The 72,089-nt window shown below is 32.5% G+C and overlaps 4 protein-coding genes and 1 non-coding gene across 11 annotated transcripts; 2 read left to right on the top strand and 3 right to left on the bottom strand.

Moving 5' to 3' along the window:
* The first annotated feature begins 3,314 nt into the window (after positions 1-3,314).
* Positions 3,315-8,768, top strand: LOC136067141 (uncharacterized). The gene is made up of 3 exons (XM_065772494.1): positions 3,315-3,372; positions 8,326-8,390; positions 8,436-8,768. Exons 1-3 carry the CDS (start codon positions 3,315-3,317, stop codon positions 8,766-8,768), a joined length of 456 nt encoding a protein of 151 aa, XP_065628566.1.
* A 10,889-nt stretch (positions 8,769-19,657) lies between these two features.
* LOC136067150 (F-box/kelch-repeat protein At1g80440-like) lies at positions 19,658-21,084 on the bottom strand. Its single transcript, XM_065772538.1, has one exon. It carries the CDS (start codon positions 20,839-20,841, stop codon positions 19,774-19,776), a length of 1,068 nt encoding a protein of 355 aa, XP_065628610.1. The 5' UTR covers positions 20,842-21,084; the 3' UTR covers positions 19,658-19,773.
* Positions 21,085-35,997: 14,913 nt separating this feature from the next.
* Positions 35,998-43,663, bottom strand: LOC112013200 (centromere protein C). Of its 2 annotated transcripts, none has more exons than XM_024045585.2 (11): positions 43,324-43,663; positions 42,036-42,241; positions 41,833-41,921; positions 41,653-41,755; positions 41,354-41,523; positions 40,151-41,166; positions 39,939-40,047; positions 38,728-38,813; positions 37,827-37,920; positions 37,631-37,738; positions 35,998-36,475 (listed from the first exon to the last, which is right to left on the bottom strand). In XM_024045585.2, the coding sequence occupies exons 1-11, from the start codon at positions 43,483-43,485 to the stop codon at positions 36,351-36,353; spliced, it is 2,268 nt and encodes a 755-aa protein (XP_023901353.2). In that variant the 5' UTR covers positions 43,486-43,663; the 3' UTR covers positions 35,998-36,350. The 2 variants fall into 2 exon arrangements, with proteins under 2 accessions (XP_023901353.2, XP_023901354.2); XM_024045586.2 differs by having other exon boundaries at positions 39,948-40,047.
* Positions 43,664-54,337: 10,674 nt separating this feature from the next.
* Positions 54,338-54,419, bottom strand: TRNAS-AGA (transfer RNA serine (anticodon AGA)). Its single transcript has one exon. It is a non-coding gene; the product is annotated as a tRNA-Ser (tRNA).
* Positions 54,420-54,571: 152 nt separating this feature from the next.
* LOC112013250 (DNA-repair protein XRCC1) lies at positions 54,572-62,102 on the top strand. Of its 6 annotated transcripts, none has more exons than XM_065772537.1 (8): positions 54,572-54,700; positions 55,171-55,488; positions 55,639-55,862; positions 57,870-57,978; positions 59,220-59,317; positions 59,452-59,562; positions 60,234-60,320; positions 61,643-62,102. In XM_065772537.1, the coding sequence occupies exons 2-8, from the start codon at positions 55,311-55,313 to the stop codon at positions 61,973-61,975; spliced, it is 1,140 nt and encodes a 379-aa protein (XP_065628609.1). In that variant the 5' UTR covers positions 54,572-54,700; positions 55,171-55,310; the 3' UTR covers positions 61,976-62,102. The 6 variants fall into 6 exon arrangements, with proteins under 6 accessions (XP_065628609.1, XP_065628605.1, XP_065628608.1 ...); XM_065772533.1 differs by having other exon boundaries at positions 54,573-54,700; positions 55,196-55,571; positions 55,674-55,862; XM_065772536.1 differs by having other exon boundaries at positions 54,573-54,700; positions 55,171-55,571; positions 55,674-55,862; positions 59,232-59,317.
* The last annotated feature ends 9,987 nt before the right edge of the window (positions 62,103-72,089 follow it).

Raw genomic sequence — 72,089 nt, 5'->3', positions numbered from 1 at the left:
GTTGCATGTACACTTCTTCTTGAAGGTCTCCATTGAGGAAAGCATTCTTCACATCCATTTGATAAAGAGGCCAACGGCGAACAGCAGCCACAGCAATGAGACATCTGACAGATGTAAGGCGAGCAACAGGAGCAAATGTTTCCTCATAGTCAATGCCATACTCTTGGGTAAAGCCCTTGGCAACTAGGCGAGCCTTGTATCGTTCAACAGATCCATCAGCCTTGGTCTTGATCTTGTAAACCCACCTACAACCTACTACAGACTGACCAGGAGGCAAATCAACCATATCCCAAGTGTGATTTTTATGAAGGGCATCTAGTTCATCATTCATAGCTTGCTGCCAAAGAGGGTCAGTATGGGCCTCACGATAGGTGTGAGGTTCATAGAGGGTGGCAAGGGCAAAAGAGCAATGATAATCAGAGAGATAAGGGGGAGGAATGCTTACCCGAGTGGAACGACGAAGTTCAGGACCATCAGGAGACTCAGGAGAGGGTGGTGCCACAGGATCCAAGACAGGCAGGTCATATGCCGGGGACAGAACCGGAGATGAGTCGTCTGGAGAGGCAGCCGATGTTGAAGAATCCTCCACAAGTTCAGGATAGAGAGGGAGGAAAAGATCAGTAAAAATGGGAGACTCAGAGGAAGAGGATGTAGGAAACTGCTGAAGACTCGTAAAAGGACGATGTTCCCAAAACTCAACATGACGGGAGACACGAAGACGATGAGAAATGGGATCATAGCAGCGAAACCCCTTTTGAGATACACCATAACCAAGGAAACAACAGAGACGAGCACGAGGTTGGAGCTTTGTTCGTTCATGAGGAGGAAGAGAGACAAAGCAAGCACAACCAAAAACCCGAAGAGAGGAGTAGTCAGGGGTTTGACCATAGAGAAGCTCAAATGGTGATTTGTTGTGTGTAGTTGGTGAAGGGATACGATTAATGGTGTATACAGCAGTGAGTGCAGCCTCACCCCAAAAGCGCTCAGGAAGAGAGGCAGAAATGAGAAGGGTGCGGACAACATCAAGAATGTGACGATGTTTTCGTTCTGCACGACCATTTTGTTGAGAGGTGTAAGGACAAGACCGCTGAGTAAGTGTACCATGATTGTCTAAAAAGGATAGGAAAGATTTATCATTATATTCTTGAGCATTATCTGATCGAAAAACTTTGACGGTGCGATTGAACTGTGTTTGAATCATTTTATGAAATGTTTGGTAAATAGACACAAGTTCAGACCTATGATGAAGCAGATAAATCCAAGTATATCGAGAAAAATCATCCACAAATATGACAAAATATCTAGATCCCCCCTCAGTAGGAACAGGTGCAGGACCCCAAATATCAGAATGTATAAGATCAAAAGGTGCAGAAGAAAATGAGTCACTATTATTAAAGGGCAATTTTGTTTGTTTGCCAAAATGACAGGAAGTACAATCAAATTTTTGAAACTGAACTGAACCTAAATGACCTTGAGAAGCTAACAACTGAAGACGAGATAAGGATGGATGACCAAGACGAGCATGCCATAGATCAGGTGAGGAGGTGGTAGTGGTAGCAGCTGCAGAAACAACTTGTGAAGGAATCTTCAAGTCATGAACCTCAAACATGCGACCAACCTTACGGCCTGTCCCAAGCACTTGACCTGTCCGGGGATCCTGCACATCCACACCATGATTAGTAAAGAGAAGATCTACGCCTAATTCACAAAGTTGACCAACAGAAAGCAAATTGAGGGATAACTTTGGGATATGAAAAGTGTCACTAAGGGATAAACAAGGAGAAGAGATTGTTCCTTTATGACTAACAGGCATAGGAGTTCCATCAGCAGTGTAAATGGTGATTGGATGTTCTAAGGGTGCCTTATCAGAAAATTGGGATTCATCAGGAGTCATATGGTTACAACATGCAGTATCAAAAAACCAAGGTTGTTTACCTGAGGTGACAGAAAGGGCAGTGGAAGTGCGGGATAAAACCTGTTGAACAACTGCCTCAATATCAGCCGTAGTAAGTGAGGAAGTCAAAGATGGACCTGTAGGAACCGATGGATCTGAAGGACATACAGCAGCTGCCCGAGGAAGAGAAGCTTTATTCTGCTCTTGCACAAATTTCTGCAGTTTGCGACAAACTGAGATGTCATGGCCTTTAGCACGGCAAAACTCACAGCGAGTACCTTTGGAAGACTGAGAGGTGGGACGCCCAGAGTTTATCCGTGGAGGAGCAGTGAATGCAGCAATGGGAGGCTGTGGAGATGGTGTAGCCAAGACATGATCAGATGACATGTGATAAGCAGGCCGACGGTTTTCCTCAGAGATGAGCTCCTTCACTGCAGCATCAAGAGAAGGAGTAGGAAACCGGCTAAGCAGAGAAGCCCTAGTAGGCTCAAAATCCTCACGCAAACCCATCATGAAGTGCATAAATTTACGGCGATCCTGATATTTGGCAAAGAGCTCAATGTCCTTAGAACACACTAGTGGAGGATCTGCAGCAGAGAGTTGTTCCCACATAGTAGAAGTCTGAGAATAAAAATCAGAAATGGACTGACCTGTCTCTTGTCGCATTTGATAAAGTTTTGATTCAATGTGGAACTCTAAGCTTGAATCATTAGTACAATTATAGCGATCGGCCAAAAACTTCCAAGCAGCCTCAGCAGTCTCAAGACGAGGAAGAAGATTATGAATGGAGGGAATAGAGGTATTAATAAACCAAGACAAGATCTTACTCTGAATACTCTCCCATTCCTCTAGGCGATTTTCATAATCATCTGTTGTAATAGTAGTCGTGGAAGACTCTTCAGCAGCTGTGACTTTGGACTTAGGGTTTGGTACTGGCTTAGGAATTGAACCAGTCACATATCTCCACAGTTTACGACCCTTGAGAAAAACAGTCATATTCTGAGACCATGCATGATAGCTAGTAGGATCATCCAACATAATGGTGATAGGACGTATGATGTCGCGTTCATTTTGTTGAGCCATAATGAAGAAAATGACCAAAAAATGAGATTTGGAGACCTCAAATGCAGAAACGGAGTCCAAAATCAGAATCAACGCGAAAAACTGAGCAAGACAGGTCCTGTTGAAAAATTTTGACTTTGGTCAAAGTCAACGGTCTGGTCAACGGTCAACGGCTGACGCTGACGTGGAATGATGACGTGGATGCTGACGTGGGATGCTGACGTGGCGGAGTGACGTCACCTAGGGCTGACGTGGCAGTCCGTGAAACGGAGCAGGGCGTGTGTGGCGTGTGAGGTGCGTGACCGGCGCGTGAGGCGCGTGGAAGGGAGAGACGGCGCGTGGTGGCGCGTGGAAGCGCATGGCGGCTCGTTCTCGTGAGGCAGAAACTTCTGGCGATGCGTGGAGGCGTGTAGAAGGTTGTTTCTGGCAGATTTTTGTTGGGTTTTGCTCGGGACTATCAGATCTGTCAATGTGTGCCTTTACTTTGGCGGTTTGATCAACAAACTGACGAAATCCGAGTGTTCTAGGGTTGTAGGCGTGACGGCGGTGACTCGCTTCTGACAGTGACTACTGGATGAAGGCGAGGGCAGCGGAAGAACGCCGGAGACGTCCACAGGAACCAAAAAATCAGAGGAAAGGCTCTGATACCATGTTAACAATATAAAGAGAGAGAGAATGACTGAATAGTCAGTATAATAATATATGTGTAAAACAATGTACAAAAGAGAGCCTTATATAGGCTAGGTATGTGTGCAGTACAAGTAACATGAGTGCAGTACAAGTAATATATTGGGCTAAGCCCAATGGGCTAATCTAGCTTAATCTATACACTAACATTTTTTTTGAGAAACAAACACACATACACACACAAGAGAGAGGGAAGGAGTTTTAACACAAAAACACATCACAACTCCACTCAAAAATCATGACAACTTTTATGGGAGGATAGAGCAAGTTATATTACAGTCAACACACTCTCTTGAGTCTTAATTAATGTAGGACAATTACCCATTCTTTTTTATTTTGAGAAACAGACACATACACAAAAGAAAGAGGTAAAAGGAGCTCCTAAACAACTTGGAAGTTAACTAAAACAATTTGTAGATTAATATGGATAGACCGAATGTTAATTAAAAATAATTTTAACAAGAATTTAGATTAAAGTGGCTTCATTACTGAACTAACGGCTCACCAAATCCATAGTACATCCAAGAAGCCCCAAATCCTTGATTCGGCCAGGAAAAACTGAACTACTTGGGCCCAAGAAGAAAAGGGAATGAGCTTGAGCCAACCCGAACCATCTTTTGTTTGGCTACGGGTAAATTTTGGGTAATGGCAATATTGTTACCCATATTGTTAGGACAGGGCGGCTTCAAGAATTTTATTTAGAGTGGTCGTTAAAAAATTTTAATAAAAAAAAAAACTTGAATATATCGAGTTATTGACCAAAAAAAAAAATTAATACATGAAGTTTTACAATTTCATTCTACAAGTATTCAAATTTTGAATTATGAGTATCTATTGCCAATATAGGTAGATATGAGCCTACAATCATTTTATTTTGTTAAGTTTATCTAACATTTTTATTTTCATGCATTTTTTATTATCTATTTGTTATTGTTTTTATAAAAATATTTTAAACTAAATGACTAAACTAAACTTATTGGTTTTGTATTAATTATTGACGTGCACAACCACACTCATTCATACATAAAATTATACACTAGTGTCTACTTAACCAATTAAATGTTTGGACAATCACTAACTTTACTATTTTTTTTCTTAAATTTTACTAACTTTATAACAAAAAATTATTATAACATGATAACAATACACACACATGTAACAAACCATCTCTATTTCCTAATTATTAAATTATATAAATTTATATTATATTTATATTGTATACACAAACATCCACACACATTATAATTCACACAAATAACATTATAACAAAAAGTAATGCACACAATCAATATTAGACACACTCACACACATAATATAAATTTATAAAAAATAGTGACACTTACCATTCACAAACACTTACTCTTTATTCTTAGAGTTGGAAATACTTATAATAAAAGTGTGCAAAATTTAATTCAAGGCATGCAAAAATATTTTTAAGAAAAAATTACGGTATTAAACTAACAAAAAAAAAATTATATATATATATATACATATCTTTTTTCTTTTTCTTTTTTTTTTTGAAGTCAGGGGGTTCGTTTGAACCCCCTGAGAATAGTGTAGTGCCGCTCATGGTTAGGCCATCACTTTATGAATCAATTGATAAATAAATAAATGAATGAAAGCAGTAAAATTGGAACTTGGAGCTTCTAGGTCACAAGAATGTGTTTAAATGATAATAATTATAATAATAATGATAATAATAGTAGTAATAATAATAACTAGTCAATAACACATGCTATACACGGAAAGATTATAAAAAATGAGACCTAATGAAATGTCTATTTCATTTTCTTCTTAAGTTAAATATTTTTTTTATTTTTTTTCTTTATAATTGGTAGGCTAAAATCCAAAATTGACCTTCTAAGTTTCAACTTTTGTCATTTCAATCTTCTAAGTTTCAGTTTTGTCATTCCAGTCTTCTAAATTTCAAATTTTGTCAATTTAGTCATCCGTTACCCTTTAGTTAAATGTTACCATTAACTAAACCAACGTGCCTTGTGAACTTTGAGGTTAGGCCCTCAAATTACTTGTATAACGTGGATGAAGAGTTTCCTATAATGGGAAAACCCCCTGAGGCCAATCTAACAACCCAAGTGAGAGAGCTTATGGCCCGACCTGTATTCCTCTACCCTATGTTTGTTCCCCAAGAAGGCTCAAGCTTAGAAGTGAGCTTCTCCTCTTTAGTTGATCCTCACAATTTTCTCTCGTGTGTCTCTCTAACCCTGATTTTTCCAACCCCCTTTCTCACTCCTTCGGCCCCTATTTATAGACTTCCCTTAATGGGATTGTCATAATGATGGGGGAGGTTTTTCTATGTTGGTGGGGCCCCTCTGGTCCTGACCAGATGGGAGCCACTTCTCAAGACAAATGTGACTGTCTTGAAACTTACACCTGTTGCCAATTGGTTCTCGGCAGGTGATTCCCTTAAGACATTATCGTTACCGACCAATCTAGTCCCCAATCTGTAGTTGATTTCTAGACCAGTGTGCCACATTACCTGCTATTGGGCTCATAGTTCTTGGGTATACAAAAGTTAATGGGTTGGGCCTATATATTATGCTCGTATAAAATAGTTTTTATGGCTAGAGTCAATAGAAGCTTTATGCTTTTCAAAGTTTGTGTTTCCTGCAAATATGGTTTTAGAATAGTAATTAGAAAATAGTAGTTTTTTAATTGTTTGTTTAATTGATAGTAATGACTTGGGTAATTAAATATTAAAAAAAAAATGTATTCCATCAATTTGAGATATTAAGATTATAAAATTCAATATGGTATTTAGATATTGCTTAACCAAATTTATGAAAATTTCGTACAGTAAGAAGTACTTGGAGAAGAAAAAAAAGTGGATAACAATGTACTATGGTGAAAGTTACAATGCTAAGATTGAGATTTAAGAGAGGTTGGCCAAATTAAGAAAATCGGGAGGTACATGATTTTTCGTCTCTTTTTTTTTTTTCGTATTTCGATTATTTTATTTCCTGTTTGATATCGTTAGTAATGTGTATACTCTTGCTTAGTTTTACAATGTATGATACAGAGTATGGTTGGTTGGGTGGAAGAAGTGTAGGTTTTAATGTGTATACGCTTGCTCTGTTTTACAATGTATCATACAAAGTATAAGTAATGTTGCATAATCAACCAAATCGTGAATATAAATGTTTTTTTTTTTTTTGAAAATTATATTCATTAGGATCCGGCCCATAAAAGCTTAAAACACTTGTACACTTTAGATCCGATCTAAAGCCTATACTACTATACTTCTTTTCTTTTTCTTTTTTTGAAACAAACTATACTACTATACTAGAGTAATAAAATAGTTTTTATGACTAGTGTCAATAGAAGCTTTATGCTTTTCAGAGTTTGTGTTTCCTACAAATATGGTTTTAGAATAGTAATTAGAAAATAGTAGTTTTTTAATTGTTTGTTTAATTGATAGTAATGACTTGGGTAATTAAATAAATTTTTTTTTATTCTATCAATTTGAGATATTGAGATTATAAAATTCAACATAGTATTTAGATATTGCTTAACCAAATTTATGAAAATTTTGTACGGTGAGAAGTACTTGGAGAAGAAAAAAAAGTGGATAACAATGTACTATGGTGAAAGTTACAATAATAAGACTGTGATTGAAGAGAGGTTGACCAAATTAAGAAAATCGAGAGGTACATGATTTTTCGTCTCTATTTTTTTGTTTTTTGATTATTTTATTTCCTGTTTGATATCATTAGTAATGTGTTTACTCTTGCTCTGTTTTGCAATGTATGATACAGAGTATGGTTGGTTGGGTGGAAGAAGTGTAGGTTTTAATTTGTATATGCTCGCTCTGTTTTACAATGTATCATACAGAGTATAAATAATGTTGCATAATAAACCAAATCATAAATATAAATGATTTTTTTTTTTTAATTATATCCATTAGGATCCGGCCCATAAAAGCTTAAAACACCTGTACACTTTAGGATCTAGTCTATAGCCTATACTACTATACTTCTTCTTCTTTTTTTAGAAACAATCTATACTACTATACTAGAGTCAATAAAATAGTTTTTATGACTAGAGTCAATAGAAGTTTTATGATTTTCAGAGTTTGTGTTTACCGCAAATATGGTTTTAGAATAGTAATTAGAAAATAGTAGTTTTTTAATTGTTTGTTTAATTGATAGTAATGACTTGGGTAACTAAATAAATTTTTTTTTATTCTATCAATTTGGGATATTGAGATTATAAAATTCAATATAGTATTTAGATATTGCTCAACCAAATTTATGAAAATTTTGTACGGTGAGCAATACTTGGAGAACAAAAAAAATGTAGATAACAATATACTATGGTGAAAGTTACAATGCTAAGTCTGAGATTGAAGAGAGTTTGGCCAAATTAAGAAAATTGAGGCAGGTACATGATTTTTCGTCTCTGTTTTTCGTATTTCGATTATTTTATTTCCTATTTGATATCGTTAGTAATTTATATACTCTTGCTCTATTTTACAATGTATGATATAGAGTATGGTTGGTTGGGTGGAAGAAGTATAGGTTTTAATGTGTATACGCTTGCTCTGCTTTACAATGTATCATACAGAGTATAAGTAATGTTGCATAATAAACCAAATCATGAATATAATTTTTTTTTTTTAAATTATATTTTTATTGAATTCTGATTTGGTTGTATTGTATTGTTAGGTGATAAGGACAAACTATTCAACAGACTGTCCAAATTTGGTGTTTACGAGAGAACGACGGAAGTGGTACTCAAAAGTATTGGGAGGATTTATCATTAAGTGGGCAAAAAGAAAAACCTCAAAGAGGCTAAAGAAGAGATACGCAAGGCTCTGTTGGGGCTTGATAACATCGAAATGGGATCAAAGGTCGATAAGAACTCAACTAAGCTTGAAATTGTTGCAGAGGCTGTTTTGAAAATGTTGCCCCATGTCCTTCGAATGTCGGAAGATATGACGTATCTTAGACAATATGGATGCCCTCGTGGAGGCGGAGGAGGCGGCAGTGGAGGTGGTGGTGGAGGGGGTGGAGGAGGTGGTGGTAGTGGAAGAGGCGGAGGCGGAGTCTCTGACAGTGGAGAAAACGATGATGGTGGAAGCAACAATGATGGGGGAGGAGTGGATTAGAGAGATATTTTATGTTAATGGGATGAAATTGTTAGCTTTTTAAATCCTTGTTATTGGGCTGATAGAGTACATTTAAATTGTTGCCTTTTTGAATCCTTGTGATTGGGCTTATGAGCATCCACAGTAGTGGAGCCAAATTTTTAGCTTTTTAGCACTACAAAAAGTCACTTTATCTATTTTACCTTCTCACATCCAACAGCAGTGGTTTCTTTTTTAGCTTTTAACACAATAAAATAATATCAAACAACAAGTTACAAGAGAAAGTCTTATTCTTCTTCCATTAATCTTCTCTTCCAAATGATTTGTGAACAGAAGTCCTTGGTTATGTTGCCTCAACATTGTTGACTAACTTATTCAATGTCAAATTGAGCTGCAAATATTTTTCAGAGTTGCCAAAGGATTTTAAAAGATTGTAATAAATTGCATACAAATTAATATCAAATTATTGCAATGGTAACTTCATTGCAATAAGCTATTAATTTGAAATTTTCGTTGCAATTATCTCATAGCTTTCCAAAAAAAAAAGAAATTTTCGTTGCAATAGATTGCAAAAACAATTGTTATCAATTTATTGCAACGATTCTTTCATTTTAAGTTATTGCAACAATTTTTTCTAATATATTAAATCTTCTATTGTAGCTGAAAATTATAAGTTATTGCAACTTATTATTGTTAATGCAATAATTTAACACTTTTAAGTTACTGTTGCAATCATTTTAACTTGTAGATGTGATATTTTGTCTAAAACTACTATATACATATTTTGTTGTATTAACACTTGATATAATAGACATTTTTTGATATAGTGAGAACAAGAAGTTACAAGAGAAAGTCTTATTCTTCTTCCATTAAATCTTCTCTTCCAAATGATTTGTGGACAGAAGTTCTTGGTTATGTTGCCTCAACATCGTTGACTGACTTATTCATTGTCAAATTGAGCTGCAAATATTTTTCAAAGTTGGTAGAGGATTTTAAGAGCATCTCCAGCAGCTTCTCCAAATTTTTATACTGTTTGGAAAATGAACAGTGACATTTAGTTTTTACCTATCTACTTTTTCAAATACACTTTCCAACAGATTCTCTATCTCATTTAAATATTATTTCTTCATTCATTGTTTATTATTTTTTTAATCATCATTTATTCTTTTTTTAACAACTATATTTTTTAATAAGAAGTGTTATATTCACAACATTTTATGCAATACTTTCACAACAAAATTTATGTGGGAAGTTGTTACTAGTTCTAATTTAAACTCATTACTGAAATTATTTTTTTACTCACCAATATTATCTAATAACAATCTGTTACTTAAAATTTATTGTGAAAATATTGTGGTAGCATTTCTTAATTGCAATTTCTTATTTTTTATATTATTTTTCCCTTCACACCATCTGGACATGTTTCTTCTTCTTTCTTTTCTTTTTTCTTTTTTTTTTTTCCTCTTGGTTTCTTCTCCACCACCCACATATCCCACTCCTTTCCTCTATCTACCTTCTTTTTCTTTTTCTTCTAGTTCATTCCGGATCATTTCTTCAGCTCTCTCTCTCTCTCTCTCTCTCTTTACTTTTTCTATTCCTATTTCTATTTTCTTTCCTCTTCAGCTCGCTTCACACACACACACACACAGCCGACATGGCCTTCATCTATCTTTTTTTTCTTTTTTTTTTTCTTTTTTTATCTTGTTCTGATTCACTTTGTTGTTACAATGGAGCTTAGATAGGGTTTCATGCTCTTGATCTGTTGTTTTTGTTTTGATTTTAGATTTTTTGTTCTAATTAAATTTGTATTTTTCCTTGTTCTTGATCTGTTATTGTGTTTGTGTTTTGATTGTGTTACCGTTTGAGAGAGAGATAGATGAACAAAGAAGAGAGGAGGAAAGAGAAAGAATATTTTTTTTATTCAACAGGGTATTTTTTTAAGATAAAATAATGGTTTGGAGTTGCTACAGTGTTCTCTAAATTGAGAGAATTACTGTAGCAACTCAAAATTTTTTTTTGGAGAATCTATGTGTTTATAGAAGCTGTTGGAGCGTGAATAGTAGCATTCGGTGGTCCAAAAATAGCTTTACAGTGACTGTTGGAGATGCTCTACAAGATTGTAATAGATTGTAAAAGAATTAATATCAAATTATTGCAATGGTAACTTTGTTGTAATAAACTATTAATTCGAAATTTTCATTGCAATAGATTGCAAAAACAATTGGTATCAATTTATTGCAATGATTCTCTCATTTTAAGTTATTGCAACAATTTTTCCTAATATATTATAGTTTCTATTGTAGTTGAAAATTAAAAGTTATTGCAACTTATTATTGTTGATGTAATAATTTAACACTTTTAAGTTACTATTGCAACCATTTTAACTTGTAGATGCGATATTTTCTTTAAAACTACTATATACATATTTTGTTGTATTAACACTTGATGTAATAGACATTTTTTTGTTGTAGTGACACTATAATAAAAAAATATTTCATCCAACCACCAAAAGACGACCACAACCACAACCACCATCAAAGCCATAGAAATCACTACACAGCCACAACCCCGCCATTGTAACCAGTGTCCATAAAAACCAGTTAAGAAGAACAAAAAAAGAAAGCAGAAAAATCAAACCAAAACACAAACCCATACCAAAACCTATGCCCAAAACACAAACCCGAAACTTAGCCCGAAATCCACGCCGAAACACAAGCACAAATGCTAAAAACAAAGAAGAGAGGCCGAGATGGGTCAGCGTTGGTTGGCAGCCGAGCATGGGTCAGCGACGATGGGTCTATGGTGGCTGGGCTCATGCAGATCGGCGATAGGTCTGTAGAAGAAGAAAGAAGCAGATGGAGAGGTAGTGAGGAGAGAGACATGGAGAGAGGAACATGAAATGCAGAAGAAAGAAGGAAAATAAGAAAAGTAATGTGAATGCAATTTTTTTTTTATACCTTTTAGCTATAGTGCACAGCAAAAAATAGCTGTGCACTATAGCTGTGGAGCCAAAAATATAATTTTGGCTTCATTATTGCAAAATATATTTTAAGTTTTAGTGAAACTAAAAATAGTTATATAACTATTTAACATCACTATTTCTAGCGCTCTTCTCTTCATTCGTTATTGGCAATATTGAATTTAAACTCTTCTCCTTTAAATATATTGCTTTTGTTAATTAGTGCGAAAATATTTTTGCTTTTTTGGTGTAGGAAAAAAAAAAAGCATGGTAAAGCGGGGATTGATATCAACCGTTCATTTAATCTAAAGGTTCATAAATTTGACACGCGGGCATTCCGCATGCTTCTCTATTTCTCATGTTTCTCTTTTCTTTTTTTCACTTCTGCTTCCCCAAATTTGAGTTTCTCTCTCTCTCCCACTTCCACTGGCGAAACCTGCGGTACTTGGTGGTGTTTCCACTGCTTTCCTTGTCTGGGTTACTCGTGTGGGCCTTTCTAGGCTCTCATCGGCTGGCCCACCACTCCTAAAGCTGTGTACCGTAGCCACGACATGTTTCGGAAGCTCTAGCCTCATTCACTCTAATAATTCCTCTGTTCTTGAGGTTCGCTTTTGTTTTGGGTTTTTCATTTAGTTGCAAAAGAATATGCAGGTAAAGAAAAAAAAAAACAATTATTTCAATTTGTTTTTTATTTTATTTTTTGGGGAAGACATGGTTATTTTATTTGATCACTGCATTAAAGGAATGTTTCTAATCATGGAATATACTAGAATTTTTCAATGGCATTTTTTTTTCCCCGAGTGTAGGAAATTAAAATAGGTAAAATATCAAATGGGTTTTACATTTTTTTTTTTTTTTAGGAAATGGGTTTTACTTAATTAGGATGATTGTAACGCTATTTATAATTTTGGACTTACTTATTCTCAAAAAAAAAAAAAAATTGGACTTACTATCAGTTTTTTTAATTATTATTGTTGTTGTTGTTGTTGTTGTTATTATTTTTGGTGGGTTTTCTTTTGCCTCCTCTATTATAGCAATTTAGTGTTTCTTTATGATTGCATTAACCACGCAGAAAGTTATAGTAGATGGAAGTGGTATCTGCTGTTTTCTTTAGTTGGTTGATGACTGGAACTGTTCCTTGAAATTTCAATTGGAAAATTGTCTTGGAGACTCATAGATACTCGTGAAATGGTATTCGATAATGAATTTACATGGGAAATTTTTTAAAATTAATTATTTTACATGGGAGAGCAGCGGTTTCTTAAAAGTTTCTACTTTGGACTCGTTTAGTTTTTTCTTTGTTATACACTTATACTCAGATAGGGTTGATTAGAATAGAGTAACCAATTAGAGTTGCCAAATAATTGGAGTTTGTTAGTGTTATTTTGATTGGAAATTATCCTTTGCATGGCTTATAATGTTAGTATTTGGTAAGTTACAAATCAAATAGTGCTACACTATGTAACGTGGTTAGTGCAAAAGTGTGTCCTTGGTGTAATTGTGTAAATGTGTTACAATGGTAGCTTTTGTTTGAGATTTGAAACCAGTGAATTGTGATTGGATGGGCGTTTTGATTTTGATTTTCAAAAAAGGCTGGGATTGATTTCAAAAATGAGTTTCTATTTATGTGATTTATTCTCTAATTTTGACAATTAATTTCATCGATTTCTTCCAAAAAAAAAAAAAAAAAGTAGTTTCATCGATAATTTACAAAAGCTTTTACAAAATTTAGAGTACAACCTAAGAAGAATGTAATAAAATATAGATATTCTTTTCTTGACATTGGTTTGAGACTTGGGCAACCACAGCTTGGGCTTGGGCTCCATGGAATGTTCCCAATAAATTCTATTTTGATAAAGTTCAACTCCAATCCGACCAAAAGCCATACTAGTTGAGGGCCTTGGGGCCATGGGGTTTTTGACAGAGTACCAGCATTTCAATGCAGCTCAAAGAATACTCCTAAACAGATGTTTCGGTCTTGCTTTGGGGTCGCTACCAGGTATTGTTTTTTGTAATGTCTCCGTTTGGAGCCTTTCAAGTGTTACCTCATTTTTGTTGTCTTTATACCTGTATAGTTCGTAAAGGTCCTAGTGTTGTCTCTGTATCGCTATTCTTGTTATATCAATACTATTCTATCTTTTATCTCCAAAAAAAAAAATTATTACAAATATTCCAACAATTAATCAACAACAGAATTTTGCTAAGACGTTGTCACAATATTAAATTTTTGCAGTGAATGTTATCATGTGCCACAATTGAAGCTTTTCATCAAATAATTGCAACCATCCAAAAAGAATATTGACTTCCTTATCATCTTACATTTTATGTGTTTAGCTATTATGTTTAGTTTTCTTAGTTTCTCATGGACAACTCTGGGTGTTCTGACCGTGTGAAATCTTGTTGGCTTAAGGCAAATAAGGGTTTGTTGCTCTTTTTCACTCCATTAAATTGCATTTTTTTTACTAATTAATGTGTTTTTCCGGGTTTTTCAGAGAAAATCTGATAGTTTCTTTTGGTTGATAGGCTATATGTTTCTGGTCTAGTAAAGCAGCATAAAGTTATTTTGTTCTTTATTGTAGATGCAATCTTGCAGAGTATTCTGAAGTGTAATAATTCTGTTTTCAAATTGATAAAATTTACGGAAAAAAAAAAAAAAAAAACCAAAACCAAAACCAAAAAAATTGACAAGACTTGGCAATTCAGTATGTTCAAAAATTTTGTGACTCTTAGTGGCCAAGATGTTGTACATCACAGATGAAGACATGATCTAACAAAGGGAGCTTAAACAAGAAGACTAAAGTACTTAAGAGGATTGTTGGACAAACAACCCATCAACACATTGTGGACAAGCTGTCATGAACTCGATGACACAATCACACCCAGTCCATAATCGCTAGTTGAATAACAAAAATTAAAATGTAATAGCATGAATATGTCAAATATCAATTACATGGAATAATTTTTCTGTTACTAATTGAATTGGAAAAATCAATGAATTTTTTTTTCTTTTTTTTACCAAATAGATACATGAGCTACAAATAATTAAAGAAACCCATATAAAAATCTTACACATGGAAAGGAAAAAGAAGTTTTGAGGAGTGGTGGGGAAAAGAAATACCAACTTGAGCATTAATTTAATTGATGGTTAGAGTCTGGAAATTTTTTTATCCTTGGCATAGATTCTCTTTTTCTTGAAAATCACTGATGATCTCAAGTTCTGTAATCTCTCCCCACTCAAAACAACCAAAAGAACCAAAACTAGATGAAGCGAAAATTATTGTAGATAGAACCTCTTAGCTCTTTTTATATGGTTAGCAAAAAAAAAAAAAAAAAAATTAAAATCATAAATAATTCTTAACTTAAAAAAAAAAAAAAATCATTGTTACTATTTATAAAAATAGAATGTTGTGTAACCACAAAGCTGTGTATTTGAGAATAAAACACAAAGCCTTGCTACCATAGTAATATGATGTGGTTGTATATGTGAGATACAAATTGGGACACAAAGCTCCTCTACTATAGTAATACGAGCTGATATCAACAAAACAAACAAACAAAAATTGAACACAACTTGATAATATCTCTCCAGAATCCAGATTCCAGAACCAGAATGGCAAGTGGGTTACTATTTGCGCCATTTCTGACTTGATTAGCTTTGCACCCCATGCTGCTGCCCATATATCATTGGGCTCAACGTGGTGCCCAAAAAAGAGCCACTTATGCCCGTTAATCACGAAGTAAGAAATATAACCATGATAGATGGGCGACATAAGCATGGCACCACCTATACCCGGTACCCTATGTGGCCGTTAACTCGGGGGTTTGATCCCCCGCAATAACAAATTACCCAGCCAAAAAAAAAAAAAAAAACTTTAAGAGCTGAAAAAGAATTTCTAAAATAGAACCTGACCTGTTTCTCAAAAGAAAAAATAAAACCTGACATTTCTTCTTTTCTTTTTTTTTTCTTTTTTTTTTTATCCCGTTTAACAGCAATTTTGAAGGAGATTATTGGAATGATTGAATTAAACAAAGTTGAATTTTTTTTTTTTTTTTTTTTGAGAATTCAAATTATGACACCTGCTCCTATTATAGACTTTATCATCAAGGTAAGACACCATTCGGTTTCTGTGTAAGCGATGATTGAATTATAGATCTTTTATTCAACATAAAAACTTTAATAGTTGAGTTAATTAAAACTCACAACAAAGTTGAAAGTTAATAAAACTAAATTGAATGGAGTGAAGTTAGAGGGCCGAATTAAATTTTATGCAAAATTAGAGGATGTAATTTGTTATTTATATAACTAGTTGATGTCTGTGTGATGCATATAAATTTATTTTAAAATATTTATATATATATAAAAAAAAAACTATTTTTTTCTATATGAAATTATCTTTATGACCATACTTTTCTTAATATTTTGTATCTACCATAACTTTTGGTGTGGGCTATGTTACTCAACTTTTCTTGAACTATGATAACATAAGTTAGTTTCTTGGTTGTGGAGTNAGTGGCACAAGTCAACCTTTAAGGATATCGTTATTTGAGTGACTCTATAATTTGTGTAAGATCTTTCTAATTCTACCTTTTTTTCTTTTCTTTTCTTTTCTTTCTTCTTTTTATTGCTAAATTTTGGGGTTTACTTTGTTGAATCAAAACTTGTTTATATTGCTATATTTTCCAATATGAATTCTCGCAATGAATTAGCTTCATCTTAAATCAAAGCTTGTCACTAACATATATTAAATCTCTCATATCTCTTACACCTGTCTCAATTGCAAAATTAATAGTTTGGATAGTGTTGCCTACTAGTTTTGCCTCCTCCAAATTTGAATTGCTTACCTTTTGCAACTCAATGTTGCGATGAGCAACTCATTATCATCTCAAATCAAAATTATGCTCCCACCTTGTTCTTTAAAAATCGTTCCATCTATCTTGAAGGAAAACTCTTAAGGAGGTTGCTATTTATGCTTGATTGGATAAATGTTTAAAGATAAATAATCATATACCCAATCTATTGAATCTGACTCTTGCAATTCTACATCAAACGTTGTATACTTATTGAAGGACAACTTTTAAGGAGGTTGCTATTTATGCTTGGTTGGACAAATGTGTAGAGACAAATAACTATAATACTCAATCCATTTAATCCAACCCTTGCATTCTACATTGAACTTAGTTCTTATGCAAAAAAGAGAAGTTATATATCAATTGAATCTATCCAAACCATTTAAAGTAATAAAAGAATATTAAAGATTTAAGTTGTTTGGTTAATTTAAAACAACATACCATTGTTTGGAATACAATGAGGAGAAGTTGATGTAGAAAACTAAAATGTAAAACTACTCTAATAAAATGTCACATGACAAACCTCATGCTCTCTTGCATGAGGTTGTTGCTTTGATAGTTGAGAGTGTGAAGATTTGAACTATGGATATCTCTATTGAAAACACTAGAAAGTGAAAGTTGAACTACTCAAATTTAAGAGATCAAACATAACCTTTGTTTCTTATTGTTGCAAGTGATAAATAAGATAACAAGCCACTGATCTCTTTCCTACTCAAACTCGAGATTAAATCCAAGAACCATTGTTTTTTTTTAATCCCAAATTAAGAAACCATCTCACCAATTTAAAGTCATGAAATTTTTTTTTTTTTAAAATTACTATTCAATACTTAGGAAAATAGTCATTCCTCTCACATGACTGGTGAATTTCACCATAAATTTAATTATTAAACCTCACTATTACGTGAAGAGAGTGAACAAATAGAACATTGCCATTAGGTACCGCATAAAAACTCTATTAACTTCACTAATTTCAACAAGAAATAGCTGGAGAAAATGGGCAAATGCCCCTTTCAAAAAAAAAAAATTCAACGTTTTGCCCCATTTCCCTTTCCCAAACTAATTAGGGAATTGCCCTTCTTTTGAAACTCAATTTTCTCAAAATCTAGTTATAAAAAAAAAAAAAATGGAGCTCTATAGTGGCGTTTGAAGGACTTATAGTGACGTTTTTTTAACTCAATCTCCATAAAGTCGAGTTACATGCAATTTTTTTTTCCTTTTTTTACCTATAACTTGATTTCATGGAGATCGAGTTACAAAACGCCACTATGGGTTCTTAAAACGTTACTATAGGCTCCTTAAAAATGCCACTATAAGGCTTAACTCGATTTTGAAAAAATCGATTTTCAAAAAATGGGCATTTTCCTAATTAGTTTGAGAAAGATGGCAAAATGCTGGATTGTTTTTTAAAAAGGACAAAGGCCAATTTTTTCTAGAAATAGCTAGATGTTTCATTTAAACTTCTGGAGTCAATTCTTTTTTATTGTACATTTATTGACTAAACAAAAATTTGGTCAAGTAACCTTTTTTTTTTTTTTTTAGCTAAACTGGTCAAGTAACTATGTTAGTGGATGAGCAAGTCTGTTGAATCTATCAGCGAAGTAAAAGATAACATACTCTATGTATTATTGATTAGTTTTTGTGGCCTTCCATCTCTATATGGTGGTCAAATTCAGGAATCTTGGTGCTTTTGGCAGTGCCGGCAATCCATCCAACAATGTAAAAAACAAAAATAAGGGGTTTTTTTTTTTTTTTTTTTTTTAACAGGAAAAATAAGGGTTTTATGCTATAAACGAAAGAATAAAACAGCAATTAACAATGTAAAAAACAAAAATAAGGGGTTTTTTTTTTTTTTTTTTTTTTAACAGGAAAAATAAGGGTTTTATGCTATAAACGAAAGAATAAAACAGCAATTTATTAAGCAAATAAAAAGAATACCATAAACTTTTACTGAAGCAAAATAATAATTGATGTTCATAACTTGGGCAGCAAGGTCATGAAAAGAGTTCAACAATTTCACGTTTAGCCAAAAATGAAAACCCAAAAAGAAAAAGAAAGTTGAACAATTTCACATCTCTTGACCTAGAATTAAAATATCAATAATAATTATATTTGAATCCATGGGGACCATGAGGTCCATTTTGTATTAGGCAAAAAGTAAGATCACAAGTTGACAAGCAAAAGCACATGCGTGGGAAAAATGAAGAGGGGAATAAAACCATAGAAAATCTTTGCTCTTTTGGAACAGCTTGGATGTTCTATTCTATGCAACTTTTCCCAATAATGCACACACCAGGATGTGGTCCAGCCTAGTAGTTATTGTAAGACAAAAATGCAATGATATAAATAAAAGAGATGCACCACGTCCGGGGTTTAGCTTGACGGCAGGAGTCTTTGTCCCAGTAATCAGGTAGGAGCTGTTCAAACGATAACCTCAATAAGGCCCATGTACACATAATATTACTAATTGTTATCACGTGGCATAGGATCAATGAGCCCGCACCGGAAATTTCCTTTTTCTTATTCAACAAAAATAAATAAATAAAAGGGATACAACGCTGCAATCATAGTATAAATTTTGAATTTGTGCTAATTTAAGTTTATCTTTTGGGTATCCGAAATTAATATGATCAATTTGCACATAAATAAGAGGATGATGCAACATGCAAACACATGGTATAACATTTGAATGTGTGCTAATTATTTAAGTTTATCTCTTGCATCTTCTAAATTAATAAGATTCATTTGCCAGTGCAAGCCGGAAAGGGTCAGATTAGAAAGTCAACGAAAGCTTTGGCGAATTTTTTAGCCAAAGAATTTAGGGTCAATAATTTATTGGGGGGTGGTGGAAGGATATACGAATAGTTTTAAGGCCACTTGACCCTGACCAATTAAGAATTCAGAATGCTTCAAATTTTGGAATTAGTGCCTTGAACCAAAAATCCTTTTGTAATGACTACTATGTTAATGAACATAAAGAACGCCCATCATTTTGTTCCATACCAGACTTCATTTATTTTTTGAGATTTTATTGTTTATGCCATTTTTTTGTATTGACGAGGCCAGGGATTGGTGTGCTATTGAATCAAACTGAGCTATCAATATGTTGGTGCTCAAAACAAGAAAAGAAAACTATATTAGCTTCAACTGTCATTTATATACAAGTAAAAACAGAAACAAAAAACGCAAAAACAAAGGCAAACGAAACAAAAATTTTGAGAGTTAAATCTCCAAGTAACACCCTGATTGAACATGCCCAGAGAATTTAACAGGGGTCTCTAATCTTGTCCATGTATTAGTCTTCAATTCCAAATTGTAAGCGACGTTGGGCTGACTAAACCCTGGAGATCCAATCACCAACAACTTACCATGACATGTCGCCACGTAGGCAATATTGCACAACTCAGCAGGTAATTTGGCTATCGATTGCCACGTGGAACCTTCCTTTGTCACAATATCATCTCCCTTGCACATGTATACTGCCTCGTCATCGCCATCCACGCAAGTCCTGGGACACATGCCATCTTCTAAGAAGTCCTCTTCGACGTGGCCCCACTGCCACGTGGCAACATCAAACGCTTCAGTGCTCCTCTCGAACCGGCCTTGCTTTTCAGTGTAGTACCCACCGATGACGTGGAACTTGCCAGCGTGGAATATCGCCTTGCACTCGTCACGCCCCACGGCCATGTCAGGTAACACGGTCCACTCATTTTTTGCCACGTCATACACCATCGCGGATCTCAATGCCATCTTCTCATCATTGTGTCCACCGGCGACATAAACCATCCCATCCTGATCAGACACGCACCCGAAGAATGTTCGGGACCCACCTGGCATGTCGACCCCATGCCTCCACGTGGCGGACACGAGATTGTAGATGAACACCGAGTTGGAGACCCGCCACGTCTCCGGATCCCACCCACCCATCACCACCAAATCCGACCCAACTCCTGCCAATTGGCAAAACATGGGCAGCCCACTAGACATACTAGGAGCCAACGCCAACTCCCTCCAATTACACGTATCAGATTCATATACAGTGAGCCTATAAGCAGGGTGAATCATACACTTCATAAGACCAAAACTCCAGTCTGGTTCAACTCGGGCTTGAGCCATCACAATAACTTTTTGGCCATGACCGGAGGATTTCCTTAGCCGATGAAACTCAGGGAGCTCAACCTCTTTCATCCATCTTTTACAAACTGATGAAACCGTTTTGAATTGCTCATACGAAACACGAATTAGACAATCACGAGCTATGTCTTCGGGAAGACCCGAAATCAACTCCATGGTACAAGAAACAGAGTAAGAACAAAAAAAAAAGAAAAAGAAAAACAGGCTGATTGAAGTTTGAGACTGATTGGATTGGACCTTGGAAGGAGATTTGTATTGCACTAATAAGAAAGATAGGTATGAACCAAATATTGGAACTATTCGACCTTTAGGTGGGGGCAAATTTTATAGTTTCTAGGAACATGATCCCCTTTATTGGGTGCATATTCGGTGGTTTCAAAAGTATACTATAACCTTATAATTTATACTATTAAAAAGGCAATGGTGTTCTAGAAGCTTTTTGGAGTGATTGATGAAAGGCCTTGAAAACCATTGGAATTGTTATTCTATCATTTCCCACTGGTCCTATTATTATTTTTTTTTTGGTTGCCGGTATTATTATTATTTTTTTTTTTATAAAGGAAAAGTTAACTGATGCGACGTATTCTATGAAATACTTTTTAAAATATTTTATTTAGAAAGAAAAAAATAATTTTTTTGGGAAAATTTTTTATACTCTCTATAAAAATATCAAAACTTTTCTAAAATAATTCATTAACAAATTAACAAATATTTTAAGAATAATAAAGTTTAGTTACAAAATTAGTTGTAACTTAAGGTTACAATTTTACTTAATAAAATAAATATTATTACATATTTTGAAAATCTAACCGATGAATTGTATGTTATTTACTACATAATCTATAAACTTATATTTTATGCATAATTTTAAACTACAAAAAACTTGCAATTTAAACAATTTATTGATAACATACGGATTGATCTTTAATTTTCTAGAAACTCTGCAAGTATGAAGGATATAAAAATAAATAAATAAAGTAATTCAATGGTAGATTTGTTAAAATTCACCTTCAATAAAAAATTATTTAATAAAATTTTAGTCAAAAGTTAAAACCAATTTTGTAAATAAACATTATCCTTTTAGGAATACCACATTAATATGACCTTTTTATTTTTTTATAATTATATACTAAATTGAGTAAGATTTAGATACAATACTTAGAGCATTAGCAACAATGAAGCTATATAACTATATAGCTATTTTAGTTTCACCAAAATACAAAAATGCATGTTGCCCAAAGCATTAGGCTAACATCGGCTACCGAAACCAACAGCTCCGATCTGTGGTCTTTGCTACCTGGCTTTCTTTACTTTATTTTATTTTTTTTCTTTTTGATAGAAACGTCTGCAACTTGGTTTGCATTTGCGTCAGACACGTTTTGTGTTTCAACTCTTTTTTTTTTTAACTAACCTAGCGCCTGCAAGAAGGCAAGTGAACCATGTTTTCCTTGTGAACAGTAATCTAAAAAATATTTTTTTATTATTTTCAGTTTTCAGCAAAGTAAGCGGTATCCAAACACACAATGCTATGATTTATATTATATTATAATATAATATACTTTAATAATACTGTGTGGTTTTAAACTTTTATTTTTAAACCATTTAATGAACTTGTGCCTAAGTTTCTTTATTTTTTAAACTGTGGCTATTTAGACTTTTTTTTTTTTTTTTTTTATATATTCAACTCAATTATCATGGCTTTTTTTTTAAACTGTGGCTATTTAGACTTTTTTTTTTTTTTTTTATATATATTCAACTCAATTATCATGGCTTTTGAGTGGAGAAGTTGTGGTGTGTCTTTGTGTTATAACCTCCTTCTTCTTTTTTCTTCTTTTTTTCTTTTTCTTTTTTTATGGTAGAATGTTATAACCTTTTTCTCTCTCATTTGTGTGTGTTTGTCTCTCAAAAAAAAAAAAAAAAAAAGAGAAATTTGTATATATATAATTTGGGGTTAAAACAAAATATTATTGTTACACTAAATGATTATTTGCTATCATAATGATTGAGAAATTGTTTTAGTAAAAAAAAATGTATAAATATAATTTAGAGTTGAAAAAATCATTTGTTAACACTAGACAATTATTTGCTATCATATGGCGGCGGCGGTGGAAGAGTCGGTGGCAGCGGCGGTGGTGGTGGCCGTGGAGGCAGCGGTAGTGGCAACAGTAGCGATTGCAGTGGTTGTGATTGTTGTTTATTATAGTGGATATATTATTTTATTGTAATAGATATATTATTTTATTGTGATATTTATATTATTTTATTGTGTTGAAAGTTAAAATAGATCTACTGCTGCTAGATGTTTTGTAAAGTGAGTAGGTAAAATAGATATAAGTAACTTTTTGTAGTGTCAAATAACTAAATTTTTAGCTCTACTGTTATGGATGCTCTTAAGTGTTATTCTTTAAGTTCTCCTCTTAAAATTCTGTCATTTAAATTTTTTCACATAAGATGAAAGTGTTTTTTTTAGTTAAATAATCACATAGATTGAATTTTAAGAGAAAAATCTTAAAAAAAACACCTAAAGTATTGTACCGAAATTTTATCTACTGAATTATTAACAAAGAATTCCTAATAACATGACGAGAAAACACAAAGTAATAATTAATCTTTAGTAACTGCTGTTATTTAATCAGCAATTAACAATTAAAAACCGAGGCCTGGGATTGGGTGTCACCGTCGGCGTTTGGAAAACCTGAAATGGTAAATTGGCAATTGGCAATCCTGGATACGCATGTGACTGACAATTGGATAGATAAAGACTGATCAATGAGCCATGACTCAAGAGTCAAGACCTCTTTTGTGATGATAAATTCATAATTTCTTTTCTTATAAATCCTTTTAGGCCAAGTCATAGAATTTTGAATTTGTATTGGATCCAAAAGATAATATTATAATAATAATAATATAGTATAATTTATTAGCTTGTAATCAAATTAAAGAGATTTTGGACCTTTTACATTTTTAAGCAAAGTTATAAAATAAATTCATACCCTCCAAGTTGTTTTCCTGGTTACCAATTTTTTTTTTATGCTTGAGTTACGTGAGTATGTTGTGGACAGCCGACTTAATAGTATTCAACCCGTTTAAATATTTGTTTTAAAAAAAATTGTATGGGAATTTTTTATGTTAAATTAAGCAATAAGGCAGACACGTTTGATGTCATACATGATACAAGTTTTTTTTTTTATTATATATTTATTGGATAAATGGCTAAGTATTTCACTTATTCTTTAGTGTGTAACTGTGTATTGATGTTGACACGTTTCTTGCTTATACCAATTTGGTATCTCTACAAATTATTTGCAAAGACAATTACGAATACTTGAATTCAGAATTCAATTATTCATAAAGCACGTGCATCGAATCTTCAACTTATATATTTGGAAGTCTAAAAAATAAGTGCTACAAGTTTTTGAATTTCAGACATTTTGGCTGGCAGTAACAAGAAAAAAAAAATTTCAAATTTCTGAGAGGAATCACATTCTTTTTTTTCTTTTTTTCTTTTTTCACTCAATGATGCATTGTGATACAGATACACAACCATGTGCATGCCACCAAGAAAAAACTAATTTCGAACATAATATAATTAGTTTTAATAGGCATATATAGGCTGGACACAATTATAATATATGAAGTAGTTATATCGAACAGGCATGGATGAAAACACTTTTCTTTTATGAGCATTAGCACCCAAAAAAAGAAAAAGAAAAAAAAACTTGAAAATATTGCAAAAAACTTGGTAATATTTTAATTGTCACGGGAACATGGGATTGTCAATTCAATCACAATCCAATTTAAAAATCTGTGTGGGTCCATTATATAATAATCATAATTTTGGTGATAAAGTATTAAGCAAAGGACAAAAAGGTAATCTTTTGTTTATTTATTTAAATGGAAATTTATATCTGGGATTGGGATATCACAATCGGCTTACCCTTATCAACTTGGAGTAAGAAAAGTCACAGTCAACTCTTGCTGATTCATTTTGGCATTTTTGGGCAATCTTGGATGATCATGTATACACTTATCCCTACCTCTCAATTTTTTTTTTTTTTTTTTTTTGGAGAAAGCCCTTACCCTTCAGTTAATGACTGATGACGAGTACTTATCTGTTTAGTTCTTTTCTATTTTTCCTAAATTGTGACAAAGACATTGAATGACGGAATCATCTTTTAACAATATTACAAGTTTTACGATATTAATCCGTAACACATAAAATTCTAAGATCAACAATTAAAAATTATAATGATAGTGTGTGTTTCAGTTAGCTCAATTAGTAAAAAAAATTATTGTTAAATAAGATATTTGGAGTTCAATTCCTGCCTACACTAAAAAAGGATTGGTGTCTTAGTCTGATGATAAAGAGTTATTATCAAGAATAATTGTCATAAGTTGAAACTCTCCATCAAAAATAATAATAACAAAATTTAGTTACAAAATTGGATTACATTTTCTTCTTATATCTTTCATACTTGCAAAATTTCTAGAAAATTAAATATTAATTGCTATGTCATCAACAAATTGTTTTTTTTTTTTTAATAATGTTATCAACAAATTGTTTAAATTGCAAGTTTTTGTAGTTTAAAATTATGCATAAAATATAAGTTTATATATCATATAGTAAATAATATCCAATTGACACAAAATTTGATATGTGTATTAAAAGTGTAAAGAACATGCAATTAAATGGTTAGATTTTCAAAATATGTAATAATATTTATTTTATTGAGTAAAGTTATAGTCTTAGGTTACAATCAATTTTGTAACTAAATTTTGTCTAAATAATAATTCAAACCTTATTTATTATGTTGTTTAGAAATATTCTAATTATGTTCTTATCGTATATAAATTTGTAAGATTTTTATAATAAAATTTGTGGTAGTTTTAACTTTTTCATTAGTGCAGTAGAGGTAGTCTGTCAATTCAATTTCACCCTATTAATTTGTTATGAACATTTGACTGCTCCATTGTATCCTTGAGAGGTGTAAATTGTAAGGCAATATGCCAATAATGTCTTTTCAAAACACCCTATGTTATGTTTAGGAGAATTTAAGCTCACATAATTAATAGTCCTTTTTTTAATGAATAAATAAACATAATAGGCCTTAGTTGTTGCTTTGGTTTAGCCTTTGTATGTATTGATTTCCTAACATGTTTTTGATAATGGTCTAAAATCATTTTAGAACATTTAGATCAGCTCGTGCAAAAATTTATGTCTATTCTAGTATAAAATTTTACTTTTTTTTTTTTTTTTTTTAGTTTTACCTAACTATTTTTCAAAACATCAATATCGTATTATCTATTCTAAACTCTAATTTATTAAAATGTCATTTTTTTCTTTATTTTTTAAATTGTTTCTCTTTCTTCACACACCATAACCATCATTCTCGAGAAACGCAAAGAAAAAAAAACTAGAATGTAAAACCACATTGCTTGCAAATATTTGCACAATACATAAGTTAATGTGCGTATTTTTTTGTGATTGATTGGGCAAATTTTGACATTTATACTATTTTACATCGTGTGATGCGAATGCTAGGAAAATAAATAAAAGAGAAATGTTAAAAAATGTTTTTAGGACAATTGTTAAAACGAAAGTTTTTATAGAAAAATGAAGAAAAAAAAAACAAATAATATTTTAATAGCTTTTTCTTTTTCCCAAAAAAGTAATATAAAAACTTTCCTAAAATAAGTTGTTAACCATTATCCTAAAAGCACCCGTTAACATAACCCTAAATAAAAACTCCATTACTCAATGGGCTAGGAAGCACAACTAGCTTAGTTGGTTATTTACATCTCTAGTCTTTACCTGTTGAGGTGTATTTTACATTTTCATTTTATTTGTTTCCATAAATTTTTATTTCAGGGAAAAAAATGACATAATATTATGTAAGTGCAAGCCAAAGTTTAGATTATCTAGTAATTTTTCTTTTCCAGCCACTTTTCTTTTTGGGCAGGGGTGGGAGGTTTTGTCCAACAATGTGTTTAAGATATCTCTAAATACTCTATTTAACTGACACATGAAGCTTCACCCTATATATGTTTAGTATGTAATTCATAACGAATAAATGTTGATAGACGGTCGTTGTCAATTCTAATGGATCTCACGTAGTTTACATTACATTTTATAACAAATTAAAATATTCAACAAGTGACCCCGGGTTTTGCGCCTTAATGAAATTATTCGATTCTCTTTACATAGAGATTCTAGGTTCGAATTCCCCTATGTTGCTTATAATAAGCAGCCCCACCTTAATTTAACCATTATAAAAACAAGATTAGAGTATTAATTAGTATAGAATATTGATAGTGCTAAAAAGTTAAATTGATATTTTTAAATATTCAACAAGTGACCACAGGTTTCGCACTGAATTTGGCTTACTTCTACTACTTTTTTAATAGGATATGTTTTTTTTGTTTTAAATATACAATGTCAAGTAGTAGTGGGTTTTAATCTCTACCTTTTATTTAGCTAGTAGATGACGTATGTGGCCGTCTCTTATTAAAATAAAATGAGATTTCAGTTAAAAAAGTACTTGAGGTAAGTCACACCCTTTTGCACCTTAATGACATTATTCGATTATCTTTATATGGAGAATCTAGGCTCGAATTCTCATTAGCTGTTTATAATAAGCACCCCACCTTATCTTTATATGGGGAATCTAGGCTCAAATTCCCGTTGGTTGTTTATAATAAGCACCCCACCTTAATTTAATCATTACAAAAACAAGTTTACAGCATTAGTATTTGTGGTGCTAAAAAGTTAAATTGTTATTTTTAGCACCACAAACAACAAAATATATGCTACATTAGTGGTGGCATAGTTAAAAATTTTAACAAACTTGCTACAGTAAGTTATTGTTATAAGAAATTATTTTCCCATGTTTGACAAATCGCTAAAAAGGTGTATTAACCAATCGAAATAGTCAAGACCAACATTTAAATTGATACGTCTCATGGGGCTAAGTATACCGGATAACCCAATTGTTACGAAAAATTTTTGAGCTAGAACAATATGGTATTTATAACTAGGGTTCTTTCCTTTTTGTCTTTTTTGTTTTTTTTTTTTTTTTTCAAAAATGATGTTGGCGTTTATTAGAAATTCTTTATCTCAAAATTGAGACGAACGCATGAGTATAGCAAAATTTGCCGATTTCCCTTACAAAAATGGAAATGTTGATCAGCAGTTCTCCTTGCTCAAATTAACCTGACTTTTGCGTGGCAACTCCCTCTCATTTCCATGCACATGATTCAACCCTAAGATGACAACCAATTAAGAGCTCAAAGGGACGAGATTTCAAAGGTTGAACTTGATTAGGATAGTTAATTAGACCTTATATAGTTACTAATAGATAAACTAGAGTGAGTGAGTTAGAACCTTGGCACATTAATCATATGCGTAATTCTTAAAAGCATGTTGAATTGCTAGTAGCACATGGGGATATTAATAAGCTAATCATGTGGAGCCTTGTGGGCTAATTAGATTAGAGTTATGGTTGTATAAAAATGGTTTTTAACTCTCATTGAACAACGATTGTTCATTTTGTTGCTTAGACTATTTTAGTCTTATTTGGAGTTAGAGATTCCCTAGATATAGTGATATATAGTCTCACTTGAAGAAAGTGAATTCCAATGAATTCAGACATTTTCATTTCACCATTGATTACATTCAAGATTTTGTTCTTAAATCCATGGCCTAAACTCATCCTCTAAGCCTTCACATAAACAAGTATTCACATCCTTTCTCACATACCCAACTCAAGACTCGCCTAAACTCTAGTTCTCTTTCCTTACCCTATCATTATTCCAATTGAATCATAATAACAAGACCAAACCCCTATTGTAATTCCTGTCAAAGGCCAGGATGTCATTATCAAGGATTTGTGGCTGTTACGCACAATTTCAGTTGTGCAAACCACTGCAGTATGGTATCAATAACTTTGCAATGACACCCATCTCAACTTAGAGCCTCTTTTGAGCCTCAATTAAGTGCATCAAGTAAGCATTAAGGCATATTTATCATTCTTATTTTAAACCCTACAGTTTATGGGGGTGATTTCAATTTTAAAATTAAAGGTTTTAAATTAAACTCTATAATTTTAAAAAGGTTTCACATCGACTCATATGTAGTTGCTAATGTCATTGATTTATAAATATATGATAAAATCAACACAATTTACAGTTAAAAGCTATGTAATTGATCAACTGACACTTCTTAGTATTTCCAATAGAAACGCTCAAGTTTTAAATCTCTCTTCCACACAAAAAAAAAAAAAAAAAAACATTGAATTAGTAAAATAATAATAATAAACAAATAACAACGACATTTTTTTGCTAGATTTCAAATTAAAAGACATGTCATGTTGACATTAGAAAAAATAAACAGAATGTTGATTTGAGACCTTATGAAAATAATAGAGTTGAATCTAAAAATTTGAGAGTCTAGAGATAATTTGAAGAGAGTCGTTGGAATCATGATATGTGTGACTGTGAGTGGGGAATCTATGTGAAAGTAATAGATTCACCAATTACAATCCAACATATCATAAAAATGGCAAATATTATGGCAAATGGTGTGAGTTATGAACAAAACAACAATTCACAATATTCATAAATTAACCTACCACTTGACACATGAGCATATCACAATGTACAATTTAAGATTTCTTTTATTCTAATTTGGGAATGTTGTAAAATTATTGCAATCTTTTGTTGTGTTCCTAGCATAACTCAAGCCCAAAAAGAACTGTTGTTTGAAACCACCCCGGTAAGATTTAAAGGGCAATTTGTCTAGCTCAAGACCAAAAATCCCCTCTAATATTGATGTTGATAGGGTTCTAGATTTTAATTTTGGGTCATCATTTTTTAAAATTTGACCGATTAGAAAAAAATAAAGGGCAACATCGGCTTATAATAAGCCGGCAAGTGACGCCATCACAATAGATGGTCTACATTTAATTTATTTGCCTTTCGAAATGGCTAACCTGGCTTTTCTTGATTTGGATGAGCATTAATTTTTCTATACTAATAAATAATTAAAGTTTATTTTTAAATGAATAAAAAATTAAAGTTGATGACATAGACTAGGTTACTTAAAAGTTCACAAATTTAATTTATGTAAATAATAATATAGAGACTTTGTCGTACCTACGTTATGCACGGCTCTATTTGTGCATTCCGCACACAATATATCATTAAATCATCATATTATAAATATAGGATTGGCTTTAAGTTAAAACTTGACATAAGTTTTGTCAATACTGCACATTTTAATAACCTTTTATTGGATGTATATTTTTATATTTTATTAAATTTATTATTGGATTATACTTTTTATGTTTGTGAAATTTCAAAATAATCAGAGATCAATATCTATTTTATATATAAAAATATTTTAATTTTCAAATTTTGTATATTTTAATTATACATAAAACATAACGTCCGATTAACATAAAATTAATTAATGCCCTTATTAGTCCAACAATAGGATTTTTTTAAAAAATATTATAAAAATAGTTCTTAAAATTATAAAACATGTAAAAGCTTAAATAATTTAATAATAAACATCATTTTACATTAATAACTATCCCACTTATAAAAATTTTAACTTTCGAGACTTTTTTTTTTTTTTTTTGCATTTTAAAATTTTTCAAAAACATTAATTTATGGCTTTAAAATATTAGATTAACACAAGATTTAACATTAATATTAATAATAATATACATACATACATAAATATATATATTATATATATATAAACATTCATTGCTTTGGTAAGTACGGTCTCCAACTTCAATCCTTGATGAGTGTAAGATAAGAATTGGTCAAGGATAATTAATTATTTGGTGACAAAAAGCAAGAAGAAGAGAACAAGAAGCTACCAAAACAGGTGATGCCGCCCAATTTTCTTTCTCCCTTTTTTCCTGGAAAAATCGCATAGCCGCCCAAATTTATGCCATAGAGTTATATATATATATATATATATATAAACAAAGTTTAACTATAAAATTGGTTATAGTCTAATACTGCAATCTTACTCAATAAAATTAACGTTACTACATATTATGAAAACCTAACCGTTAAACTACATATTCCTTATATTCTTAACTTGCATGTCTTTTCAAAAAAAAAAAAAAAACTTGCACGTCAAATGACAAAACATGTCCACAATCCTATGGATGTGAGCTTGGGATTTGTTGATCTAATTTGGTGCGTGAATTGGTTCAGAAAGATATGGAATTTTTTGACTGATGCCTTTATATGGTTGCCTTTAAATTCAATTTTTAATTTGAATTAAGGTTAAGTAAATTCTCTTTAGTTTTTAATTTTTTCTTAATGTAAATTTTAACCGCTCGGGCTGTTGGATAGTAAGGAATTATATGACATTACCTTTTGTTAGATTATGTTTTATCATTTGCATTATTTGTAAATTTAACAACCAAGCCTTATTTCTTAATTGATTAATACTTTTAGAATGTTTTCAAGACATTGAGGGTTGAAATCATCTATCTCATTTATATTTATCAAATTATCAATAATATATATATATATATATATATAAATATAAAATATGTATGGCGGATTGCAGTGTCGTCAAATTATTCTAGAATAAATAAAATTCCTCAAGCTTTTCTATCATCTAGATAAATCAGGCTGCAAATACATTTTGCCGACAGTTTGAGCACAAATATTTGAATATAGCAAGTTGGCATCTGCAATTAATTATATCGATACTTTTCAGTTGTCCCACTGCAAATGAAGCCATATCAAATATTATCATCCTCTTCAATGTCGTCATAGATGATCTAACCCCGTTTACAATTCTCTACAAGCATATGAATATTCCAGTTCTAGTTGTAAAAAGAAAAAAGGAAAAAAAGAAAAAAAAAAGAGTCTTCTTTTCTTTTCTTTTTGTTTTTTTAAAAAACCAATGTGACTGCTCTTTCTAAACGTGAGTATAGTAACACTTTAACCGCTCTAAGACTAAGACTTCATAGTCTATACTATAGTCGCTAATGAGTTAGATGAACACAAGGCCGGCCCAAGCGTTTCGGTGGCCTAAGGCGAAATCTTTATATGTGGCCTTTATGTTATCACTTAAATAATATTTAACTAGCATTTTATATAATAATTTTTTTTAATCCATTCTTTTTACATTTTAATATGATTTCTTTTTTGAGAAAATGCTAAAGTTATAACAAATTTTACTACAAATTGGTATTGTAATGAATGTGATCCATGACATGAGGCTTACAAAAATACTAGAAATATTATAAAATTTATAACATGAGAATTACAAAGATATATCACCAATCACAAATATTCATTCAAAAATGCATTCAATAGTTTGTTGAAATTCACCTATCATACTCATTGCCACATCAAATTATAAAAGTTATGGAGACCACCACGTATCCTTGGTGCAGTAATCACTCCACAAGTATAAGTTCTTTTAGGGTGTGAGGGGCAATGACCGAGATTTAAGTCTCTAGAAGAGAATTTTGCACACATATGCACTTAGATTAAGCTAGAGTAGAATTTTTATCTTGTATAAAAATAATTAAATAAATAAAAGTTATGTAGTAAAATTTATAGTATTTTTAACATTTTCTTATTTGAATTACTTGTGATTAATAACACATCTATCTTTAAGACCTATTTATTTAAATTTGTCTTATCTTTATTTCCAGCATTACTTCTTTGAGCCTTCTTAATAGTAAAAAATATGTAAACTAAAATGTTTCAATATCTCCCAAAAATATTTATATATAAAAAATAAAAATAAAAATTTGCTCCCAAATTTGGGGCTTTCTCTAGTATAGGGGCCTAGGCAATAGCGTAATTGGCCTAAGCCTAGGGCCGGCCCTAGATGAACAACGTGCAAATGAGGTAGTTAATCATATAAAAAACTGCAACATGTTGCTAGCTTGTAGGGAAATTCAAATCCAAGTCCATAGGCATGTTGACCGAGCCTTTATCACCAGGCTAACTAAACGTATTGTTTAAAAAGTGTCGCTATACTATAGAATGATACCCTTCACATTGCAATTTGAAATTTGTGCGTTTGCTGATAATTGCGTACTAAACTTAGCAAAACTTTTTGTCTCCTACAAATTAGCATAATGAGCATCAATATAACGTTCAATACAGGTATTCAAAATTGTGGTCAAAAGTATAAAGAATCCCACCATTAAAATCAAATGTTCATACTGATTTTGGCGTAAACTCTACGATGCGCTGCAAAGAATGAAGTGAAAACGCAACTTTATGCTGCTTGACAAGAAATAATTCAACTGCAAGAAACTCGTGATAGGAATTAGGAAGACCCAAATAATGGTGAGGAAGATTGACTTCAAAATCAGAATCATTATAATAGTCAATAGAAGCTATGTTCCAGAACAAATAGCAATGCTGTTATCGTGGAAACTTGTAAACTTATTGAATTTTCTGGGGAGGGGACTAGGTGGGTCAGGTCACGAGCTAGAAAAATCGGTACAAGTAATGAGTTGCCGTTTTCTTGGGTTCAGGGGTCAAGTCACATGCATGATAATTCATAGTTGACAAGCCACGAGTTTCCACTTTCCTGACCATCTTTTTTTTTTTGTAAAAAAACCAATGAAGTGATTCTTATTTTGTCATTAATTTATAAACTTAGTTATAGTATAAGACTACAACTTCATATAATATCTTTTTATTTGTGTTCACCGTTAGATTACATTTTTTTCTTATACACTTTATGCTTAGAAACTTTTCAGAAAATTATAAATTAATAACTATGTTATCAATCAAATATTTAAATTTCAAGTTTTGTAATTTAAATTTAAATATAAAAAATAAGCTTATGTATCAAATAGTATATAATATTTGACTTTACAAAAAATTTGACATTTGTATTAAGAACATAAAAAACATGCAATACAATTGTTAAATTTTCAAAATCATGTTAGTTTTTTTAATAAAAGTTGTAGTCTTTAGATTACAAGCAAGTTTGTAATCTAAGATTACAAAATTTTCTTCCGCTTTTTTTTTGGGGGTTCCAATGATTAGTTAAAACGAAAAAAAGGAAAGGGTGAAATAATGGGATGGGGGAAAGGAAAAAGAAAGAAAAAAGAGGGATTTGCCTTCATTTACAAGATAAGATTATTACACGTCTTCCCACCGTGTAAAATCCGTTTTCTTTTTCTTTCTTTCATTTTCTTATTTCTTTTCACTAGGGTCTTTCCTTTCATTTTCTTATCTCTTTCCAGAAGGGAGAAAATGCTTTTCTTTTTCTTTCCTGTCCTTTTCTTTCTCTTCATTTTCTCCATTTTACCGAACAAGGTGTAATTGTAATTACACATTTCGACGACCAGTTGCTACAGATTTTCAATGAAAAAATACTTATATACAAGTCAAAAGTTTTGTAGTTTAACAAGTATCTTTTATTGTTTCTAATTAAGACGTCCATAATTCAAATCTCTCTCCTTATTGTAAATGTCAAATTATCAAGAAATTTTTATACAATTTCTTATATGTTTTATATTAGGTTTCTCATTTAAAATTAATTCCATAATTAGAAAGAAAAAAAATGAGCAACAATTACATAATTAAATTTAACTGTTCTCAAGAGAAGATAACATCTTTTGTTGTATTAATTAATACAGCCATATAATTGAATAATCAAAAAGGTACCGTATCTAAAGACTTGTATCTTTTTTAACATGTTTTATTTTGAACTCTCTTTCTCCTCCCTTGAGAGTTGCATTTTTAAAAGTAATCAAAAGATTATAGAATTGTACCTTTTTCAACATGTTTTATTATGAACTCTCTCTCTCCTCCCTTTACAGTTTCATCATTTTTAAAAGTAATCAAAAGATTATACAAAAAGAAAAATAAAGGTAGTTCTTTTTTTTCTTTTTTTATCCCAAAAAGAAAAAAGTTATCTTTTTTAACATGTTTTATTTTGAACTCTCTTTCTCCTCCCTTGAGAGTTGCATTTTTAAAAATAATCAAAAGATTATAGAATTGTACCTTTTTTAACATGTTCTATTATGAACTCTCTTTCTCCTCCTTTGACAGTTTCATCATTGTTAAAAGTAATCAAAAGATTATACAAAAAGAAAAATAAAGGTAGTTCTTATTTTTTTTATCCCAAAAAGAAAAAAGTAACTCGCTTTAGACCATCATAATTACAATGTACTATAAAATTAAGCAATCAACAATTATTAATAGACAAAACACAAATACTTTTAAATTGAATATTTGATTACCATTATTAATTTTCGTTAAATTGAAGATATTTATCATCGCAAGATCCAAGAAATTCCATTTTTGAGTGTTTAAGGTATTCAAACGAATACAAAATGTTTGGTCAAAGCCTTAGGTAGTTTTTTTTTTTTTTTTATCCCAAAAAGAAAAAAGTTATCTTTTTTAACATGTTTTATTTTGAACTCTCTTTCTCCTCCCTTGAGAGTTGTATTTTTTAAAGTAATCAAAAGATTAAAGAATTGTACCTTTTTCAACGTGTTCTATTATGAACTCTCTTTCTCCTCCCTTGACAGTTTCATCATTTTTAAAAGTAATCAAAAGATTATACAAAAAGAAAAATAAAGGTAGTTCTTATTTTTTTTATCCCAAAAAGAAAAAAGTAACTCGCTTTAGACCATCATAATTACAATGTACTATAAAATTAAGCAATCAACAATTATTAATAGACAAAACACAAATACTTTTAAATTGAATATTTGATTACCATTATTAATTTTCGTTAAATTGAAGATATTTATCATCGCAAGATCCAAGAAATTCCATTTTTGAGTGTTTAAGGTATTCAAACGAATACAAAATGTTTGGTCAAAGCCTCGAAGGTATACATTACACATAATAATGTTAGGATGGATAGCTTCCCACCATTACCAATTAATATTGAATTAAGTTGCTTATAGCAAAATTTTGTACTTAAAAGTGCAAATTACACATCCCCACCGTTTAGACTTCAGATTCATTAAATATCCATAATTAACCATAAATTTTTGTACAAAATCCTTCCATAAGCCAATGAAATCAAAAGAAATACCAAATCTCCATCAAAAAGAAAATTCTTGTATTTGCCAATTATTAGAATCTAATTTTCATGTGATTAAGGTCAACTCACCTGGATCAAGAAAACCCATGAATTTTCTTCCTGAAGGCAAACAAAGGCAAACTAACCACATTCGATAAACACAACTTACTCATGCTTTGAGAATTTCAAGTTCTATTTTTTTTCCACAATGCAAGTGATCTCTTACATATTTACTAACAATAAAACACAATTCAAGTCCAAATTCCTAACCAAATAAAGTTTTTCATCCTTTCCTCAGAAAATTTCACCTCCTGTCTTTTCATGATTCAAAGGAACGTTTTTCATGTACTACAATTACATAATCACCTAGAATATATCATTATAAATTTTGGCATAGAAGCTGTCTTTGATGAGAAGCATACGATACTATGATTGTTTACCACCACTAGACCACCTTTTTTTAAAAAAAAAAAAATTAATTGTTTAGACCACCATTGGAACTGAGTAGCTAGTTACAGGACAACCCTCCTTTCCGCTTCTCAAAGACCAAGTACAAAAAGAAGGTATCAAACTACAAACATATATGAAAACTCATTGGGGTACCTAATATTTCTTGATATTATAGAGCTGCCAATTCAACAAGTTCTTTGTATTCATCAGACACAAAAGATTTCACCTTCAAAGCAGGTTGTCCATCTTCCTTTGATGGTGAAACATACTTTAACCCAATAACTGTTGTCAGACCTGCAAAAAGTACAATAAAACAAATCTATGTTACCTCCATTAGAAATGGAACTAATTGTTTCATGATTGTACCAATTTACAATAATTGGATATCAAAGGAAAGAGATGTAAAAAAAAAATATAGCTTTGTTGCCCTGCTACACACCACAAATTGTTCAAATTCTAAAAAATTTCAAATACAATTAAAAAATTGTATATATTAATAATTTACACACAGTAGGTCTTGGAACCCATAACCACAACCCACAGCCCATTCTTTACAAGGTGAGGTGCCATTGAACTAGAGCTCATTGGCTTGTACACTTTTTTTCTTTTTCTTTTTTTGATAAATTGGCTCATACACAAAATTGAAATTTAAGTCAACAAATTTGTACAGGTCACTGAATATACTTAATATGAACGAGGCAGTGACTGGTGCAGTGTAAAAATAGTTCTTTACACAAAAACTTGTGTTTTATAGTTCTCAAAGCCTCCACCAATTACATGAATATATGTAAAGTCGTATTGCCACTCACTCTTAACAATTGCTGCTCACTCTCATCAGTACTTCCAAGGGGTTTTAAACTTTGAACAGACCTGTGCTGGTGTTTGTAAATGTGCACATATACCAGTTGTACATCCAATACATATTGGATGCTTCACAGTCCAGTTTTTAATATATGAAAATTGTATAAATTTATTTGAAAATTAATTAAAACTGTTGAATATTTTGTAGTAAATATTTCTAGTTTTCATAAATTCATATACAATAATTTCCCCACCCCAACCACCCCCCCCTCCCCCCCAACCCCCTCAGTCTGGCCTTAAAAACTTGAACCTTCTGTTTTTTTTATTCTCTTTAAGGTCCAGTCTTTAAAACAAGCCAGAATTATTGCATTTCCTGCTTCCAACTCATAAACTAGGGAGTTTGTGGTTGTCCACTAACAGTGCTGCAACTTTTTTTTTTTTTTTAATAGCACAAGAACTTAGCATATACAGTGTTAGAGAAATTATATATTAAAAAAATAGCAACCACCTCCTCCAAATGGTTTATACTCCATAAAGATTGTGTATAGAGGAAGTAGTCTAATTATTAGCCATATTTTAAGCTCAGAGACGACTATAAAGAACTGTACAAATTCCTTAACTAGGAAATCCACACAAGAGAGTACTTACTCTGATGGATGCGTCCATATAATAATCTTTCGCCTTTCCAATACTCCAAAGGTCTTGTCCTGATCCTGGTGCTTCGCCTTACCCCGTGTTCCCACAATAAACCAGCTCCTATGAATATAACAGACATCCAGTTATTCCAACAAAATAACCAAACAAGATTTAGTGAAATATAGTTGAAATTTATAAAAATAAACACCTGCAAGGCTTTTCCTGCAAGGCTTTTCTTTTCTCTTGCGTGGACGTGGTGGTGTTGCTTTGTTTTGCTCATTCAATGATTCCTCAGTACATTCCTGGATGTTTTATTTCAAAGACACAATAAAAACAAATTCCAATCATTACAAAGTACTAAAAGGGGAACTAACCACCATAAAGATAGATAATTCTTTTTTGGACAAGAAAATTAGCTCACTTAAAAAAACCTAAGGGAGCCCCTAGGCCTTGAATCAGAAGGTAAAGGGACGGCGTGTAGATTATGTAGGCCATATATATTGGCCAGAAAAGGGGAGAAAGAAAGCATAGGACAAAGGGGACTTAATCTATATATATAAGAATTATCCATTAGACAAACACCTGTATATTGGCCTTGAAAACATGAAACTTACATTGACCCATTTAAACTAAATTAAATTAATACATAAATAAAAAACAACACACACACACACACTATCAGTTTGAACAGTCATGGACTTTCAGTAAATTATAGCTTTTCATGTTGAAACATGTTGGCACATAATAAGTGAAAATCTACGAACTACTTAAATGTCAATTTCTATATGGTGGAATAAATATGATAAACATTGGAGCCAACCCCGACGTAATTGGGACTAAAGTCCTTGTTGAATTGAGTATAAATAATGATAGACATGGAAAAAATAATCAGAAAAAGGTAAAAATAAAGATCCACCCCTCCAGTACAATTTCGTTTGTGATTAGTAAAAATAAAAAGCTCTATTTCCTAAATTAATAACGATTTCAACGTCACTAATACAAAAATGCTAAACATGGCTAAAAAAACTCTCAATGTATCAGCGACAAGCAGTAAATAAAACAAAAGAATGAATGGAATGGATTGGAAAATAACATGGAAAGATAATAACCTCTAAATGCTGTTCTGGAACATCGCCTGGGGATCTAGAGAGTCGATGCGCTGCATGTTCTTCAACAACAGCAGGACTTGATTGATCTGAGAGAGAATAACAAAATGCGTAAAATACACTTACATTCAACCATCTAAAGCATAATCATCAATCCTAATTTTAAATTATTAAAATAGAGAGAATTCAATTTGGAAGGCAACTGAATTACACTTGCCTTATAAAACTTCATGTGCAAGCTCACGGAAAATGAGACTTATTCAGTGGGGAAACAAAAAAGCTTATTCTAGACATAAAATAGCTTAATCATAAATCATTATACCCATTAGCTGTTTCTCTTCACCTCAACTTCATTGGAACTGATTGGTTTAGACCTATTAGCAGTTTCCATTTACATAATCTTGGTTGAACTGGTTAGTTACGTGCAGAGATAAGACCAACATTAATTTGTTACAGATAACTTGGAACAAACAAACAACCCTTTGATCATCTAAAGGTAAGTCAAGTTACTGTCCCCTAATTAACAGAATACACTTGAATATTACTATATAAATATCAGTAATCCAGAAACCTTTATGTCAAGCACAGTGCAGGCACTGATAGCATGTGCTAAATGTGTACGAATGTATGGGCATATCACTACCTATTTCTGACTTAAATAGTAATCTGAATTTCAGAAAATGAATCTGCAATTCTTTTTTATTAAGTAAAAATGTATCTGTAACTTCAACCCCGTATTGTGACTATATTGCACAACTAGAACAGACAAGACAAGCTTGATTAACTTCTTCATAGAGGTGCATATAGGTACAACAGGGTTCACATAAAGTCCATAATGATCCGAAAAATCTATTGTATCGTTTGGAAGAAATAGCAAGTCACAACGGAAGCATATTTTCTAGTGGATCTGTTCAAAACCTCCTTGATTATGCTAAAGGGTTGAGAATCTAGCAAATATTAAAATGTATTTTTAATAGCTAGATAATTATCAAAAAAAAATCTAGCTATTAATATTGCATTTCAAGGCTTCTAATTACTTATTAGTCTACAGGATGCTTACCTCTTTCCAAAGAGAACCACACAATGATCATTGATCAATTAATTTCAAGCAGCCACTACTAGATAAACTGAATTTAACTAAAAAATCTGAGATTTAGCCATCAGCATCACAAAAGTATTTCTCACAATGCACAAACAAAAAAACACAATCATACCCAACATACTCTGAATGTCATTCAAGATTTCCTCAGTTTCATTTGCCATGTTCAGATCAGGCTGAGGAGAAGCCACTGCCTCCACTGGTTCCTGCAGCATGTCTTCCACCTAAAGTTTGTCACATTATCGGAACACAACACTCAAATTTAAAACACTCACAACTCTATTTAAATAAAAAATATAAACCAAACCAACCAAAAGGAAGATTAACCTTATCCTCCAAGTTATTGGGTCCATTTGTCTGAGCAGTCATATCGGCATCATGACAACTCAACTGCACATCTAGATCATTATCCTTATTACAGCCTCTAACATTATCCTCCACGTCAACATGAGTTCCACTGGAACCAACATCAACACCAACAGAAACATTACTAGAATTATCATGCACAATTGCTTCCGCATAAGTAAAATCCCCAATAACTGCCTCAGGTGAAGCTGTCTTAGCAACTGTAGTGTCAACTTCCTCAATTAAAGGTGATTTCAACTTGTCACAATTGCTCAACTGCTCATCTAGATCAATATCCATATTACAGCCTCTAACATTATCCTCCATGTCAACATGAGTTCCACTGGAGCCAACATCAACACCAACAGAAACTTTACTTGAATTATCATGCACAATTGCTTCCGAATTTGTAAAATCCCCAATAACTGCCTCAAGTGAACCTGTCTTAGCAACTGCAGTGCCATCTTCCTCAATTAAAGGTGATTTCAACCCATCAAAATTGCTCAACTGCTTTCCTGAATCATAAAGATCAGACTCTTTACGAGATTCCATCAGAGAGGGGGTTATCCCTTGTGAGTCATCAAAATCAAGAATGGAAAATGGATCGTTTGATGGCATTGACCGCACAATATGCTTCTGTAATGATGGGAATGGAGCAAACGGACTTCTTGGGGGTGTGGGTGAAGCTATATGATTAACAGAGTTTTCTGCCTCCTGTGTAAGCTTCTCAGGTGTTTTACTGCTAATCTCTTTTAACAGATTATCTATGTCTGATAAAGCCTTCCGAGGCTTTGTTATGTTTTTTCTTGACGGATTCAAATTTATCTTTTGGGCACCTTGCAACTCTGGGAGACTTAGATTCTCTAGATCAATGGGTTTGATCTGCAAGCGCTCCTGTAAAATACTGATTGTTCCATTCCCTTCCAAATCTTCAAAATTACCAGATAGTAACTCATCCAAGATTTCATTAACATTTTTCTCTAGCTTGTCCATTGAACCTATTTAGAATGCAATTAATCATCATATTAGGCATCCATGAAAAAAAAGAAAAAGAAAGAAGAAGACACAAGATGTAAAAGAAAAAAGAAAGTTTGATACTAGCATTAAGTAAAAAGCAGAGCTAAGAGAAAGGGAAATAGCATGGCTTCAGAGAGAATTGATATATTCTTCAAAAGTGCCACTTACCAGATAATTCACTCTCATGTGACACTACATTTTGATCAGTTTCGTGTTGCGGCATGTCATCAATTGGGATGACAATGCCTGATTCAAATGGTGGCTCCTGAGAAGATATGACATTCTCTTTATTTTCAGAAATCACTGATGAATAGCGATGCTTGTATCTAACCGACCGCCTGGGTCACCCAAAAAATAAAAATAAAAATACAAAAAATAAAATAAATGCCGTTCCATAAGACAAGAACAAATGATATATGGTCAAACTAGTATAAAGGGGGATAGATGATACAAAATGCTGATCATACCCTAGAATCCCTGGTCGACGTTGTCGTACAGTTGTGGAAGGATCGTGCTGTTCTAAATTCACTGAAACACCACCAATCTGCTTCTGTATTTCTCTTTTGGCATCTAATAAAACAGTAAAAACAAGTGTTACACAAATGATTGAAGCATGGATTCCAGAACGTAGAGAGAATGCAACTTACTTTCAAATCGTTCATAGGCCAAGAAGAATTCCTCTGGGTCTTTTAGCTGATCAATATCCAAATTTGATTCCAAACTCAAAGCAGACTGACTGTGCAATGAGAATAAGGCTTAGTTTGATAGATAATTTGCACTAAAAGGAACCACTTTGGTTTTTTTTTTTTTTTGGTAACTTTTCTGAGAAAGGCATCAACTATAGGCTCACCTTAGACTAGGCTTTAGACTAAAACGAGCCCGCTTACGGCCTAAGCCTGGCCTTCTTTCTGGGAGACTTTCTTTATCCAGTGCAACACCAGTTTCTATTTTCACTTTAGATGCCAGAAAATTTGCAATTTCCGAGTTCAGAAGTTCTGAACTACCATCTAAAATCATTTTTGCCTGCTCTTGAAGTTTATTGGGACTTTGTAAGGCCTGAAAGGACAGGAAAAACAAGAAATGTGACCATTTTCTTTGATCAAACTGAATTTACTGCACATCATCTCCAAATAAAGAACACATTCTACCTGAAATAAACCTGCTTTGAATTTGAGTTTAATTAATGAGTATATCATTGTGAAAAACTCTATTTGATGGCAGGAACACAGAGGTAAGGAAAGAAAATTGAGTTTGATCCAAATCAAAGATGCTTCAATTTACCGGACCTTACCCGATTACCACTCTACTTAGGTAAGTATTAGTACATTCAACTGAGTTTCTCTCTTTGAACAAACAAAATGGTTTGTCTTTGTGTGTTAATGATAATGCTAGAAGTTTCAGGTAAGTAGCAATATGATTATAACTTTCCTAATTTGAATGGCAGCAAATTTTTCCAATCCTCAAAGCCTCAAAAAGCTCACTATGTTTAACTTTCCTTTGATTTTCTCAGAAATTTTGCTTAGAAAATTACTTATTCATCCAAAAATTTGGAGAAACCAGAATCCAAAAGAGTCACATTACTATCAAGCAGATATCTTAATTTTCACAGCTCACAAAAAAATAAAAAATCCAAAACTGAAAAAAAGTCACGCTAAACTCAGTAAAGTTCAAATTTGCAACATATTCAAACAACAAACAGTCACACTACACTTCCTAACCCTAACATTTTCTCGGCAACTCAAATTTTTCCAATCCTCAAAGCCTCAAAAAGCTCACTATGTTTAACTTTCCTTTGATTTTCTCAGAAATTTTGCTTAGAAAATTACTTATTCATCCAAAAATTTGGAGAAACCAGAATCCAAAAGAGTCACATTACTATCAAGCAGATATCTTAATTTTCACAGCTCACAAAAAAATAAAAAATCCAAAACTGAAAAAAAGTCACGCTAAACTCAGTAAAGTTCAAATTTGCAACATATTCAAACAACAAACAGTCACACTACACTTCCTAACCCTAACATTTTCTCGGCAACTAAACAGACAAAAAAAATGAACGATTAAACACTAAAAACCCTAGAAATCAAGTGCGATTAGAGGAAAATAAAGTAGTTTGAGAGAGAGAAGGAGAGAGAGTTTACGATGGACTTGAGGTGGTTGTGGATGGAGTCGAGATCGGCATCGAAGTCCCATGACTTGGTCGGGTCGGGTTGGACCCGGAACGAGTCGGGGAAGAGAGCGAGACCATAGTACGATGAGAGCGGATCCACCACCGAATCGGAGCTCGAAGGCTCGGCTACCATTGTTGCTTGTGGTCAGGGTGTGTTTGGGAAGTGGAAAATTCAAAAATGACAGAAGTAAGCGGGAGTGGGCACTTTCGTCTTTCGCTTCGCTTGGGAGTGTGCTTTGGGCTTTTTGAGTTTGAGATGATGATGGACTATGCACTACGCAGGCTTTTGATTTTTTTTGTTTCATATTTTTTTTTTTCAGTTTTTTGGCAGATCTGCTCCTGCATAACGGTTATGAATGCAGTAACGTCGTCGTTTTAGATCCCGAAATTCAAATAGTTAGGGGGTTTATACTTAAATAGACGATATTGTAGGGACCATGTTTGGTAATTTGGTTACACTTGGAGGAAGGGAAGTGGACAGGGTAATTTTGTCTCTTTTTTAATTCTAATTCCTCCGATATTTGGTCCATCTGGACACCGCTTATTTTGCTAAAAACTAAAAATACGGTAGCAAAATAATTTTTAAATGTGTGAATAGTGCCGTGAAACCCATTTTTAATGAAAAAGTTGCTAAAATGTAAGGTTTGTGAGTCTTGTGAACAGTACATGGACCCACTAGTGTGCACTGTCCATCGCTTATTTTGCTGGTGTTAACAGTGCACTGACAGAAAAGTCAAAAATCACAACTAAAAAAAAAAGTGCTGATGCAAAAGCTACTTTTCATCCGTATCCAAACATATACTTATTTTCTTTCTTGTTAACTAAACAAGGGATTATCCTTCTATTTCCCTTTCTCCTCTTTCAACCAATACAAACCAAAAGCTCTAACGAATTTAAACTGTTGGATTGGTTGGAGAGGTTGGAAAAGTGGAATGATAGAAAATATTTTATTTTCTCTTTGTTTTGTTTGATTGAAAGTGAAAAAGTATAAGGATGGAAAAAATGAATTTGAATAAATTTACTCACATAACTTTGTTGAAGAATGATGCCCAATTAAAAAAAAATGTGGCAAATAACCACACACAAAAAAAAAAAAAAAGTAATCATCCAAATTTATTAAAAAAATAAAAATCATGTCTTTAAAAATAAATAAATAAAATAAAAAATAACTATTGTGGCAAATAACCACACACAAAAAAAAAAAAAAAGTAATCATCCAAATTTATTAAAAAAATAAAAATCATGTCTTTAAAAATAAATAAATAAAATAAAAAATAACTATCACACCCAGGCCCTAGAAAATCAAAAATAAAAAATAAAAAAAGGCAACATTACTTACTGCACAGGGGAGAAGGAAAAAAAAAAAGGCATGTGCATATAGGCATTTTTGTCAATTAAAAAAAAATCATACTCAGTTTTCTCTCTATTTTAGGGGAAAAAAAAAAACATTTTTGTGGACCCAGAGAGAAAACATCTAGACCCCACCATTTATTTTCCTTCCTCTCCACCTAACCAAACACACTCCAAAAAAGTTTTTTTTCCTATATTCTCTCCAAAACTTTTCATCCACCCTATTTCACCTCTAAACAAACACACCCTAAGTCTTAAATAGAATTTAAAAATCAATGTCTTCAAAAATGTCTTAACATTACCCTAGTTCTCAATTTATGTTGAAATATTTGATTTTTACTTTAATATAAACGATTAAGATGAATCGATACAAATTCATAAAATAATGATCTACTTGAGAATAAACAAAAAGAAATCTATGTCAAACAATTAAAAATCTAGAAACTTGAAAATTTATACCTTATTGTCCATTTGAGACAAAAAAAAAAAAAATTATTTGATCATGAATAGGAATGTGCAGCCAACCCACCAACCTGCTAGGACTGACCTGTCCCAACCCAACTCATCGGGTTGGGTTATGTAAATTTTTTTAATGGTGGGTTGGGTTGGGTTCAAGTCATAACAATCACAAACTCGCCTAACCCGACCCACTTATAGATTTAAATTTTAAATTATATAATTTAATATATATTTAAAAATATATTATATAATTAATAATTTCTTTATTTAGCTTTTTTCCCCTATTCGGCTCTTCCTATATAAAACTCAATTGCCTTGCAAATCCTAACAATCTTATTTCTCTCTCTGTTGCCTCCCACTTCACTCCTATTTGTTTATAACTGAGTTTTGATACTAATTCATGTATATTTTGTTTATCAACTCAGTTAGATATATTTTGTTTATAACTGAGTTGGAATATATGTTCATGTATATTTTGCATGGTTTTAAAAACCGGACTAGACCAGCCAGTTCAACTGGTTCAACCAGGAACCAGACCTTAATCCGATCCGGTTATTAGTTAAAACCGAAAATGAAAGAAAATCTGGACAAACAGTACAAACCACAAATTCATCCGGCATAACTGGAAACCGGTGCGGTTAAACTAGTTTTAGCACTTCTTCATAAATACTTCAGCTGTTGTGTTTTTTAACCCAAAAAATAATAATAATTCAAAGAGAGATCTTGTTTCAGATTTAAGAAGAGAGGTTTTGATTTTGAAAATGCTCTCTCAGTATGAAGTGGTGAAGCCTAAGACACCCACAGTGACCCTAAAACATCAAATTTACTTTACTTACCTTTTGCTCTAAAGAAAAAAAAATAGATTTACTATATTTGTGTTGAGGAAGAACCAAAGAAGCCCAAAAATAAGTAGATTTGTAATGATCTGCTGCTTCAATTGAGCTTTTTTTTACTACTCTTGCCTCTTGCACATGCTCATATTCACGAGAGAGAGAGAGAGAGAGAGAGAGAGAGAGAGAGAGAGAGAGAGAGAGAGAGAGAGAGGGGGGGGAAAATGAAAAGAAGTATTGTTGAAACTTTAACCAAACGTGTGGCAGTGGTTGTATAGATTTCAAAATGTGTGGTAGTTGGGATATTTAGTTTTTTTTTTTTTTATATACAATATAGAAATTATACTCTAATTTAATCTAATTGTATATGTGTGTGAAACTCTCTCCTGAAAACTTGAACCCCGGCCTTCGCCTCCCACACTCCACAAGCACTTATACTTGTGTGGAGTGACTATCACACTAAGGGTATGCGGTGATCAAACAAACCCTTAGTATTAACGTGTAGAATGTGTGGAGAGAAAAAAAATCAAGTGGGCAATGATATTAATACCCATTGGTGCACTTACTTTTTGTTATTTGAAAGGTTAAAAAATAACTAAAATATTTTATAGTGGGTTGTGGGTGCTTGTATATATTTTTTTTTGTTTTTGTTTTGGTTGAATTGTGTTGAGTGGTGTCTAAAACTTGGTAAGCTAAAGTTCCATGTTTATTGTGGAGCCTGTTAGTTAAAAAGGTATGGTAGTCCTCAGGAGTGGGCTCGGGGCTCAAAGGCCCAATCCGAGAACACGTAGTTATCCGAGGACAGCCTAAAAAAGTTTCATTCTTATCAAATGAGTAGTACGAAAGAAACGAGTAGATATTATATACAGCGGCATAATACACGTCCGAGGACACCAAAGTCCGAGGTCAGGGTAACCTTCATGTTAGCGGAAAGACTCCACCAAGTTTATCTAAACTGGAAATTGGGTATAGCTTAAGGAGACGTCGGGGAAGGTAGCAAATATCTTCTAAAGGCTATCACCTCCACATTAAATGCTTTCCAACTAACACTCTGGCCGCATTAATGTGGAGGTGATACCTGAACAGTAACTAAGCAGCTTTATGACCACTAAACTGAAAGTTCCGGTAAGTACTAGATAGGACAGAAAGGAGCTCCCAGGATAAGAACTACACGTGTACGATGGAAACAGGGGAAAAACGGAGTATATAACATAGGAACGAAGGAAACAAAGGGGGCTTTTTAGAACAGAAAAACAAAAGGAAGAAAAAAAGAAAGAGAGAGACCAACTGAAAGAAAGCCGAGGATAGTTTTCCTCAAATAGCAAACCGAAAGTATCCCTTATTACCTGATGAGTAGAATCTTTCCTGAAAAACAGTACTAGTTCTTGGACCCATACTCTAAAAATTTATTGTTTGGGCTTATTGGGCTAAAAACCCATCACTCAGGGTCAATCCAAATTGGGTCCTTACAATTGGCGCCGTCTGTGGGAAGAATTTGATCTGTTGAGAAGGAAGGGCAGGTGTGATACTCACGATGGAAGAGGGAGTACCGCAGCAACCGTTGGCGGGCCCGCAACAGGCAGATGCTAATCAACACCAAGTAGAGTCTAGTACGTTAAAACCATTCACATAGTTTCTTTATTTAATAACACTTATTAAATAATGACTGATTTCTAATTGGGTTAGCCTTTTGGGCCTACCCAATTGGGCTTTAGTTTGTGGCTTGAGATGGGACCAAAGGGACCAATAAGACACTAGCTCCAATGGGCCTTGGACTTTTCCGTCAACTCTTGACAAGTCCAAAGTTACCATTAATTATATTCAATACCACTATAAGAATATAATTGCACTCTAGGCCTTATCTATAAATTATTTCCCAAGACTTTATTATACATTTATGTGTGGTAGTTGGGATATTTAGTTTTTTTTTTTTTTTTTTTAATGTATACAATATAGAAATTATACTCTAATATAATCTAATTGTATATGTGTATAAAACTCTCTCTTGAAAACTTGAACCCCGGCCTTCGCCTCCCACACTCTACAAGCACTTATACTTGTGGAGTGACTGTCGTACCAAGGGTATGCGGTGATCAAACAAACCCTTAGTATTAACGTGTAGAATGTGTGGAGAGAAAAAAAATCAAGTGGGCAATGATATTACTACCCATTGGTGCACTTACTTTTTGTTATTTGAAAGGTTAAAAAATAACTAAAATATTTTATGGTGGGTTGTGGGTGCTTGTATCCATATTTTAAAAATTTGTTGTTTTGGCTTATTGGTCTGAATTGTGTTGAGTCAGGTGTCTATCCAAGTTGGTTCGCTTAAGTTCCATGTTTACTATTATTTAATTTTTTTTGTTAAAATGACCAGTTATAAAATTATTTATTTTTATTTTTATTTTTATAATTATTAATTTAATTATTTATGACATCACTGGTTCGACCAGAAAACTGGTAACTAGTCCCTTTTTTAGTTCTTTCATTGTATTAGTTTTTAAAACCATGATATTTTGTTTATCAACTCAGGTGGTAAGTGGGATATATTTTTTTCTGCTCAATTTAATAATAATAGTATTAAAAAATTAAACTAAAATAAAAAAGTCAAACCCATGGGTTCAACCTGACCCAACTCGATGCATGTGGGTGGGGTTGGATTTTTTTTTTAACCTACTATGGTGAGTTGGGTCAAAAAATCCCCTCAATCCGACCCATACACACCTCTAATTATAAATATAAAAATATAATTTTAGTTCAAATTTAAGAACTTAGATTCCTTGTAAAGACTTCTAAAAATTTACCTAAATTAATTTCATAAAAATAATAACAAGGATTAATAAGGAAAATATAAAATTTTATTTTAGTTTTATTTGAGCAAATACAAATAAAAGTTTTAAAATATTGATATTTAAAAACTTTCATTCTTATAAAATAAAAAAAAAATAAAAATGTGAAAGTTATGTTTGGTTTATTTATACTAAATATATAATTAAAAGTATATATTCATAAAAGAGAAATGCTATTTTTGAGAGAGAGAGAGAGAGAGAGATGGTGATAAAAACGTGTACTACAAATATTACCAAAAAAGCTTGGATGCCATACCAATCAATCAATTATGAAACTATATCTTTCAAATTTCAACTCCAAAACAAGCTAGGGTAAACTTACAACTCTAAATTTGGTGGAGCAGTATTTTTCAAATTCAATCAAAAGAGAGAATAAAAAATTGAGGATATAGTTCTATTGATTCTACTTTTCACTGGGTAAAATGAGAAACTCTTTATGTATATGACTATTTCCTCTATGTATGATCGAGCTAAAAACGAAGAGACAGAGCACATGGAACTCATTAGCAACAAGAGTTAACAACAATATTTTCTTAAATTATTATATTATACATTAGCACCTTTAAATAGTTGAAGTCAATTATGGTTCTCTATTAATGTTAGAATCCATGCAAAGAACACTGAAGATTATATAGTAATAACGAGTAAGGTGGCAATTCGTGTTTCCGTGTCGGGTTTGTGTCATGTCAACTCATTAATATTCGATTATATGAGTAAATGCTAACTTTACTTATTTATTAAATGGGTCAAGATTTTTCAACCCTAAAACAACTCATTTATTAAATGGGTTAGTCTTGTATCAATTTGTTTAATCAAAATTTATCAAAATGAAAAAAAATAAATATGAAAAAACAAACAAATAAATATTTTTAATATAAAATTTAGAACGAAGGAGTAACTGTATTACAAATAATCATTTAAAACTAAAGCATATCTCAATATCACAAATAATCAATCACAATATGTCAAAGAAAATAAACTACAACAACAAATAATTTTATATACTTAGGGTTTGAAGGGTATATTGGTAAAATGTAATTTAATTAAATGGGTTTGATGGGTTAAAAGTGTTCTATGGGTTGAACACTAACCCAACCTATTTATTAAATAAGTTAGTTGTGCCAACCCGAATATTACACAAATCTATTAAACCTCAACTTATAACTTGCTAATTTCGTGTCATGTCGTATCAGATTCATGGGTTGTGTCTAATTTTGCCACCCCTAATAACGGGACAAAGTTCTATTTAAACTAAATAATTGTGCAAACATATTTATGAATTTTTATTAATTAGGAGAGGTAGACTATTGGAGTTTTTTATTTTATTTTATTTTATTTTGTTGGGTTAGTTTCTGAAGTAATTTTCTTTGTATGGCAACTCAAATATTTTAAAGGATAATGTTTTTTTTATTATTATTAAAAGTGATCATTTAAGTTAATATTAATAGAATAATTTTTAGTTTCTCAAAAAAAGAAGTTAATATCAATAATTCTTCTAATAATTTGTTTATATTAAAAGTGATCATTTAAGTTAATATTAATAGAATAATTTTTAGCTTCTAACAAAAAAGAGTTAATATTGCATTAATGTGGAGGTGATACCTGAACAGTAACTAAGCAGCTTTATGACCACTAAGCTGAAAGTTCCGGTAAGTACTGGATGGGACAGAAAGGAGCTCCCAGGATAAGAACTACACGTGTACGATGGAAACAGGGGGAAAACGGAGTATATAACATAGGAACGAAGGAAACAAAGGGGGCTTTTTAGAATAGAAAAACAAAAGGAAGAAAAAAAGAAAGAGAGAGACCAACTGAAAGAAAGCCGAAGATAGTTTTCCTCAAATAGCAAACCGAAAGTATCCCTTATTACCTGATGAGTAGAACCTTTCCTGAAAAACAGTACTAGTTATTGGACCCATACTCTAAAAATTTATTGTTTGGGCTTATTGGGCTGAAAACCCATCACTCAGGGTCAATCCAAATTGGGTCCTTACATTTACTATTATTTAATTTTTTTTGTTAAAATGACCAGTTATAAAATTATTTATTTTTATTTTTATTTTTATAATTATTAATTTAATTATTTATGACATCACCGGTTCGACCAGAAAACTGGTAACTAGTCCCTTTTTCAGTTCTTTCATTGTATTAGTTTTTAAAACCATGATATTTTGTTTATCAACTCAGGTGGTAAGTGGGATATATTTTTTTCTGCTCAATTTAATAATAATAGTATTAAAAAATTAAACTAAAATAAAAAAGTCAAACCCATGGGTTCAACCTGACCCAACTCGATGCATGTAGGTGGGGTTGGATTTTTTTTTTAACCTACTATGGTGAGTTGGGTCAAAAAATCCCCTCAATCCGACCCATACACACCTCTAATTATAAATATAAAAATATAATTTTAGTTCAAATTTAAGAACTTAGATTCCTTGTAAAGACTTCTAAAAATTTACCTAAATTAATTTCATAAAAATAATAACAAGGATTAATAAGGAAAATATAAAATTTTATTTTAGTTTTATTTGAGCAAATAAGAATAAAAGTTTTAAAATATTGATATTTAAAAAATTTCATTCTTATAAAATAAAATAAAATAAAAATGTGAAAGTTATGTTTGGTTTATTTATACTAAATATATAATTAAAAGTATATATTCATAAAAGAGAAATGCTATTTTTGAGAGAGAGAGAGAGAGAGAGATGGTGATAAAAACGTGTACTACAAATATTACCAAAAAAGCTTGGATGCCATACCAATCAATCAATTATGAAACTATATCTTTCAAATTTCAACTCCAAAACAAGCTAGGGTAAACTTACAACTCTAAATTTGGTGGAGCAGTATTTTTCAAATTCAATCAAAAGAGAGAATAAAAAATTGAGGATATAGTTCTATTGATTCTACTTTTCACTGGGTAAAATGAGAAACTCTTTATGTATATGACTATTTCCTCTATGTATGATCGAGCTAAAAACGAAGAGACAGAGCACATGGAACTCATTAGCAACAAGAGTTAACAACAATATTTTCTTAAATTATTATATTATACATTAGCACCTTTAAATAGTTGAAGTCAATTATGGTTCTCTATTAATGTTAGAATCCATGCAAAGAACACTGAAGATTATATAGTAATAACGAGTAAGGTGGCAATTCGTGTTTCCGTGTCGGGTTTGTGTCATGTCAACTCATTAATATTCGATTATATGAGTAAATGCTAACTTTACTTATTTATTAAATGGGTCAAGATTTTTCAACCCTAAAACAACTCATTTATTAAATGGGTTAGTCTTGTATCAATTTGTTTAATCAAAATTTATCAAAATGAAAAAAAATAAATATGAAAAAACAAACAAATAAATATTTTTAATATAAAATTTAGAACGAAGGAGTAACTGTATTACAAATAATCATTTAAAACTAAAGCATATCTCAATATCACAAATAATCAATCACAATATGTCAAAGAAAATAAACTACAACAACAAATAATTTTATATACTTAGGGTTTGAAGGGTATATTGGTAAAATGTAATTTAATTAAATGGGTTTGATGGGTTAAAAGTGTTCTATGGGTTGAACACTAACCCAACCTATTTATTAAATAAGTTAGTTGTGCCAACCCGAATATTACACAAATCTATTAAACCTCAACTTATAACTTGCTAATTTCGTGTCATGTCGTATCAGATTCATGGGTTGTGTCTAATTTTGCCACCCCTAATAACGGGACAAAGTTCTATTTAAACTAAATAATTGTGCAAACATATTTATGAATTTTTATTAATTAGGAGAGGTAGACTATTGGAGTTTTTTATTTTATTTTATTTTATTTTGTTGGGTTAGTTTCTGAAGTAATTTTCTTTGTATGGCAACTCAAATATTTTAAAGGATAATGTTTTTTTTATTATTATTAAAAGTGATCATTTAAGTTAATATTAATAGAATAATTTTTAGTTTCTCAAAAAAAGAAGTTAATATCAATAATTCTTCTAATAATTTGTTTATATTAAAAGTGATCATTTAAGTTAATATTAATAGAATAATTTTTAGCTTCTAACAAAAAAGAGTTAATATTAATAATTTTCTAAAAAAAAAGTGAATATTAATAATTTATAATATAGTAATAAAATGCCATACCAATCAATTAATTGTGAAACTATATCTTTGAAATTTCAACTCCAAAACATGCTAGGGTAAACTTACAACTCTAAAAATGGTGGAGCAATATTTTTCAAATTTAATCCAAAGAGAGAATAAAAATCTGATGATATGGTTCTATTGATTTTACTTTTCACAAGGTAAAATCAGGAACACATTATGCATATGACTATTTCCTGTGTGCATGATTGAGCTAAAACCAAAGAGATAGAGCACATGGAAGTATGGAACTCATTAGCAACAAGAGTTAACAACAACGTTTTCTTAAATCATTATATTATATATAAGCACCTTTTAAATAGTTGAAGTTGATTACAGTTCTCTGTTAGAATTCATACAAATAACAATGAAGATTATGGGTTTGTTTAGATATTGCTTATTGTTGAAGACCGAAAACTAAAAATACTATAGCAGAATAATTTTTAAATGTGTGAATAATACCTTGGGACCAAATTTTTAAGTTTTTTTTTTTTTTTGCTTAATAAAGTACTTGTGGGTCCCGTAAACAGTGCATGAGACCTACTGAAAAATGCACAATGTAGCTGAAAACACTTTTCAACTCTATTCAAATGTTCACTATGCTTTTATTTGGATAGTGCTGAAAAGCACTGCGTTTGCATTTCCCGTTTTCTTCTTCTTCTTTTTTTTTTTTTTTTTTTTTTTCTTTTTGAGAAGAGCGTTTCACGTGTACTGTGGGTCCCGTGCAGGAAGAGAAAGCAAAATTATGCTTTTCCAGTGGGTCATGTGCACTGTTCATAGGACTTGCAAATACTTTATTCATAAAAAAAAAAAAAAAAAACTTTAAAATTAAGTCATACAGTACTATTCACATATTTAAAAATTATTTTACTATAATATTTTCAGTTTTTAGCAAAATAAACGATATCCAAACAGACCCTATATAGTACTAACGGGACAAAGTTCTATTTGAACTAAACAATTGTGCAAAAATATTTATGAATTTTTGTTAATTAGGAGAGCTGGACTATTGAAAGTTTTTTTTTTTGTTTGTTTGTTTTTGGTTGGGTTAGATCCTGGCAATCTGGCATACATGTTGACCTTCTCAAGTAATATTTTTTGAATGACAACTCAAATATTGGAAACGATAATGTTTTTTTATTTTTTTTATTAATAATGATCATTTAAGTTAATATTAATAATTTCTTCAAAAAAAAGAGAGTTAATATTAACAGTATAATTTTTAGTTTCTCAAAAAAAAAAAAAATCATATTAATAATTCTGCTCAAAAAGAGAAGTGAATATTAATAATTTATAATTTATAATATAGTAATAAAATGACCTATAAGAAAAGAGTGAATGTATAAATAAAAATCGTGGACGGTAGGATTCGAACCTACGCGGGGAAACCCCACATGATTTCTAGTCATGCCCAATAACCACTCTGGCACGTCCACCTTGACGGCCCTCGAAACTGAAAATACAAGTTCGATAAAATATTAAATGTGTCATATTGTAAAGAAAAATTACAAATGGGTGCCAAACACTAATTACACCGAAGAGGTGGCTTTTAGCAACCAAAAAAAAACAGCAAAGAGGTGGCACTAGAAAAGTGAAAAGAATAAAAAAAAAAAAAACAAAGCTGAGAGCAAACGTGCAAGTCTCCATTTTCTGTACGGACTCAAGAGTGAGAACCCACATTTATATTCCCAGGCAAACAGAAACCCAGCCAAGAAGAGTTAGTTTTTCTTTTCATTACTCTCAACTTGTACAATTTTTTTTGTTACACTCATAAGTATTTGCTTGACATGTTCTTTTGGTACCCAATTTGGTCCCTTAGGTCCTTGATTTTTTTTTTTTTTTTTTTTTTAATGGGGTACAATCTGATAACATTGTCTATAGCTTTATTTTTTTTTTTTTTTTTTTTTTTTTTTTTAATGGGGTACAATCTGATAACATTGTCTATAGCTTTATTTGTTTCTGAACATAGATAGAATCATGGGTATGTTTTATATAAAATAAAAATTGACATTTCATTTTTTTTCTTTTTTTGGTTGATAAATTTTGTCTATTCATGCATTGTGCAATATTTTGTTGGGAAAAACTGGAAATTGCCTTTTGATATGGTTCTTGTTGGGCTTATACAAAAATGATTTCTAAGCAGTTAGTTTTAAGTAGAATTGTAAAGTTTGTCAGTTATTTGTGCAGGTTGTAACAACTTTTACTTGCACAGGTTTCTGGTATATTGTGTGAAATTGGGAGTTTGGGACTGTGCCTGTGTGTTTCTATTGTCATCTTCAGTATAGTTTTTGATTGGAATAGTTTGAGAGATTTTAGTGGTGTTTGATATGTCTGATACAAAGAAAAGTCTGGGAAGTGGTGGTAATAAGGGTGGGAAGAGAAATCTTCCTTCATGGATGAGTTCAAGAGAGAATGATAGTAAATCTGGTGGAAATGGGGATAGTGAGGCTGAAGAAAGTAATGAAGGTGAGAAGCCTAAGGAAGTGAAAGGGCGCGGTAAAGGAGGTAAGGGCAGTGCACCTTCAAAGGAAAGCGCCAAAAATGATTCTGTGTCGAGTTTGCCTGCCACGAACTTCTCCAAACTTTTGGTAATTGATTGATATAAAAATGGGATTTGTCAATTTTTGTGGTTTAGTGTGTTGTTTGGTGTGTCAGGATTGAGCCAATGTGAGACCCTTTTGTGTGGGCAGGAAGGGGTAGTGTTTGTGTTGTCGGGATTTGTTAATCCTGAGCGCAGCAATTTGCGATCACAAGCACTGGAAATGGGAGCAGAATACCAGCCTGACTGGAACCCAGATTGCACTCTCTTGGTTTGTGCATTTCCCAACACGCCAAAGTTTCGACAAGTTGAGGCAGATTGTGGGACCATTGTTTCCAAGGTGACTCTCTTTCTCTTTTTATAAATGTTTTTGAGAATTGTTGAAAGTGAGATGGAACTCCATATAATTATTCGATATTGTCAAAAATTGAGTGCAAGCATTGGTCTGTAGGAGACTCAGTGACACTTCGTGCTCTAGTTAATTTATGAATTATCTATTTCTTTATATTTATAAGCACTCTGCGATGGTCTATACCTCCTTACTTGTTGTTTCAACTTTACGAAGCATTGCAATATGCTTTTGGGATGTCTTGTTTTCCTTGCCCATTTTCAGATTTTCTTGGGATCACTTTTCCAATTTTTGTTACTGTTTGATTGGTTCATTCCTCTCTTGGGGTTGAGATCTTCAGTTGCTTTCTTAACGCTATTTTTTTTTTATGATTTGTCATCTGGCCCATGATGGAGTTAATTGGGATTCCTTATTTTTTTCACACCAATCATGATGATGCATTATTATTAGAGCTAGTTCCTCTTGATCTTTTTTATGAGGTTTCTTTGATAATGCCTTTGTATCTTTTGCAGTAAATGTCATTTGTCATATGAGTTTCTTACTTTCTTTGTACTGTCCATTTAAATCACCCCTGAAAATTTTCTCCTATTAAGCTCATCTAGCATTATATGGTTGCCTTGTCTTGGATTGTCAACATAATGACATCTAATGCATGTGGCATGCTTGGAAAGAGTAGAAATTATAAGGAGAGTTATTCTTGTGATTATTGTTAAAAAAGCTATTGACTCAGCACATCAACTCTTACTCCATTTTATGACTTTATTAAAATGGTAGCCCATCTCTTACCTTGCTGTATTCGTTGGTCTAATTCTGATGCTATATCATCTTTCTTCAAAATGGGAGTTCGAAGTTTTGATGCTCATGGGGTTAATCATTGACTGTCTCTAGATTGAATGCAGTTATGTGTAAGTAATGTCCTAGGTTCTTTCAGTTCATTATGTGTATGTAAGCACGAACTAATTCAGGAAAGTGTTAAATTGGACTTGGTGGCAAGAGAGTAACAATATAAGTTAAAGTGCAACATTATTTTCAATGTGGTTAGCAGTAGTCTTAAGAAGCTTTTGGTCATTACTATTGGTGTCATTTAAAGCAACGCATGATTTGTTACTCTTTTGTTATTCCTGCTTGCATCGGTACTGTTTGGGTGGAGAAGAGGGTAAAGGATGATGGGGATTTCATATGGTGGTCTATAAAGGGACATAAGGTCTTACTTTCTGGCCTAGCAGGGTGGTATGGTGTGTTGACAATTTGAAATGTATCTTCCAGTCATCCAATGGTGCATTCCCACTCCTTAATGTGAGATAAATGACATGGCTTGAGATTGATTGTTCTTTTGTGCTTTTTGTTTGCTTCTAGATTGGAAACAGAAGGTGGATCCTTTAACTTAGGAAATCTTCCTCTTAGGGTTCTTTAGGGGTTCTACTGTCCCGTTTTGGAATCCTTGATTATGATTTTGAGAGCTTGAGATCACTTTTGTTTTTATTGTGGATGGTTTTCTTTGTGTCTATTTTCATTTGGCTTTAAAGGCAACATTTGTTCTTTCCATGAGTATGTTTTTCCCATTCCCACTGAAATGTACATCAATTTACAATGAGTAAAAAGTTTCTTCTGGGGTTCTTAAAGAATTAAATAGTTGAGGAGCACATAACAACTTCCTAGGGAAAACAAAATACAAAAAACCACCAAACAAGGAAAAGATAAGAATATACAAATGGGGAGGAATGATTGCATATAAGTGATGGATATTTTTGCCATTGACTAGGAGGCTTAGTTATTTGCCTTTCAGGTTGGATAATGGATATTGCCTTGAGTACAGAGGTCTTTGATTAATAAGCTATATACCATTTAATGACCGGGGTACACTGCATATGGGCATCTTAGTCTCATTGAATTGGAGCAATCTTTTTGTAGTCTTATCATGCTCAACTTTGTTGCTGCTGCATTTATTAAATCAATTTATGCACTGATAAGCTGATGATACCTAGCTTGTTTGCATAGGAGTGGATATCTGACTGTTATGCCCAGAAGAAGCTTGTTGACATTGAAAATTTCCTTATGCATGCTGGAAAACCATGGCGGAGAAGCAATATTTCCAATCAAAGCCAAGGTAATATTATTTGCTTACAATTCATCTGATGGGTGGTGTTTGTCTTCTTTTTCCTTCTATCCATTTTCCATTATTTTTTCAACATAATGCTCAAATTTCTTACTCTTGTCCTTTCCCCACTGCCCAGCTTCGTAAAAAAAAGGAACTTTCCACTTTTTAGCACACTTGCTTTCATAAATTTTGGAGTTGACAGTTGATTGATCCATGTATACATATTACTGTGTAAGAAGAACTGCAGGAAGATCAGATATTGTTATACACCTAGTTGGATTTACCATAGATGGATCCGTTTTTTGATAGGTAAAAGAAAACTTTATTAAAGAATAAGACCCCCAGTACACAAGTAGCATGCTGGAGATACAGAAAGTTACATATTATGAAGTACAAGAATCTAAAAAATCTACGAAGTTAGAGCTCAAGTGTCCTGGGGTTTTGGAAATCCATTCAAACAAAGAATGCAATACAAGCATCTTAAGCTCTGTTGTTGATTGTTCCAAACCTTCAAAAGCATGGCTGCTCTGTTCACGCCAAATGGCCCACATGAGACACAAAGGAATAGCCTTCCAACTATTACCACTTTGAAACTTGCCAAACCATCCCATCCAACACACCACCAAGTCCACCACCCACTGAGGCACAACCTAATGCACCCCAAATAAACTCAAAACCAAAGACCATAACTCTCTAATATACTCACAATGCCGCAACATTTGATCAACACTCTCGCCACTCTGTTTGCACAAGAAACACCAATTAACCACCACAAGCCTATGCCTACAAAGATTATCTAGAGTAAGGTTTTTGCTTCATAGATGGATCCTTTAAATTGAGAAATTTGAATGTTACTCCAAATTACAGCTAGAGAGCGATATGTAGGTATCAAAAAGATAATGCAGATTGCTTTTCTGGATTTTATTAGCTTCAATTTCTTTGGGGTTTCTTAGGTCTGTGATCTATTTATTATCTACATTTGAATTGGGGCTAAGTTTTTAATGATTGGATTTTTATTCACATTTAAAGAATTATGTGGTGTTTCATTCAAATAAAAGATTTGTATCGTTCTTGAAGCAAATATGGTGCTTTATTTTTTGAAGAATAACAAGTATATCAGCTGTTGTAATTTAACACTGAAATGAGATGCCTGTTTAATTCATGCATAGCATGTGGTTCTAGGAGATCTTTTGGTCTTTAGTTTTTTCATTCTTTGGTCTGCATAGTTAGCTATGTTCTGAATTATAAAGCTTTTTTTGCAGATAAAATAGTATCACCACCTGGAAAATCCGAGAAGCAGGTTGAAAGAGGATCACACTCAAAGCCAACTGCCCCCGCTTCCTCGGAGGTTAGTTCTTATTCACTGCTCACTTGAGTAAATTGTTGTTGCTTATGCCTATCATTAATACAGGGTTTATACTGATTCTGTTCACTTTTGCGTATATTTTTATATTAACCCAAGTGTTGCTGTGTATTAAGCAGTGTCTAGCTTCTAATACCGCCAAAGAGTGCTTTTCCCCTTCTAAAGTGAAAAGGTGGGCTGTCGATGATTTGAGTAAAACCATCATGTGGCTAGAGAGTCAAGATGAGAAGGTACAAGGCCTTTGTTGCTGTTATTGTTATTATTATAAATTTGAAAAAAAAAAAAAAAAAAAAAAAAACCATTGACATGTTTATTTTTCATCATGTGGCTAGAGAGTCAAGATGAGAAGGTACAAGGCCTTTGTTGCTGTTATTGTTATTATTAAAAAAAAAAAAAAAAAAAAAAAAAAAACCCTACCCATTGACATGTTTATTTTGATATTGCTGTATTTAGAATGCTCTGATGTTGTAAATGATTAAGCCTGACTTGTTGATTTTCATTCTTGGTTTAACAATCTGAATCCTATTTTTGACTTTTTGACTTAGCTTCCAGTTTTTGTTAAGTGTCTTTTACTTCTTTAACCTCCACTTTTCCCCAATGTTTTAAATATGTTGTAATTATTATTTATTACTTTATATTTTATTACCATAGTAACATAGTGAGAATACCTTAAAATGGTGTAGTTCTTAAAATAAATAAAAATTTCCTCAGTTTAAACCAAACATTTGACTTTGTAGCTATTAGCAGTACTTTTTGGATTTGGAAACCATTTCTTCCTATTATCATTTGCATTAGAGGGCTGAAAGGTGTGTGGTCCCATATCTTGCCTACTTAATTGTTTACTTTCTTGCAATATGTTTTCAATAAATTTTAAATTGGTCTTAATTTTCCTTAACAACAGCCAGAGCCTAGCGAGATAAGGAAAATAGCTGCTGAAGGGATCTTAACTTGTCTACAAGATGCCATAGAATCTCTTGAACAAAAGCAGGTAACTGTTCTTATAGAAATGTATTTTGACCTTTAAATAGCATAGGTAGTTTTGTTTGATTTGGATTTAGATATCCTCCTGAAGAAAATACTTAGCACACTTTATTTCCATGTTTACTTGTCAATAAAACAAATTTAAAAACTTGGCACACAACGAAGTAGGGGCTTTTAACCGCAATTAAACTGAATTGATTGATTAGTACCAGTGATCTCACTTTCTCCAAGAAGACGAGGAAAAAGATTGATCTTTTAATTTATAGACTCTTTTACTATGGATGAAAATTGTCATTATTAATATATGTGCTCATGACGAGGCATGCAAAGAGAGGTGTTCTGCAATTACTTCACATGGTTGATCTTTTTTCTTTTTAAATCGTTTATTTTTAGTAACAGATTTATATATGTTAAGGGCTTTATCTATCAAAAACACAATGTAGGAAAGAATAAACAAATTTATTACTAAACTAAAGGATAAGACAGTTCGATGTATAAAGCGAACAACCCCTATACTCAAAGAGACATCAACTAAGTGGAAATTAAATTCTCATGGTAAAAGATACTCTTTATGTACATACACAAGTATTCAAGGAATAGTTCTTCATTACCAATATTTGTGAGCTTTATGTCAGGGATGAAACTTTTTTTCTGACCTCTAGTTCATTCTTATTACTTAAGCCATTGGCATCTTCATTCTGTTATATACGTGGGCGAGTGTTTCTCTTACTTCTGATGGTAGACACCATAGTAGTTAAAGCCAGTATCTTACTATTGCCACTATAAATCTGTCCTTTGTCGTTAAGAATGGCTTCATTTAGGCTGTCACAACATCTATGGATGGTTTCCCCACAATCCTTTTCAATATTTTCAGAGATTAATTTACTTTTTTCTTAAAAAAAAAAAGTATATTTTCAGAGGTTACTTTTAACTATACTAACAAGATAATTCATTATCAAGTACCCTGAAAAATGCAAGATTCCAGAGTCACAGTTGATTGCTGAAGAATTTTAACTCGGATGTGTACCTAGCAATTCATCTAAAACAAAAGATGTGTAGCTAGCAGTGGTTTACATACCTCCTAGAACACAAATCCCCTAAAGAAAACAGAAAATACAAAAATGAAGAGTGCCTTCTTATAATGAATATGTTCTCAGCTGCATTTATGTGGATTGCCATTTTGGGGACACATGGGAAGTTTAACCTTTGTAGTTTGTACCTCTTCTTTGACAATACCTTACCATTGTTGCTAGTGAAAAGATAAGAGTACTCTTCCTCTATGTGTTAACATCATTCTTGAACTTATATTTTGTTATGTCTGATTTTTAGGATACTAAGCAAGCAACCGAGCAGTGGAACTTTGTCCCTCGTGTGGTTGAGGAGCTGGCAAAGCTTGAGGGCACTGGAAATGATTTAGCCTCAAACTCAGAGGATCTTTGCAAACAGGCGAAGGCTTGTAAACGAATATATGAGCAGGAACTTAAAAATTTAGATGATAATCCTTCAACCAAGAAGAAAAAGCCAAAAACTGATGAAAAGAACCTCAGAACTAATGGCAAGAACAAGGATGTAACAGGATACGATAGTGATGAAACAATAGAGATGACAGAAGAGGAAATAGACATTGCCTACAAAGCCGTGGCATCTAAGATCAGTCAATGATGAGCCTATTTTTGTGTTGATGACAAAGGTGATAATTTTGCTTTGGCAGTACTAACATTGGATAATGACATTTTGTTTTCTTCTTGTGTAAAGTTTCCAAGCAAAGTCAAGGAATCTCTTTCTCGCACTTTTTGTATACACATTAACACTTAGAAAACTATATACACATGAATGCTCAGAGAGAAAGTGATGCCCGTAAAGACCACCATCCTAGAAACTCTCCCTTTAATAATCATTCAACACGTTTAGGAAACTCACCTTTCATTTCAATGTCCACCTTCATAATGGGGTGGGGAAAGTATATGTAACAAGGAGATAGACGTGCACGGACGAAATACAGAGATAGCATCTCTCACCACGTGCCATACTCCATGTGATTGTTGGTTTTGGTTAAGTGAAGTGGTAAAAAATTTTGTTGTTAATTAAGAGATTTAGGATTCGGTCTCCCACTACATTTAAAACAAATTGGTTTTAGCAATCATTATGGAAAGAAAGAAGGTAAGGTAATGAGATATTGCCACTATGGCCAAACCTAAGCCTAGTGCTAGTGTGTTTAACTTGGCATATTTTTATGGTTTATTTGGGTGACACATATGTTTTACATCTTTTAAAGCGTTTTTGTTTAAATTTTTTTCAAAAATAAAATAAAATCCATCCGTAGAAATAAAATTCATCCAACAAACACATTCTTGGTAGACTCTCATCCCAGCAATGGCCTTAGTGGTGGGCTATTTTAACATTATGAATAAATTACTCAAATTTACACCAAATTTCACAATTTACTAAAGTGTTTGATTGTTAGTGATGGACACTTTTTACCTACTATTTTTTATATGGAACTACCACTTCTTTTTTGCTTTTTTGTTTTTACTACTTACAATCAATCACTTCAATAAGTTATCAAATTGGGTGTGTCTATGGTACTGTTGTAACGTTATTTTTGTTTAGGAAGGAGGGGATATGGCATTGTAGAAGGAGGAAGCCTGCAATTCAGTACACTATTTTTTGGTGGAGAGAGAGGTTTTTAAAGAGAAAACTATTACTTTTATCTTCATTTTGTGCCTAAATATTCGTTTAAAATAGAGTTTATTTTCACTGATTTTTAAGGTTTAAAAAAATTAAGCTAGTCAAATATACAATTGTACTAACCTATCAAAAAATTTTAAAACCTATCAAAAAATATACAATTGTACTTAGAATAAGTAAAATTTTAAAAAAATGGTATACAAACTAAATAGGTTGAATAAATCGAAATACAATCTGACAAATAAACCCTAAAGGGACTTGTGTAGCATGCAAAAGTTTTCATTACTTGTGGTTAAAGCCTTAAAGGTATATTGTAATGATTTTAAAATTATAGGATGAAAATTTACGTGATAAATATTTTAGAATTTAGTTTGAAATTGGTGCAAATTTAAGCATATGTAGTCGCCTCCGAATTTTTTTTTTCCACATTACATACAGAATTGCTTGGTAGAGGGAGAGGTAGTTGAGAGAAAACTATAAAATTTCACTTTTATCTGCACCTATTGCCTAAAGATTCATTTGAGAGAATTTATTTTCATTTGCTCTGGCACCTAATTATTCCCTCAAGTTTGGGTATTTTTCTCGTGCCACACACATCACAAATAATTACAAGAAGAAATCTCTTGAAGATAACCCCTAGATGTTTTTTTTTTTTTGATAAAAAGGTAGTAACTTTATTAAGGCGAAGATAAAAACAGTACATCTTGAACTAGAGCAGACTCAATCATATTAGTTTTTTCCTCTATCCAAGTTACATAACTAACAATATTATTGGCATATTAAGCCAAGATGTGTGCTAGACGATTGTCTTGCCTTATAATATGGGAAAATTGTACTTGTCTAAATCCTGTAGTTTATGACATATCCCTTCAACAATAGTACTTATCATGGTCGGTGGCTCACTCATACCTTTCAGAGCATCAACCACAATTTGGGAGTCACACTCTAAGATCACCTCTTGTATACCCACGTCCCATATTGTGAAAGACAATGCCCCCAGCTTGTTTTTTGGTGTTGGGCCAAACTCACGTGAATGGGTGGAGTCGTGTTATTACCTCTCAAAATGGAGGTTCGATTGGTTATATTTTTCCTTTTAGATTAAGGGTTTTACAATGGAGTTACCACTTACTTAATTATTAGAATAAATAAGAAAATCAAAATTGAAAACATTCCTCATTTTATTGATTTGAGAATGAATGTACATTGATCATAGGAAATTACATGTCTTTGGTCCTAGATACAATTTAACATAAAGTACATGGTTTTGTTTCCTAGTTACAACCTAGAAATTGAAAATTACAAGGATAAGCATTGATCTATCAGCCCTTGATTTAAGCTCGGAAGCTATGTTATAAGATGGGAAGGTGTTGGGCACCCACCTTGGCCGATGAAACCGGTCTTCTAGATTATGGTGGCCAACATTCATATCATATCATCTAATATGTTATCAATTAATTTTCATGTTGAATTTAATGTGTGTACATATGGTAAACCCTAATTCAATTTATAAAGCATTACATTTGGATTGAAAAATAAATTCTAGTGAATGTGTGAATGATGATATCATAGATTTAATGATTTGAGAGAATTATGAAACAAACATGTTTTTCATATTTTTTTATGTAGATTTAAGATCAAAGTTAGTGTTATGCATGAACTTGTGAAGAACGCATATGAACATTAAGAACATTCAAACATATTCAAGAAATTTAAATAAAAACTAGCATGCTCTAATCCTAATCTCGTCATAATAATATATATATATATATAAAGTTAAGGAAATATATTATACTTGCATGCAAGATCCACACGATGGAGGAGGAGACTCTTGATGGAGGTCTTAAGGGTGGAGTAGAAAAGAAGAATTAAGAGAGGGAGAATGAGTCTCATTCAATACCTTGAGTCTTAAGAAGACTAAGATATGATAAGACAATTTTACTTCACTAGAACTCAAGAGAGGAGAAGAGGGGGGTTTTTTGTGTCTTGGAATGAAGGAGGGGGGGAGTTTATATAGTTGTAGTGGAAAAAATTATGAATGGAAGGTTATTTAATGAGGGTTGACAAAGGATCAAAAGGAATCATGAACTTAGACCCTATTTTAGACTTTGGGGAAAGCTGGTGCATTAAATGTAGAGATTGGTGGGAGTGATGAGCAAGCAAAATTCGGTTTTTCCCATAGCCATTGTATTAGCCCGCAGAACCAAATTCAAAAAAAATCATATCTTACTCAATTCTGATTGAAATTGTCTCATTCTTGTGCTCAAATTGAAGCCTCAGATGTCTAGTTTCTAGAAAAATTAACCTCACTCATAGATTCAAAATATTATGAGAGATATCAACGAAATTGTGGGCAAAGGTAATTTGTTAGAAAATAATTTCAGCATAGTTAACATTAATAGGTCCCAAATTAGTTTCTAATTAACATTAATAGGCTCCAATCACTTCCATTTTAGACTTAATTAGTTCTAAATTTACTCTAATTAAAAAGATAATTACATAAATTGCTCATTAAATAATTAATGTTTAACTATCTAATTAATTAAGTGTGTGCAACCTTACCATAAGATGTAGTCCTAGCCAATCATATTATGACATGTCATTAATTTCAAATTGATTATAATTATAACCAATTCGAATCTATTGTTCATAATGACATAAAGTCATACTCAATTTGTGATAATGTATCTCGGCCATTAAAACTTGATTTGATGATAACTTTTAATCTGATGATTCAATTAGGGCTTATGACCAGTCGATTTAATTGTTACGACATCAAGATCATTTTGATGAAATGAGATTAATGATCTAATGGCCAGAATTAAGATACTTATTTCCAAGGTGAAATGACCATTTTACCCTCCATGTGAGGTTAAATGTGGGTTGTGAAATGAGGTGTCAACACCCATGCAAAGAAAACTCCCTCTTCTAAGGCCTTAGCTTTGGCTTCCAGTGGTTCCAAAGGTAGAGGTAAGTGTTTACTCAGAGCAACTGTGACTCTTCCCGCGTCATCCTTTATAACAGCCCCCACACTGTGCAGAATTGCCTTTTCCTCCTATCTCATGTTACCTTAACGAACTTCATTCCAATTGTGCCAAATACCCCACGCCACCATGAACACAAGTTACATAATTTCTTCTAAAACCTTTGTCCAAATTTCAGGTGCCATAAGAGATCGATGAACTCGGGAAACACCCTCCCTTTGGCATCAAACAAGATCCCAGTAAGCTTCCATACGACGAGCTTTTTCACAATCCCATAATGCATACCCACTATTCTTAAGCTCACAACCACATACCACACACGTTGGATCATTAGTAACCCATCTATGGTATAGATTGGCCTTTGTTGGTAATATATTCTTACTTGCTCTCCCTGCAAAGGATTTGACCTTGTTAGGAATATTAAGCCGCCATAAAGTTTTCCAAAAGCCCTTCTGATCTTGCACATTGGATGAACCCCCAGAAGCACTGTTATTTCCTAAGATCACAGCTAATTTATAAGCGCTCTTAACCGTGAAGTTCCCTTTTGGTGAGTAAGCCCAAACTATTTGGTCAGTAGGTAATCTTGCACTTAAAGGGATACTCAATATCATATGTCGAAAATATTTCTTTGATCATTGCTGATTTCCAATACCATGTATAAGGATCAATAAGAAGAGACACCCTTGCATCCAGAGGTACAATCATGGGTTTGGAGATAACATTGAATGTACTTAGTTTGTGCAGCCACTTATTGTTCAAGATATTAAGAGAAAGCCTATTACCCACATGCCACCTATACCCTTGTTGAACAAGAGATTGCACTGCCATATTACTTTTCCATGCATAAGAATGGTGGCTTCCTAATTTGGCTGAGAAGAACTCCCCTTTTGGGAAGTAGCGAGCCTTGAACACCCTATAAACTAGAGAGTTTGTAGCAGTTTGCAAGCCCCATCCTTGTTTGGCCAATATTACTAGATTGAAGGCTTTTAAATAGCGAAAACCTAAACTACCTTCCTCCTTGGGCATGCACATCTTCTCACAACTAAGCCATGCCATCTTATTCTTGTCATTAGCTTGACCCTACCAAAACCTATGCACTATGTTAGTCATTTCATCACAAAGGTTGTTAGGAAATAGGAAGTTTAAAGACAGTCATAGTATATATTGGCATAGCCTGGGCCACTGTATTGATTAAATTTTCCTTCCTTGCATTTGAGAGCAATTTTTCTCTCTACTTTAATATTTTATTGTTCAACCTCTCGATTAGTTGGTGAGAAGTATTTCATTTATTTTTCCCCACCAACGATGGCAAACCAAGGTACTTCTTATGCTCCTTTATGACAAATGAGCCCTAAAAGGAAAGGAATTGAGCAGCTTGCAAGAGGTTTCAATACTTACAATCAAAAAGTCAATCAATAAGTCTAGAGACAATGAATTTCACATAAGTTTAAGGTGACAAATTAGTCTAGAGACATAACAAATTTCACATATGTTTAAGGTGACAAATAGTTAATGATAGATAACAAAGTAGAGTTAGTGATAGGTCGATATAAAAATCAATAATAACATGGCAACTCAATAATCATAAAATTTGTTGCTACCCTTCAATATGATAAATCTCTTTGTGGCAAAAGAGTAAATAGTCCACTTGTTACATTTTTCTCTTTTGGACAAATTACAACTTACTCACTTGTGGTTTGGCTGAAATTTAAGTTGCCTACCTATAGTTTAAAATTTGACACTTTACCCACTTGAAATTTGACTGAAATTTAAGTTACCTACCTGTGGTTCGAAATCCCATAATGCAAGTGTTTTGCTAGATTCTTTTTTATCTTATTTGATCTTATATTTTTATGTTTTTTGTGTTTTTAGAGGAGAGAATCATAAAATTGAAGCAAAATTACATATTTAGTCATGTTTTTAATAGAAGTGGGTTAAGGAAATCTACCTAAACTAACCTTAGTTGGGTAAAATGTTAAATTTTAATCTACAGATAGGCAACTTAAATTCCGGCCAAACCACATGTGTAAGTTGTAATTTACCCTTTTTTTTTTTGGAATACCATAGTTTGTTTTTGAGAAACTTAGGATACCATAGTTAAGTACAACAACGGGAGTTCACTTGTTACTTAAGTCGTCCAACATTTGCTGGGCTTGCCAATTATGCCTTCGTTTGGGAAGTGCGTTTTGCGCGTTTCCTAGCAAAAGTTTTTTTTTTTTTATTGTGGGTCCCGTGCACTGTTCACGGGACTCACAAGTACCTTCATTCAACAACTTTTTCTTTAAAACTGGGTTCCACGATACTATTCACACATTTAAAAATTATTTTGTTACATTGTTTGTAGTTTTCAGCAATAAGCGGTATCTAAACAGATCCATAGTCTTTTACTAGATATCTTGTATTTTTCTATCACGGTAATGAGAAATTATTGCGTACTCCCGAAGTACTATAAATGCATACTCTTTTCTCTCACATGAATGATGAGTCCCACTAATTAAATTCATGGTAGGACTCATCATTCATATGAGAGTGGAGAGTATGCATTTATGGTACTCCGAGAGTATCTAATAATTTTCCGATGATGACTATGGGGAATGCGGTCAGATTTGATTTTTTTTTTCTTTCTAGAGTTAAAAGTTACTTTAAAGTTAAAACTTATCACAAACAGGGGGAAAAAGAAACATTTACTTACATAGAGTTTGCCATGCCTTTCGAAACAAAACGTCAACCAACTAGGCCTGAATTGAAGGGTGATAACTGAATTAATAACTATAATCGGAATATTCAAAACAAAAAAAGAAAGTCTTTTAATAAAAAAATCAACGTGGCTTGATTTATCTTGTCTTAGTTATATATTTATATTCAATTTTTATTAAAAAAAAAAAAACTTAAGAAGCAATTTCTGAACTTTAATAACATTTTTTTAATAATAATGTTTTTTTTTTTTTTTTGGGTTAAAACATCCCCAGTCCTTATTTGCAACAAGTAAGAATTCTTGGATTAATTCTTAATTCTACTAGTACGTGCACATAACTAGTTTTACATTTATATTTTTTTATTATAGGGACAAAAGCCCAAATTTGTCTAGTGGGCCTTAGGCCTTATCTGGGGACGTGGGTGTGTCAGAGGAGGGGTAGGTAATTAAAAGGGGCCCCATGCTTAGAGTCACATAAAGAAGGAACGGATGACTAAAGTTCGAGGAGGAACTCCTTCTCGGATACAATGAATAACTGATCAAATCTGTATTTCAGCAGTCTAGGTGACCTTCCAGGAGGTTTCCACGATAAGGATGAGCCTCATACATGTATCAGAGCGATAAGAACTCAGAAATATCTAATGGAAAAGCTGCTACTACCGCATTAAATGCATTGCAACTGCTTTTCCGGCTGCATTTATGTGGAAAAGACCCATGAACAATGCAATCTTGGCTACTATAACTCATAAAAAATCAAAGAGGATGTCTGATGAGACATGCACTCAAGTGAAGACTTAGATGATTAACAAGTGTGGGATCAAGATGGTAGAAAAGGAACTATATAATGTAAGATATCTTCTATGAGGGGGGGGGGAGGGAAGAAAAATAGAAAAGAAACACTGTAGCAATCAAGGTTGTATTTGTAAACGGTTATATTGAATTATACCCAGAATCGTCTCCCCGAATAGTGAATTTATTCAACCCTATTGTGGGGGAAAAGGGGGTCAGGCCCAAGTTAATAGGCCGAATGCCCACGAGAGGACTGTTTCACATCCGAAAAGAGGGATGCGGAGAAGACAAGGCCCAAAGTGGAGCGGAATCCTCTTGGTGAAGGGTCATCGCTGTCCGAGGAGGACATCTCCAGTCCGAGGAGGACATATCCTGTCCGAGGAAGATGTTTTGCTCTGATATGATATCGGAGACTAATTGATTAGGGGAAAAGCCTGAATGACTGTCCGAGGACTCCACCTGATCAAGATAAGCTCAAAACATATTCAGGAACGATAAGGATGGGGAAATATCTGAGGGAAAGGCTGCTGCCACCGTATTCAATGCATTGCAACAGCTTTTCTGGCCGCATTTATGTGGAGAAGACCTCTGAACAGTGCATCCTAACCTACCGCCACTCACACAGAGATGAAAAGAAGCTGTAAAAAAAAAAAAAAACCATGAAACGGCAGTAGTAACAAATTTGTAACAGAGCCTTGAATTGATAAAAATTAAAAGTTAGAGGATTGAATTGACAAAACTGAAAGTTAGGGGACTGAAATAAAAAAACGTGAAAGTTAGAGGGTCAATTTTGCATTTTTACCTTGTTTTTACTACTTACAATCAATCACTTCAATAAGTTATCAAATTGGGTGTGTCCATGGTACTGTTGTAACGTTATTTTTGTTTAGGAAGGAGGGGATATGGCATTGTAGGGGGAGGAAGCCTGCAATTCAGTACACTATTTTTTGGTGGAGGGAGAGGTTTTTAAAGAGAAAACTATTACTTTTATCTTCATTTTGTGCCTAAATATTCGTTTAAAATAGAGTTTATTTTCACTGATTTTTAAGGTTTAAAAAAATTAAGCTAGTCAAATATACAATTGTACTAACCTATCAAAAAATTTTAAAACCTATCAAAAAATATACACTTGTACTTAGAATAAGTAAAATTTAAAAAAAATGGTATATAAACTAAATAGGTTGAATAAATCGAAATACAATCTGACAAATAAACCCTAAAGGGACTTGTGTAGCATGCAAAAGTTTTCATTACTTGTGGTTAAAGCCTTGAAGGTATATTGTAATGATTTTAAAATTATAGGATCAAAATTTACGTGATAAATATTTTAGAATTTAGTTTGAAATTGGTGCAAATTTAAGCATATGTAGTCGCCTCCGAATTTTTTTTTTCCCACATTACATACAGAATTGCTTGGTAGATGGAGAGGTAGTTGAGAGAAAACTATAAAATTTCACTTTTATCTTCACCTATTGCCTAAAGATTCATTTGAGAGAATTTATTTTCATTTGCTCTGGCACCTAATTATTCCCTCAAGTTTGGGTATTTTTCTTGTGCCACACACATCACAAATAATTACAACAAGAAATCTCTTGAAGATAACCCCTAGATGTTTTTTTTTTCTTTTTGATAAAAAGGTAGTAACTTTATTAATGCGAAGATAAAAACAGTACATCTTGAACTAGAGCAGACTCAATCATATTAGTTTTTTCCTCTATCCAAGTTACATAACTAACAATATTATTGGCATATTGAGCCAAGATGTGTGCTAGACGGTTGTCTTACCTTATAATATGGGAAAATTGTACTTGTCTAAATCCTGCAATTTATGACATATCCCTTCAACAATAGTACTTATCATGGTCGATGGCTCACTCATACCTTTCAGAGCATCAGCCACAATTTGGGAGTCACACTCTAAGATCACCTCTTGTATACCCACGTCCCATTGTGAAAGACAATGCCCCCGGCCTGTTTTTTGGTGTTGGGCCAAACTCATGTGAATGGGTGGAGTCGTGTTATTGCCTCTCAAAATGGAGGTTCGATTGGTTATATTTTTCCTTTTAGATTAAGGGTTTTATAATGGAGTTACCACTTACTTAATTATTAGAATAAATAAATAAAAAAACCAAAATTGAAAACATTCCTCATTTTATTGATTTGAGAATGAATGTACATTGATCATAGGAAATTACATGTCTTTGGTCCTAGATACAATTTAACATAAAGTACATGGTTTTGTTTCCTAGTTACAACCTAGAAATTGAAAATTACAAGGATAAACATTTATCTAACAGCCCTTGATTTAAGCTCGGAAGCTATGTTATAAGGTGGGAAGGTGTTGGGCACCCACCTTGCCCGATGAAACCGGTATTCTAGATTATGGTAGCCAACATTCATATCATATCATCTAATATGTTATCAATTAATTTTCATGTTGAATTTAATGTGTGTACATGTGGTAAACCCTAATTCAATTTATAAAGCATTACATTTGGATTGAAAAATAAATTCTAGTGAATGTGTGAATGATGATATCCTAGATTTAATGATTTGAGAGAATTATGAAACAAACATGTTTTTCATATTTTTTTTTATGTAGATTTAAGATCAAAGTTAGTGT

Source organism: Quercus suber, unplaced genomic scaffold (genome assembly GCF_002906115.3).
Source record: "Quercus suber isolate HL8 unplaced genomic scaffold, Cork oak 2.0 scaffold_60, whole genome shotgun sequence".
NCBI lineage: Eukaryota > Viridiplantae > Streptophyta > Magnoliopsida > Fagales > Fagaceae > Quercus > Quercus suber.
The sequence above is the reverse complement of the archived record's forward strand: the minus strand, read 5'-3'. Positions and strand labels throughout refer to the sequence as shown.

Coding starts and splice junctions, on each gene's coding strand:
- LOC136067141 (XM_065772494.1), top strand. CDS start 3,315: ATGGCGGCTCGTTCTCGTGAGGCAGAAACTTCTGGCGATGCGTGGAGG. Junction 3,373..8,325: donor TGCGTGGAGGCGTGTAGAAG/GTTGTTTCTGGC, acceptor TTGTATTGTTAG/GTGATAAGGACAAACTATTC. Junction 8,391..8,435: donor ACGAGAGAACGACGGAAGTG/GTACTCAAAAGT, acceptor GTGGGCAAAAAG/AAAAACCTCAAAGAGGCTAA.
- LOC112013250 (XM_065772533.1), top strand. CDS start 55,311: ATGTCTGATACAAAGAAAAGTCTGGGAAGTGGTGGTAATAAGGGTGGG. Junction 57,979..59,219: donor TATTTCCAATCAAAGCCAAG/GTAATATTATTT, acceptor TGAATTATAAAG/CTTTTTTTGCAGATAAAATA. Junction 59,563..60,233: donor TAGAGAGTCAAGATGAGAAG/GTACAAGGCCTT, acceptor CCTTAACAACAG/CCAGAGCCTAGCGAGATAAG.
- LOC112013200 (XM_024045585.2), bottom strand. CDS start 43,485: ATGGTAGCCGAGCCTTCGAGCTCCGATTCGGTGGTGGATCCGCTCTCA. Junction 41,524..41,652: donor CGTCGACCAGGGATTCTAGG/GTATGATCAGCA, acceptor TGGGTGACCCAG/GCGGTCGGTTAGATACAAGC. Junction 40,048..40,150: donor CCAATAACTTGGAGGATAAG/GTTAATCTTCCT, acceptor GACAAACTTTAG/GTGGAAGACATGCTGCAGGA.
- LOC136067150 (XM_065772538.1), bottom strand. CDS start 20,841: ATGGAGTTGATTTCGGGTCTTCCCGAAGACATAGCTCGTGATTGTCTA.